The sequence below is a fragment of the Sinohyriopsis cumingii genome, chromosome 14 (assembly GCF_028554795.1).
Source record: "Sinohyriopsis cumingii isolate HCF-2022 chromosome 14, ASM2855479v2, whole genome shotgun sequence".
Classification (NCBI taxonomy): domain Eukaryota; kingdom Metazoa; phylum Mollusca; class Bivalvia; order Unionida; family Unionidae; genus Sinohyriopsis; species Sinohyriopsis cumingii.
This window is the reverse complement of record NC_142974.1, coordinates 76,291,833-76,363,921: the sequence shown is the minus strand read 5'-3', so window position 1 is coordinate 76,363,921 and position 72,089 is coordinate 76,291,833. Positions and strand designations below refer to the sequence as shown.

Below are 72,089 nucleotides of genomic sequence, written 5' to 3'. Positions count from 1 at the left end.
AATGATACAACGGGGAGTAAAGGCCTGCACTTATCACGGCTTTTTCAAATACAGCGGCGGTACATGGACTCCTACGCGAATGGGAACGAAGTATATCCCGGAGAAAATCATCTGGGATGAAATAGACACTGTGCCGCTGGATACATTACAACGGTTCCTGACGTGGTTGTTAACGAAAAATACCGCAGTTGTGATGTGCGGCGATCATGGTCAACCACCACCATTTGTCGGCGAATCTCCCCACGAGTGGTTACGAGGGTTTGTTGATTATTACGAGGAAATGCGTGATGACATCAGAGCGCTTGATGACACATTAAAGGAGTTTAAAAAACTAATTAGGCTACAAACCAATAAAGTCCAATGTGAAATAATGCGTGAAATAATTCCAGAGACTTCATTTGATAACTTTTTAACGGCGTGGAAACCAGATGATTTAATTGTTGCAAGTAGAAAATCAGTCAGAGATACACTTCAGCGGCGACTATTTCAGTTACAGCGGCAGAAATTTCCAACGTTGGAAGTGCCGTTATGTTATAGACCAGATGATACACGATTGCAGAATACTGATGTTGATATTCCCGGAAAACCAGAGAAACAAAATTTAGTATTGAATGATATAGTAACAGTTAACGTCGATGCGGTCGAAGATGCATTAGCAATAAATAAATCACCGTGGACACTAGGATATGCTATGACGATTCATTCAGCACAAGGATTAACTATTTCTGATACAACTGTTTGGATCGTTGATGACCGCATCGAATGGTCAAATTTAGTTTATTTAGCCGTGTCCAGAGTAAGAAAGATGGCTCAGTTACGAAGAATTGCATTAGATACGTCAACGAAGTCAGCCGTTGTTGAGTTAACGCAAAAAGATCAAATAAGAAAAAAATTAGACAGTTACCGACAAAGCGACAAGAAAAATAATAGAGAGTTTAACCTGGATATCAACGCTGTGTTGTCGTTACGTGAGCGTCAGAATAATCACTGTGCGAGTTGTAATTGTTTATTGCTGTGGCAGTATCCGAAAAACGACCCAAGACAATTTACCGTGGATAGAATAGACAGCAATCTCGGTCATACGCGTGAAAATGTAATGCTGACCTGTCTTGAGTGTAATCGACGCAGAGGTGTTGCTGCAGTTATTTAAGTGATCGAGGTGGTAATTGTGTATCCGTGGGAATCACCTGAAGTTGCTCGCGTGTGAATCCACGCTGAGGAGCAGTCGAATCTAATCTGTAGATTGCGTTTCTCCCAGTTGATCTGGTTATGCTGGATATCTTGTGTGTGGTAACACTCCATGTTGGATCGGTTGCTCTTTTTTTTCCTCCTTCGAGTTCGCCGGGTTCGTATAAATACCTAACGGTGACATTACCCAGCAACGGGGACGCTAGCGTCGTTGGCCGCGTTGAAACACGTTCACTGACGCGGGGTATATATTTTTTTGTGATTGCATTTACAGGTCTCATGTTTGTTGTTCTGGTAATTTCATTATTCAGTGCGGCTATCACGTTTGGCAGTCTTGCAACCCATTCACGAGATCTCGTATCGTAAATGAATTCCCTCGCGTACTGGTATCCGAATAATCTCTCAGCGAGTGTTCTATTAAATCGCTCAACAATTGCCTGATCCCGATGAATTTCAGTATGCCCTCGTCGTATAACAACGTTATGCTGCTTTGTCAGTGATGATACCGCGCCCTGAAATTCTTTACCAGGATCAACTTGTAATAATCGGGGCCAGCTTAGAGGTCCTCGCTGATAAATTCGCGAAAACGCAGAGGCGACTTCGGACGCTGTTTTAGTCGCTAACGGTTCTGCTTCTTTGTATCTACTAGCAACATCAACTACTGTTAGCGCGTATTTGTATGTTTTTCTACGGACAGTATCATGAGGCAGGAATAGTATGTCAGCCTGATGAACTTCATTGGGGACACTAACATCAAAATGTGCAAAGTTGATTTGTCGAGGTGGTGGTAAGTAGATTTGCCATATTGCTTGTTTTGACAGCCATTTTTTGGCAGCCTCGCGTGTTACTGATGCCGCGTTGGCGAGTTTATTAATTGCTGAGTTACCTCTCCAATATCCGATTGGGGAATAATAAATCGCTTGCATGGAAACACTAGCGTTGGAAGTCCTTGGACTTGTCTGCATCGTTATTAATTATCCAGCGCCTAATGCTAATTTAGATTTCATCGCTGATCTTACTAACCAATTAGCGAGTGACTCCCTAAATGATTTATTTTTTATGGCGCTTAGTGCATGAATTAATTTCACATCCGCGATATGCCTGTCTTGTAGATCTTTACTTCGATAAGCAATATCATGTATGTGACACGCTGCGTCGATAGCGTTTATCGGATACTCGCCGGGTTTGGGCTGATCGTTGCTGTCAAGCCTGATATCTAGTCGTGTTCCCGGACCGCAGTAATTGTATCCTGGGAGATGTTTTTCTCCGGGATACTTTCCCCAAGGGGTACCTGGAAGTCGTCCGAGGGCGGCTGCAATGTCACCACCTCGTTTTTTTTTTGAAATTTAAATTTTTTTGTGCCACATCGCGTACACGTACCTGAAGTTGCTAGTCTGTTATTTTTTGTTGTAACCGTTGTTAGATCATTCGTAGGGGTTCGTGCCCGACACTTCACACAATATAGATCCATAATTATTATTCTTTGTATACAAATGGAAATTACAGACTTTTCTGCGACGCGGCGAAGGGAGCCAATCAAGCATAATTCGGTGTTGCCAAATTCTATCAGAATGATTATCATAGGACCGTCAGGATCGGGTAAAACGCAGTTGTTGCTGAACCTGATTATGAAGTGGATGAAGTGGGATAAGCTGTATTTGGTAGCACCATCTGTAGACGATCAGCGATGCTATAATGTTATAAAAGATTTTAATGAGAGTGCAAAAGCGCTGAGTGACGAGGATGTAGTTGAATTTATCACTGATATCGAAGAAGCTCCCAGCGTTGAGGACCTCGACGGGGAAAAAAATAACCTAGTAGTGTATGATGATGTGATGCTGGACAAGCAAAAAAATCCTGCAAGGATATTCTCCCGGGGTCGTCATAAAAACACCGATGTCATTTATGTTACTCAACGTTACACACAAATACCAAAAGTAATCAGGGATAACTGTAATCTTCTTGCGATATTCAATGGAGTTGATGTTCATACGCTGAGAAATATTCATCAAACCTGGTGTGGTGGCGATATGGATTTAAATAAATTTAAAAATTTCTTTAGTCGCGCTCAAAGAAAGCCTCATGGATTTGTAACAATAAATTTACACGACCCGCGGACACGATACCGTATCGGACTTGATACATTGTATGGTTAACGTGAGAAACTCGAAGAGAGCAGCCCCGGGCGGCGACAACAAGTTGAGGGGGGGGGGGGTCGCGTTTTTTTGTCTCGGTGCTGTTGTAGGATTAGCTTTTTTTAAGGCTTATTTTATCATTTGGTGGTCTCTAGACCCTTGTAGGATTCGCCCCCCCTGCTGCTATTTCTGAAGATAAAGTAAATCCCCAGTAAACAAGTGAGGTAAATATAGTACTAATGTCAGATAATTCTTGACACGGGACTTATTAAAATTTCTCCGAATCAAAAGACTGTTGAATAGCAGAGACCTCGTGTAATTATTTCAAGGCAAAAAAAAAAAATAAAAAAAAAAAAAAAATAAAATATCAAACACTTGTGAAACTGAACTAAGCCTGAAAGCTTCATCTTACTAGAATATCCATGGATTTTAAAATTTGATAAATTAACATTTCAATTATGCTTTCCGTTAAAGTATACAAGGTCATGTAGAATTCATATAGTATTATCCCTTAATTATGTTCCTATTATTATGATTATTATTATTAATATTATTATTATTATTATTATCCATTTATATATAGCCGTTACTTCACTAACATGTAGATTCATTTTTGCATTGGTCGTTCTTGTAATTACCTTATCCATCCATCCATTGGTACGAAACGACCATTGCTATGGGTACGAAACTACTCAGTTGGGTACGAAACGACTTGGGTACGGAATGACCAGATACTCATTATATACGCTTACCAGAATTTCTCGCGGCTGTGAAGCTACCGTCGGCTGAAGGGTTCTCTTAGTGGCATGTACATTATATTTCCGGAGTAAATCCTGTGTTTGGGAACTTGTAAATCCACGTGGAATAGCACAACCCTCTGTCCTGTGGTCATTTTGAATTTCGCGCTCGATACGGCTATTACCAATTACCGTTACGTGTCTAAAGTGTACGCAGGTTTCTTCCAGAAAGATTTTCAGGCAGCAATATTGCATATTTTAATGAACAGGTGACAGAAGACCCACATATCGTCCATCAGTATAACACAGACTGGGGGCGGGGACGGGTGAATTTTCGGACTAACACTCCCCCCCCCCCCCGCTCTGTGGATACAATTTTGGTTGTTATGTTTACGTTTCTGTTACATGATTTAATAACTTTGAACAAATTCAGCAAAGAGTATCTTGGAATAGAGGCCTTAAAACTAGATATATTTAATTCCGATCAGCACTCGAGTATGGCTGAAAAGTAATTACAGAAGATAAAGATTTTTGCAAAATATCCTCTAAATTATGCTGCGGGAGGTCGTGGGTTCGATCCCCGGCCGAGTCATACCAAAGACTTATAAAATGGTACTAACAGCTACCTCGCTTGGCGCTCAGCATTAAGAGGTTAGTGTTAGGACTGGTCGCCCTGGTGTCAGGATAATGTGACTGCGTGGAACATCATGTTACATGTCTGCGGCGTGATGCCCCAGTGCTAGACATCGCTATAAACTGCCACATTGCAGACATCGTAGCGATATGACTGAAAAATTGTTATAGCTACGTTAAAGATCCAAATCACATCACATCAGATCACATCTAAATTATGCCAAGAGCGCTGAGCCTGCCGTTGCTAAAATTTAGAACTGGTAAACAGTGTTCAAAAATGTCCCAACGGACAATGAATATCCTAGCACCAAAGTCTGTTTTTATTTTATTTTTTTTCATTTTGTGTTTAAACACAAGATGTTGGTAATTGATGCATTGCCAACCGTTTTATTCACAACGTATTAGTCGTCATAGCCATGAGCAGTTATTTGTTCGCTTTTTTTTTTATTTCTTACATTTTGCTATAAGGCAGAAAAGGAATTCCGTATACTGCTTAAGCTACTGGATAAAATGGCCGTGCCCAGAGACATGCCACAAATATACACACATGGACGTACAGTCATATAGTCAAGTATTTATTTAAAGTCAACGATGTCGTTATGCGAGCTTCAATTTTTGATGGACGGGTCGATTAACTGAAAGATGAGGCAATCATATCAATCCCAGTTCATAGCTGGAGGCGCTTCCTTTTAACTCCAGACCAGGCATTAGCCACGGTGAGAAATCCGAGCCAGGTTTATTGACTGTACCTAATGTATCTGTTTATAAAAATGTAAGTATTTGTATTGGAACATTCTATATAATTGTTGCATAATGTGAAATTTTGTACAATGACTATTTTGATTGCTCAAAAACCTTTAAAAAGCATCGTAGACAAGCATTACGGATGACATCGTGATAAAACATTCAGACCAGCGAAATGACTGCATATGTATCCCCAATTTCTACCCATCAATCGTATGTGATCACGTACATACATACATATTTTGTGCAAGTGCACGCATAACGATCATATTCTCTCAACAATGTACTGAAGTGAAGACCATTTTCTTATATTATTTTTTTATATATAAAATCCGGGTATTATACGCAGATCTGTCTTTCATTCGGCTAAGATGAAAACTGTCTTTCCCTTACATGATATAATCAAGTTTACGAGCCCAGTTTGTAGTTCTGACCATATTTTGAACTTATATAATGTGCTCATTACATTATTTAAGAGGTTGCTTGCCTAGATGATTGGGTTCTAGTTACCTGAATTTTGTTTCATTAGTGTGGAGTTCCTAGCGGAAAACACAGCCCACTGCCACATATGGTAAAATTTACACGACGAAAACTTCACTTTAATGATCGTATAGCACATCAATATGACGGAAATATCGGCGGAAAATGTCGAAATTAAATATTTATTGTACAGATGAATACAAGTTTAATTGACTAACGACTGAAAAAGTACTAACTAGACTTTTTGTCATCAAGTGCAGCGGATATCTTAGTACACCAGTTTATTGACTATACAGCAAATACTTTCTCTATCCAGCGTTCATGTGTTATGCCTGCTACAGGCTTCTCACATATTTAAACAAAATGGACACATCCTTTTACAGGACAAGTGATTTAAAAATAGGGAAAGATAAATAGATTTTATTGTGCAATAATTACAAAATATAGCATAATGACTTGCTGATTTGACTAACTCAATACCACTTTCATTTCTTAAGTACTTGAACACAACATAATTAGCCAATATTATTAACGACATGAATATGAATAATACTTTTAAAAAAATATATAACTGAATTACTGTTGCTTTTTCTCTACTATATTGGGTAAAATCCTTCACGGTGAATCATTGTATGTTATTCGTATTTATTTTTTAAGGAATGATGAGCAATTCACTCAAACTGCATTAAAACAATTCTGCCAAATAGTGCATCCAGAGTAAGACAGAAAGGGCCATAACTCCTACCAAAATTATGGATGCACCATGATTTGTCAGCATGTGTAGCTCCAGATCATGTCCACAATATAGAAAAAGTTTCACAGCGAGGCAAAAAAAGAGGGTTTAATTACCTTGACAAATTACCGGTACGTCTTTAATTACCCTGACAAAATTACCGGTACATCATACACAAGACAGAAATGACAATAACGTCACCCCATCATTGTGGGAGCAAAATCAGTCGTCCATATTTTCATCTTCACATGGCGATCCTATTATCACTAAGGTTATTTATTGGTAATCCTTCAAAATCTGCTGGTCAAGTTGTGGTAACGAGATTCTGCCATAAGCGGCTACAAAACGAAAAAGTCAATAATTGTACGTGATTTGTTCATGAATGCATTTTCATATGATGACAATAATTTTTCACTTTTAATGGCAATCAACAAATAGCTCTTAGACCAGCCGTGCTAAATAATTCGTGCGACACTGATACGAGACAAACAGAACAATATCTATAACCACCATCACCTAAAAAGACAACCACCATCGTCTAAAAAGACAATCGATGACGCAAAGTGATCTCTGATTATGCACATCATTACGTGAAGACCGTCCTATTTAGAAAACTTTATGGCAATCAATACAATAATTCCGGAGTTTTTGCGCCGACGAGTGCAGGACGGAGCACGAAAGGGACACATAATACTACATACACCCATATAAAAATAACCAAAAATAAATATAATTGGCACGTGTTTCTCTCGAATAAACGTATGTATATTGCCATGATTTTTCTTTTTGAAGAGTTGAAGGAAAATAGGGATGTATATAAAATATATAGATCAATGATAAACCTTCCTAACCACCTCGAAAACTCTAATTAAACGAAAACTCGAACATAAATATCGAATTTTCATTATTTAAAATTTTTGAAGCTTTAATTTTATGGTATTTTTTATATAAAGTTTTTATTATACGTTTTGAACGTTTTTGCCATCTTTCATTTTTCATGCAACAAACGAGCAAGTGGTGGGGGATGAAGAGGAAAATTAAGGTTGAGAATAACACTTTCATACAGAGTCCAGTTATTAAATACAATTCATTCATTTTCCCTTACAGATGAGGCTAAGAACTCTTGGCATTTTAGGTGTCATTTTAATTCCAGTTCTTCTAGAATCAATGAGGAATTATGAGAAAAATCGTGCCCAGTACTAGTAAGTATAAATCCTTCATGGAACGTAATACTCTCTCTCTCTCTCTCTCTCTCTCTCTCTTAGTTAGCAGTATACTAATGCAGTGCGGTATTATATTCGCTGGGTGTATTGCCATTTGGAATAGGAATTCGAGTTTTGTTCAGGAAAGAGATTGGTCCTGCAGTAAGTTATTTTGTTACATTCCCTATCACTCTCTGATGTGCATAGTTATTAGCTCTCCCTCCCTCCCTCTCACGCATAGCCTCCCCCCCCCCCAACCGAACTTGTCAGAATTCTCTTTTCATTATTGTCAAAGGACGCACGATGATTAAAGTTGTTTGCAGTTACCCTAAATATGTCTACCTATTTATTTATATACATGTACCCACCTACCTAGATACTGTTTATCTTTATCTTCGTGTCTAAAATTATTGTCGTGGTTCTCTCATATAAGCTCCATTCTTAAAACTCCTTGAAACAACCGATAATCGCAATATGCATCATTGTTGTCTTTTCGAATCTCATTAATTAATTTATTGTTTTATAAATCCCATTAATTAAATTATTGTTTTATCTCTTTTCTCAGTTTCGGATACATGATCTTTATAGTTCAGACCAAAATGACGGAATTTTTATCATGGTTTTCATGTAAGTATTGTCGCATCTACTACGGCCTCATTGTACATTGGCGATTATGGTTTGCTATGACGATTGAATTCAAATGCTAATTTCTTTTTTTTAAAAAAATACTTATCCCAAACCATGAATGAAAAGATGTAGTGACATGATTCATTTTTAATTGAAGGCTATGTTTACTTGGCAGTTTAAAGATCTCTAAAAACATAGCATTTATTGGGACAAAGTTTCGATTGACGACACCACATTGTGATTCAATATATGAAGTAACTGTAACACAGATAATTTGTTAATTTATTTCGTTTATTTATTTGTTTGATCTCAATTTGTTTATTTATTTGTTTGATCTCAATTTGTTTATTTATTTGTTTGATTTCAATTTGTTTATTTAGTTGTTTCATCTTGAACAGCGGTTAATGAGTAATAGTAGTACAAGCCATGTAAATGTTTGTTGTTTTGTTTCAGGTGTTATATTTTTGTATAATTGTATGTATACTGATATCTCAGGTGGACGAATTGTTTTAAAAGGTATCCCAAGTCTACCAGAGACATCAGCCATTCTGAATACAGTAATCTTTTTATGCTATAATCCAAGTTACAGATCTTTTACGTTAAGGACAAATTGCTAACATTCAAATACATTTCTCATTTTATTCTTCACTAAACTTTATTTATGATGTTACGATGATATGCCGATAAGTTTGTGCTTAAGTTTTTCATATATGATTCCATGCTTATCGCGATGAATACTTACACGTACTATTCGAATAATGGCACTGCATTACTTACTTAAATTATTTTTCTCTACTTAAGCTGTTTCTGAAAGAATCTTGCCAAAATTAACATATTAATTAGAAAATGTATTGCTAAATATTATCTGACCCTGAGCTGTCATAATAAATTGATCGGTCGTTCATCTAAAAGTATCGCTATATTAACAAAAAAGATAAGTCCAAATGTGGGTGACCCAGGGGTCAGAATGGCGTGTGCGGGTAGTGGCGTCATTCATAATATCATTTGGGACCAGTTTGGTGGGCATTTTCTGCCCACTACATAATTGGTTGATGGTAACATCAAATTTCATCCGATAATATATTTAGGCATTATGGATTGCCGATTACATGCAGGATTTACTTACCTCCAAAGTTAGAGTGTTCGACAGTATGCAAAACAATGCACCTCAGAAACAGATGATTTTACAACTAATGTGTTCCAATAAGAATGTGCAATTTTATGCTTTCAAAAACAAAACAAAACAAAATTTAAACCCCCCCCCCCCCCAAAAAAACGTTAAAAAAACAAATTTTTTCTTATGTTAAATTACAAGTTAGATTTATCTTAGCAAGTGATGAAAATGAAACAATGGGGCAAAGGGTATTTAAATATTGTTACTCTTAACATGCATACGTGGCCGCCATGCTGGTCGGTTTAGGGATAATATACAAAATTTAATAGTAAATCACCAGATAGCAAATACGCTTATTTTGCAGCGATGTTCCAGACAGATGTTAACATATATAAGCATTTACGTCATTAACATGACGCAAATAAATGTTAACAGTAGCCTAAATGGATCTAAAGGATACATCATTCGATTGAAAACTAAATCAGTTTAATTACGTATCACACACACACACACACAATTAGAATTCTGTATAAGTTTATATAATACTTTATAACTGAGACCATTTGGATACAAAATAATAAAATGTTTGATCCAGTGTGTTTCTTGAATAGTCCGCTGATATACGATCAATGCTAACCATGCAACTCGAAAGAAAACGATCAAATGATGACAACGTCATTATGGCGTCACTCAGTCTGTTCTAGGCCTTTTCTGTAGCAAGCTAAACGGTGGCAGTATGAACGGCTAACAAGAATGTGGTTATTTTATGTCATGACAACTTCCTTTATGTCATAACGACTCTATGACACATCATCACTGATATCATGATAAGCAATAGATTGAAACTAATAAAACAGAATTGTTTCTTGTAGGTGTCATTTTTGCACGAAATTCGCATCTTTGTAGAATTGGAATTATACTAATAGGAAGTAATCCATTATGAGGCGTATGCAAGTTGTTTTTATTGCATGTGACGGAAAAGGCAAAGGTTGTTGGTCGGTTGGTTGGCATCCGTTAGTCTTGAGAGACGATGGAAGTGCGCCCATGAGTGATGTCCCAGTTGGTGGTTGTGCAGTGTCTGCAGTGGCTATGTAGCCCAACACGGGAATAAAAGTCCTTGCTGCACCTGAAGGTTGAGTCTGGTGTGGGTTGGAGCTACTTTTTCTTCCTCTGCGATCGCTTTTCATCAGCTAGCAAGCATAGCTTGTCCTCGCCGGCTTTCAGACTAGTGATCAGAGCATGTCGCCAGCTGGACTTTGTCTTCGGCAAGCTCTTCCCAGGTGTTGACATCGACAGCCTATGACATCCAGATTTACCTCCCTTCTAGATGATAGAATAAACAATATATATTCTCCATATTTGGCAATTTACATTAGCTTCATTCGCTTTATTTTCCCAAACCATATTCACAGGGATCAAAATCCTTTCAAGTCGTTATGTTTATGTTTATTATTATTGTTACAGGTGAAGAACAGCCAAAATAATGTTGTATTCATCATGCTGCTTGTGGACAGAGAAGCTTTATGCCAACTATGAACGTTTCATGCTCCCCATCTTTATTTCTGTAAATATATAAATGTAAATTATTTTCAAATACACACATACAATTATTCTTCTGAAATCATGATTTGTGTCTTTTTTAGCCGTTTTATTTTCGGTTTCTTTCTGCGTGCACAAATCTACCTTTATTATAGTTACATGTTATGAGACCCACGCTGTTGTTCAAAACCTGTAACCTTTACTAAGGAAAGAAATCACATCTGCATGTCCTCCTCGATTGCTTGAACAAAGAACTGTTCACCTGATTAGAGGAGCAATACACAAATCAAGAAATCGTCCAATGACTTTGGTATGGGATGGGATGAGGGTGCATACATGATTCAAGAAACTGTCCATCAGATGGAGGGACCAATACATGAGCCAAGAAACCATCTTGTGGTTGTGGAGGGGTAGTGAGGGACCAAATATAAACCAAGATGTTATTTTTATATGACAGCATTTATTTATTTTGTCTCTGTCGTTAGTGATTGCAAATACAAAACACAAAGTCTTGTATTATTCATTCCTTGATCACTGAGATACTAAACACAATGGGCCGCCACTTCAATGTCCTTCTAAAAAATGTTATAGAGAGAATGTGGTCCTTCTCGGTCTTCTGGAAGTATCATGCATCCATTCCATAATATTCTCATGTCAGTTCTTTTATTGGTGTTTTCTTTTCCTTTTGCCACATGAGGTTGCCTTTTATGATGGTATTGTTCATTCCTGATAAACATATGACTATTCATTAAACCCAAGATCACACAATTTCATCCATTATGGCATGCCCTATCCCCCAAAGAAAAATGCAAAATATCAGCATAGGAAACATTAATATTGACAATTTTGGACTGCTAAGTAATGTTGTTTTGACAACAGTCACCATTTACTACTTATATAAAACTTGTAAATAACAAGTCAGGTATTAATGGCATGTTGATGCATTATTATAAAATTGCCTTGCAATACTTGGAACTAATGTCAACAGAGTGACACTTCATTTTGATTCTTTTATGCTGGTTCATATTTGTCCATTGACTAATATATGTGGCAGGGGTAAAAACTTCAAAACAGTGTGGTAATTGAATTTAGAGCAAATTTACCTGCCTTTGACACTGTTAACTATGTCACCATGATGTGGGTCACTACACATATGTGATATGAGAAAGCATGGGTTACCTCACCTAAATTAAACAGTAGACATCCATACAATTAGTATTCAAGGAACACTGCTAAGTTTAAAACATATCTCATGTCCAATGCACCAATTTACTGATATTGGTCAGGAAAAGCATACATTTCTTGATCAGAGGTTTCGTTTGAAACTGACATTTTATTTCAAGCCATAAATTTCACACATATAAACTACAAACTTGATGGAGCAGACTTCCACTTACTCCGTACTGATCTTAGTGGAACAAACTTTCATCTACTAAATATAGATCTTGGTGGATCAGACTTCCACCTACTCCATACTGATCTTGGTGGAGCAAACTTCCACCTACTCCATACTGATCTTGGTGGAGCAAACTTCCACCCACTCCATACTGATCTTGGTGTTGCAAACTATCATGTATTCCATACTGATATTGGTGGAGCAAACTTCCACCTACTCCATACTGATATTGGTGGAGCAAACTTCCACCCACTCCATACTGATCTTGATGGAGCAAACTTCCACCCACTCCATACTGATCTTGGTGGAGCAAACTTCCACCCACTCCATACTGATCTTGGTGTTGCAAACTATCATGTATTCCATAAACTTCCACCTACTCCGTACTGATATTGGTGGAGCAAACTTCCACCCGCTCCATACTGATCTTGATGGAGCAAACTTCCACCCACTCCATACTGATCTTGATGGAGCAAACTTCCACCCACTCCATACTGATCTTGGTTGAGCAAACTTTCACCTATTCCATACTAAACTTGTGGAACAAACTATCATTAAAAAATATAGCAAAAACATTTTGTTAAAGAAGAAATACAAATTAGAAAAAAGCTTTTGCAAAACGATTTTATTTCAGAACATGATCTGCTAACAAAGTCAGATTAAGTACATACGTTAACTCATGGACAGAATATAACACAGGGATTGGAAACACATCACCCAATTCCTTTTGATACGCAAGAAAAGGATCTCGGTGGTCATTTCAGCAGTACCACCAAATGGCACGATGGGGTTAATTTCCCCCCAGGCTGGAAACCAAGCTCTCCTGAATGCTGGGGACAATATGAAGTTAGTTTTAATACTGTTCTGTTGGAAGGCAATTTATATTACTTAACCTTTACTATTTTAAATTGGGGTCTATTGTATTGCTAAAACCTGTAGCAAAAGAAATACAAAACAAAGATAATGTTAAGTGAAAAGGTCTCACTTTGCTACTGTTAAGTTAATGCCAAATTAAAATTTTAAGGTGTAAAAATGGGATAAATTTTAAATTTAATTTTAAAAATGGGTCAACGAAACAGATTGCACATCATACCTTTATTTATTTAACTCTTTAAATATCGCAACAGTGTAGTTTACAATATGTACACAATGAATGAACTTCTCTCATCCTTGCAATAAATCCACTGAACGATCTTGAAGTTCACACAGAGCCTCATTTGCATAACAGTGATTGGGTGACATACGATAGGTGGCTTAAATGCAGAGTTATGCATCAAAATGTACATCTAGTACATGTACATGTCTTTTATGCAGGAGAGTGTGAACAAGTATACATTCTCTGGGCTACGTAATGCGAAGCAACGGTTATTTTGACTTTATTTACATACATAGTTTTAGTCGCTGGCACCACAATAAGTTAAAGTTCAATCTTTGGTGCCCCTTTGCCAATGACATGCACAATTCAGTTTTTATATGGTACAGATAAGAACTATTTAGCAAGGCATTTGGTTGAAATTACCCTATCGCGATCTGGTCAGTTTTCATTCTGTTGCTAGGGTTTGGTTAATTAAGACTGTCACAGACTATCAAGCCCTTATCCCGACAAATAGAGTACTGGGGTTTTGATGATAAACAATACACCAGACTGATACAAAGGATGTGTTTGATGATAATTATTGTCAAACAAACAAATGTATGACTTACTGACGGAATTAATTTTTTTCCCTTTCTCACATGCTAGTCTTAACAGAAAAGAAACTGCCAATTATAACATATTCATTTTCAAGGGGAGATTAACACTGCTGAACAAGAACAGCTGCCAAATTGACTGCTTGTGACAAAATTATACCAAGTAAATCTTAATTGTTTTCACACAGTAAATATTATTTCTTAAGCTCTTTTGCTATAATATATTTTTACTATTATTATTCACAAAGCATTTCATTTTTATTTTTGGCAGTAGGGCACAACAGTTGCTAAAGGCACATTGAGTGACAAAATTTCAAAAACAATAAATCACAGAACTACTCTGCGTGAAAATACTCTAAATCAGCTTTATAATGACATCATTTGCCTGTGACTTCAAAACCTGAAAAAGCTTTTTTTTACATGAACATCATAACAAGATATAAAGATAAAGGTGAATAGATAAAAACATACAAAAGAAATATCCTTTACTATACTTTTTCCCCAACAAGTCAATCAAGTTAACATTACAAAATTAGACTACAAGATTACTTAGAATAAGAAATGATTTGGCTAATATTTATAACTGGAAAGTTTTATTAATATTTACAAACTTCAGATCCTTGCAAAATATGCACAACATAATAAATTTCCTAAGGTGTATATGTGTATCAAGGTACATCAAATTTATTTGTTGTAATTATGATTTCATAATTTATCCTTTATCAAACATTGATTCACAAATGTGCTGGACTACACCCACCACAGTATCTGACCTGCAAACATTCACAAGTGTACTAGTCCAACTAGTATCTGACCTGCACACCTGTGTACCCAGTAAGTGTATGGGTCCACTCCAATATCTGACCTACACACCTGCATAAGTGCACTGGTCTATATTCATCCCTTTATCTGACTAGTGTAAGTGTGCTTGTTTATACCCACCACTTTATCTGACCTGCATAAGTGTGCTGGTCTATACCCCACCCCCAGTATCTGACCTGTACATGTGTATTGGTCTATAACCACTCCAGTATCTGACATGTACAAGTGTGCTGGTCTATAACCACTCCATTATCTGATCAGCATGTCTGCTGGTTTATATACACACATTATCTCACCTGTATAAGTGTATTGGCCTATAACCAGCTCAATATCTGACTTGCATAAGTGTGTTGGTCTATACCCATCCTGTATGACATGATTTCTTGTCAATGCCACCTGTGCCACTATAACTGCTATATATTTATACAGTATTTTCTCAATGCAAGGTACCAACAGTAGAAGGAATTCCATTATAAAAGGCAGGACTTAAGAGTTTTTGAAGGGCATGAGCAAATGAACTTACCCACTTTAAAAGTCCAATTCTAAATCCTATTTAACTGTACATATTTGGATCAAGTGCATCCTCTGAATTTTAAAATTTATGTTTAATAGCATGTCTTGAAACATAAATATGAGCACATATCTACAATAATGATACTGTCAACAAAAGTTACCATCATTACTAATTTTCTACTCTCATTTCTACTTTGTTAAGTTAATGTATCATCCATACAATGCCAATCTCAACAATTTACTTCTGGAATTATACCATTTCATTCAGCTTTTCTTCCACATTATTTATTTCCTGGTCTTTTTCTTAAGACTCTTTTCCCAAGACAGTTTGACTAATAACAAATAGAAATGATAATTGCCCTGTGGCTTCTGCCATGTATCTAAGGCTGTCAGCTTCAACTGTGGCTGCTTGTTAGGGGGATCTCACCCAAATACAGATTTTTGATCCATGAAGTGTTGGTGGTGGTGGTGAAATGGGGTGATCTTTTTGTAGATGACAGAATTTCTATCAGAATCAGTCTTCAGTAAAAAAGCAAATTTAAGGGCTTTTCTAATTTTAAAAGGGGTCTTGCAAAACTCAACATCAAACTCAAACTTTCAATACCTGTTTGAACCATATTAATAGAAATAGGTATCACATACCTCAAAGCAAGTTATCCCACTTATGAGGCAGTCCACTTTTCATGCTCCCTTGAATATAGTCTGGGAATACTGTACATGTCTCACCTATGGTTTACAATCAGACATTACAAACATTTCAGTGATCTAGTTATATCTGTGTTTATGGTACACAATTAGACATTACTACAAGTGTTTCAATGAGCTAGATATATTCATGTTTACAATCAGATATTACAAGTGTTTCTGTGATCGAGTTATATGCGAGTTTATAGTTTAGAATCAGTCATTACAAGTGTTCTGTGATCTAGTTATATTGAAGTTTATTTTGCAGCTTACCTACATTAAATTTTGTTTGAATGAATAATTAGAAACTAATATAAAATGACCTTCATGGCATAATTTGAAGTTAAAAATAGGATGTCAAAAATGAAAATGTCAGCATATCTTAATATATTCATATGTTTTCTTAATCAGCTTGGTTAAGATATGAAAACATGCTGCTGGTCAATAGCTCTAGTGTGATACAAACTAGCTTAAAGGGGTCAAGTATCTTAGATATTTTTAAAACCAACTTATACATGTAAATTTTTTATGTTGATGCTGATAACAAAAACCAGGGGGCCTTGAGTGGCCAAGTGGTTTAAAGCGCTCTTCGTTACGGATCACTGCCATCTCACCTCTGTCTGCGTGGGTTCGAGTCTCGGATTCTGCCAATGTGGGTATGTGAGAAAGCTTGCCAGTAGCTTCTCGTGGGTCGGTGGTTCTTTCCGGGGTTTTCCCGGCTTCTTCCTCCACTATTAACACTGGCTGCCATGTATAGCCTATCATGTGCTGAAAAATGGCGTTAAACCCTACAACAACAACAACAACAAAAACTAATACTAAGTTATATATCAAGCTATTGTGAATAATAGCAAAGGGAAAAAGGATTTTAATAATTCATGAAAAATATTTACAAGCATAAAAAAACATAAAGAGTCAAAGGATGAAAACATATTTACAAATTTAATAATAATTATAATAATACATTTCTTGTGTATAACAATTTGACTAGTCATTTTGATGAAGTCATGAAATTTATAAATTTATCAAAAATATGGAACACAATTTTATAATGATATCAATACTAATAACAAAATGGTATAACAATATCCACATATATTATATCCAAAGTGATAAAATAAATTTATCCATGCAACTGGGAATGTTCAAGAATCATTAAAGAAAATATATATTACATTTTATGCAAATTTTTTGAAAGATTAAAGTAAATGGAGGCTTAGGTTTTCAATTCAGTATGTTCCTATATAGTTTGGCATGAATAAACAATATGCTGTCATGGCATATATATATATATATATATATATATATATATATATATATATATATATATATATATATATATATATATATATGGATTACATACAATTTCAGGTAATACTTTGATATAATGACATTATCACTCTAAGGGGCATAACCCAGCAATACCCAGTGAAATCCAGACAAGTATAGTGGGGCTGTTCCAGTAAAACATACCTGGGTACCAGGGAAGTGGGGTACTCGCCCATAGATGCAATTTTGATTTTTCTTATCATTTTAATATAATCTATGTAAAATCAAAGTACACTGGCATATATTTAAAAAAAAAAAATGCCTTCCCTGAGTACCATGTATGTTTAAATGGAACAGCCCTTACAAACAACATGCAGTTATTTCATAAATATGGTCATCAAAATACACACACACATAATTTAAAGAAATATGGTACATTTCCTACAGCACTCCCTCAGTATAAGATCCATCGTTACAAGATCATTCCTGTTATAAGGCATGTATGGTCTTGGATTCCATTTTGTCAGTACATGCATAATGAAGACTGTCTTACTACAAGGCCCTTCATACTAACTCTGTTCCTGTTATAAGGCCCTTCCTTATAACACTGTTCCTGTTATAAAGCCTTTCATTATCACACCTTTCCTGTTATAAGCCAGGATTGGTTATGGATCCCAGTATTATTTAGTAGTACAATTACATGTACAATGTACTCATTATAAAAATGTCACACTATAAAATCAATATACTCAATGTTTATCAAGGACAGTGTTACAATCAAGGAGTGCTGTATAAAGCAAAAAATGAATTTATTATGTACTCTCTCATAACCAAAATTCTGGCGAATCTAATTGCCCATGTATTTAACTTTTACCCTGAAATTCACAGAACTGAGGATCAATTATTTATTTGGCCAACAAGTGAAAAAAAACCCCCACAAGAATAAGAATATAAACAAGAGTCCCTCAAAGGGATTGATGCTCTGCAGCCTGAAAATAATTTGTAAGAATCCATGATCAAGTCTGCTTCTTCCGTCTTGTTATTCTTTTTAACTGAAATTGTTTTTGACATCCTTGAAAACCTTAAGCATACTAGATTTATTTTTAAAAAATGTGTTTTCATATATGTCCAAGTTGGCAAGTTAAAGAGTGCAGAATGAAAATTGTGGGTACAACTTTTGACCTTGAAGTTGAAGTTAGGTATTGAAATGATTAAACTTGTCTCAGATACTGTCAAGATATACCCAAATGCTAAGTTTGGTTCAAATTTATTAATATTTTATGCAGAAAGCAAGGTTAAGACTGAAAAACTGGCATCATTCAAGGTCTTTTTCAGATATATCCAAGTACCAAGTGTGTGTGTGTGTGTGTGTGTAATTTGGTTTTTTTAATGTAGCTTTAAGTTTTTCAGTCATACCGTTATGATGTCTGCAGTGTGACAGTTTATAGTGATGTCTAGCACTGGGGCATCATGCCGCAGACATGTATCATGATGTCCCACCCAGTCATATTATCCTGACACCAGGCCGACTAGTCCTAACACATAACCTCTTCATGCTGAGTGCCGAGTGAGGCAGCTGTTATTACCATTTTTTAAAGTTTTTGGTATGACTTGTGCCAGTGTTCAAACCTGTGACCTACTGCATCTGAGGTGGATGCTCTAACCACTAGACCACAGGAGCAGTCCAAAAACCATGTCGGGAACATCCAATGAAACTTGAATGTGTTATGGTGTGAGAAGTGGCCTTTGCCTTGAACCCATGATCATGTTTAGCTTTCAAACTTACTTACAGTGGTGCAGTCATTCTTATCATTCATGTTCAACTATGGATTCTAAAACCACAAGTCAATGTGACTCCTCATAAGAATGAGAGATAACATGATTTTTAAAACGACTTTCCAGTTGATTTTATTTGTGAATGGTAAGCATCATTTTCATTCAGAATTAACAAAATTATTTAAAAAAAGAGATTAGCGCAAACCATGTTATTAATTATCAAGATGGCCAACATTTTGAAAGTCAGATTGGCACCATTTTCATTTAGGACCAACAATATATCAGTCCTTTAATGAAAAAACTCTCACTATGAGATCACTCTCCATTTGAAAGGTAATAAAAAGGGTTTCAAAATGGCCACCATGGCAGTCATCCCGGAAGGTCACATTGGCACCAATTTCATTTTCAATCGACTGTACATTGCAAAAAATATTTTAAATGAAAATCCTATGTCAGTTTGTTCAGGAGAAACAATAACAAGCTTTTAAAGATTGCAGAGTGTTGGAGGACACAATTATTATTTAAGAATAAAAGATACAATGAAAATATATTAGTGAAAACCCCCATGATAACACAACCATCAATTCAAGAAAATGAAAAAGGTTGTGAAGCAAGATTTTCAAGATGGATGCCAAGATGACCATGTTGGATGACCTGTATTCATAAACAATGATCCATGGAAATATTTCACAGACATAGGTCATTAGCTTAATGATTTATATTATGTCGGATAATTGTTCTGCTTCACTTCACACATAATTTCTATTAGAGAATTTATGGTCCATACCATTTGTCTCTGATGTAAAATCTGTTATAAAAAAGAAAATGTAATGTTGAGCAGATTGGAGAGTAAATGAGTGAGGCTACCCATATGAATTAATTTGCAAGGAGATAAATAATAATCTACTAACCTACACAATTCACACCTTTCCATGCTATCAACCTGACCAGGTCACACATTTCTATGCTATCAACCTTTGCAAGGCATTCATGCTATCAACATGTGCAAGTCACACATTTCCATGGATCATTTGTTATGAAATTTAGGCTGGAAAATATTGCTCCATGTTTGGTGTGTTGAAATTTAGATTTTGAAAAAAACAATTAGCTACAATGTTGCACATCAGAGACAAGTATTACCAGACTAAGATTACATAATCAACACTTTATTTTGATCATGATTTAAGAAAAAAATTAAGACATGTATATGCAATGACAGGTCTGGACATTGATATGCAGTGACAGGTCTGCACATCGATATGCAAAGACAGATCTGGACTCTGATATGCAATGACAGGTCTGGACACCGATATGCAGTGACAGGTTTGACACTGATATGCAGTGAAAGGTCTGGACACTGATTTTCAGTGACATGTCTGGACATTGATATGCAGTGACAGGTCTGCATACTGATATGCAGTGACAGGTCTTGACACTGATTTGCAGTAACAGGTCTGCACATTGATATGCAGTGACATGTCTGGACCATGATATGCAGTGACAGGTCTGGACACTGATATGCAGTGACATGTCTGGACATTGATATGCAGTGACAGGTCTAGACACTGATATGCAGTGACATGTCTGGACCATGATATGCAGTGACATGTCTGGACATTGATATGCAGTGACAGGTCTAGACATTGATATGCAGTGACATGTCTGGACCATGATATGCCGTGACATGTCTGGACATTGATATGCAGTGACAGGTCTTGACACTGATATGCAGTGACATGTCTGGCCCATGATATGCAGTGAAAGGCCTGGACACTGATATGCAGTTAAAGGCCTGGACATTGATATGCAGTGACAGGTCTGGACACTGATATGCAGTGACAGGTCTGGACACTGATTTGCAGTAATAGGTCTGGACATTGATATGCAGTGACACATTTGAGCTTTATACTGTAGCTTGCAGTTGGATGCACATTATGTACAAATAGAAACTAAACATATTTTTGTAAAATATGTATGCCCTCACCACAGACCAAAATAGATCCACCTAATTTAAAACCGTGGAATGATTTTATCTCTTCTATATTGCCATGAAATATAATCATGCATATCAAATTTGATTTGTTTATAAGGTTTTACTAAATTATACTTCAAGTCCAAAAATCTAAACATGATTAGATGTTTGAAAACTTACTTTAATCAACTCAAAATCTGGTCACATATGAATATAATTATATCTACCAAATTTAATTTGCCTACCTCAAGTGGATTTTGAAGCTCAAACAGTTAAATAACAGGTGAAGAAATGACTGAAATGGCCTAAAAATGCTATCTGGAATATCTCTACTCAAGACTATGATGAAGTGAAGAAAATTTCATGGCTCTTAAGTCCAATCATTTGTGTGCTATCATGCTAGAATGGGTTCAAAACTGACATACAGATAAGTCATACAAACAGCCAGCAAGAAAGCAACAGACCCCATTCTGCTACTAAAATAAAGGAATCTCTATATTTACCCAAAAGTACCAAATCTGCCTTTGATTTCTGGTGATAATATATTATAGATTCATCACTAAACACTGAATAAATAGTATGACAAATTATGGGTTCCACTTCACAATAGTGACATAGAATTGTGTATAACAGTCTAGTGGTTGAGTTCCTGACAGTGACATTGAATATGGTATAAGTCTTGTGGCTCATTTCCTGACAGTGAATATGGTGCAGTTCTGGTGGTTAATTTCCTGACAGCGACACTAGGAGCAGTAAACTCAAAACAGATGTGATATACTTCTGATGAAGTAAATCTTGTACTTGTAAACAAATGGTGCCTTTCAAAATCAGAACTGAAGGCTGCACTGTGTATGTGGAGAAAGTTATACACATTAATGCCCCTTATTCTGGATCATTACTACTCAAGTGTGGATTAAATTGTCCAAGAAAAGTCTTGACCAGAATGCAACTCCAAATGCGACAAGAACACCCAGGATTGCGTTGTAGGAAATAGACAAGTTGAACACCTGCAAAGATAAAAAAAACAAAACAACCATAACATACAACAGTCTTAGTACAATGAAAACATGAGGCAAAAGTGGGATTGATATTGCACATCTGGCTTACGAACTTAGATGATCATTTTACTATGCAGGCTTGAGTAGTATTTAAACAAAACAAGCTGTAATCTTCCAATCTTTATATAATTTTTATTTTACTTATTTCACAACTGCAATAATTGTTTGGGGTCAGGGTGTACCAATTTTTGTTGATTTTGTGGTTGTTCCAAAACCAAGAACTTAATGACCCCACAAGAATTTGATGCATGTGATGCAGAAAGACCCACCATAATTTCTTAGTAATACATTCTATGCAATCTGGCTCAGCTATTTTATAATCCAACTTCAAAAGTGTCATGTAGTATTGTCTTTTACACATGTCTGTTTTACTTGAACCTTGTTTGATAAAAATAATTATAGTGCATTTTTGTTTTCACGAATACACCTAGAATCTGTCCTATTGTATGCCGTTATGTTCCAGTTGCTGACTTAAACAGATAAGTGACATCAGTAAGGAAGTAGAGAAAAATGAATGAAGATAAAGTATTTAAATACTAGTTTATCTGAAATTAAATTAAAACAAGATAATGAAATGATCCCAGAAAATTGGATTTGATTTATAGTTACACTGATCTCTCATATAAGTGTTTGTGCTTTTTCGATTTGTAACATTGGTTTAAAAAAATTTCAGTCATATTGCTATGATGTCTGCATTGTGACAATTTATAGCGATGCCTAGCACTGGGGCATCATGCCGCAGACATGTAGCATTATATCCCACCCAGTCACATTAATCAAGGCTGTTTTATTTTTAGGCACATTAACCATATTGGATTGCTGCTCAGTATAATTTATGACAGGATGCTTTCTGTCAAATATATTATTAGCGGTTTTTGAGAAAAACATTTTTCAAAGGGTTTTCTTTTTTTTAGCAACATTAATAATAGTCCACGCTCTCTGGAAGATTTGGTTGAATTGAGCCTAGTGGGTATAAAAAATATATAATAACAAATGTTGAAGGACAAAGCACGCACGCTAGGGGTGAAACGATTTATTGATGATTCGATGCACCAATACTTTTGCCATACAATACACATATCAATAAAAAATATAAGGCAATCAGTACAAGAGATAATTACCTGAAACAAGTTACTGTAATATTCAACACTCATGAATAATTAGTCTAACTTTTTTATTTTTTAAACTGAAAGTTCATTGGAGACAGATCACACAAGCACATGCACTCATTTTTGTCGACACAATGGAAAAACCTACAGACAACACCCTCTCACCTTCTACAAATTAACAGAAGGTGACACGGTTTATTATGTTCCCCCTTCCAGCCTCACCAATTCCATGCTAATTTATCATATCATCTGACTAAATCATTTAATAACCACTTTATGCAAAGTTACTCTACTGAATAATCCATTTTACTTGTGTTACTTGTGTCTAACTTGATGGCTACACTTTAGTGTTTACAGTTTGTTTCAGTCCAGGGTAAACAATAACCACCAACCAGAACTTAATGTAGCTTATTCCATGTATGACACACAGGAAGTATTGGCAAAACAATAGAGAAACTTCATGCAAAAGATATGTAAAGTACTTAAATCGTACATAGGGAACAAATTAGGAATGTTTATTTTTATGTAGAGATATTTAATGAGTGAATGAATATATTAATGGGAAACAATTAACACAGATTAGGCATGGGAGCAGAATTTCCAACTGCATAAGTTTGTCACATTAATTTTTTTTTTAAATGGAAGGGGAGAAGGTGTTATCAATAGTTTTTCTTCTTTACTAGGAAAAATAAGTGCTCTGGCTTCGTAAGTTTTGCATCTGCAAGAAAGTACATTGTGAGAGATTTTGTTGTATTCATACCCATTCCCATACCCAGACTTGTTCTAGATGAGATTTTCCTTGTATGCTGAAACTACACTATTTATTTTGTTGTGAAGACAACATCACAATGTCTTCCATGTTTAAGTGAAGACATGAGATTGGTAACAAGTCCTTTTTACAGCATTGTGCAGTGCAAAAGAAAGAGTGTGGTGGCCAAGATGAGTCATGGTGCTGCCTGAAATGGCCTAAAAGGATGAATTAAAACACTGACAACTAACAGGTAGTATGTTTGCTATCTTACTATGGATGAGAAAGGAGTATAAATAGATGCCAAGTCTACATCTGTAATCTGCAATATTAGAAATACAACCTATGTCAGCACAATAAAATGGGCACACACACCACTTTCAAACCTTCTAAGGATGGAAAGACCATTGAGTTGATATGTGTATCAATAATGTATCGTACTGCAGGCTGTGTATTGTGAATCATACCAGCATGCAGCAAATGTGTATTGCTTCACCCCTAAAACACACACCTGACCATACCATAAGCTGACCTTATTGACATGTCAGCAGAAACAGAAAGGTACAAGAAGGCTTGGTATCTATAAGTATGGTCATAACAAAGCCAGTTTGAATAGTGTCATACCTGCATCTGTAGTGGCTGCTGATTGAAGAACTGCATCAAGGAAAACCTTTCACTTGTCGGGCAGATACACTGGAAAAGAAGCATAAACAATATTAATTGTTCATACCAATGTACAATAGTATTCGTGATTACTTAGATTCATGGACTCATAAATGAAGCTGAATGAGCATTTTAAACCAATTAACAGCCACTAGCTAGTGTGTGTGAGTGTGTGATTTGGATTTTTGATGTAGCTTCAAAATTTTCAGTCATATGGCTATGATGTCTGCAGTGTGGCAGTTTATAGTAATGTCTAGCACTTGGGCATCATGCCGCAGACATGTAGCATCATGTCCCACCCAGTCACATTATCCTGATACCAGGCCAACGAGTTCTAACACTAATCTCTTAATGCTGAGTTCCAGGTGAGGCAGCTGTAAATACCATTTTTACAAGTCTCTGGTATGACACGGCAAGGGTTTTTGAACCCCCCCGACTTCCATATCTGAGGCAGATGCTCAAACCACTAGGCCACCAGAGCGGTCCCCACTAGCTGAAAGAGCATTTGCAACCAATTAACAGCCACAAGCCTGATTTTCTCTATCTCTATGAATGCCTATTCCTGCATGTCATAATATGCAAAGAAATGAAAGAAGGAACTGCAGTGGCCCAATGGTCAGCAAGCCAGACTCCCGAAAGAGACAGTTTGGGTTCAAATCCCACAATCCAATTAGCCTGGGCCCTACCATTTTGACCTTGGGCAATGCACTTGACTCAAACAGCCTTGGCACTAAATAACAACCTTCTGCTGATGTGCCATAAAATGCCAAACCAATCATGATACATTTTCTACAAGGACCTCTAAAGTTAAGCATGACAAGAATATGAGTGTAGAAGAACATGATGTCCAGTGGAGATGACTCTTTTTTCTATTTATTTAGTTTTAAAAATCGAAGAATATGATTCAACCCATTCAAAACTTTTGTTTCTTTCCCACCTCTGACAAAATTGCTAAACGTGAACATTTGACGCTGCTAATTTTCAAAAAGTCATATGCGATAGAATATCCCAGTGTGTTAATCCTATGGATATAATTCAAGGTCTATTTCAAAAGGCACAATTGAGGGTTTTACATTAATTTCTCAAATATTGTGCAGAAAATGTCTCCTTTTTCTCAAATGTGTGTGTGTGTGTGTGTGTGTGTGTGTGTGTGTGTTCCCCTCATTTTCAGTTCTAAAATGGACTGAAATTGCTTCCCCGTTTACTTCAAAGCAGCTGTCTAACTACAGTGAAAAAAACACCTCATTACAACAGAATTCTCTCAAGACTGAGTTTTTTTTATTTAGACTTTTTCAGTCATTGACATCATAATTTCCCCAGTAAACTGTAAACTCAACTCTGAATAACAAGCACATTTTAATCCCAAGTTTCAATTTCATGCTTAAAAAACCCCCTGAAACTCAAAGGAAACTTGGAAATATATTTTAGCTGCTAAATTCCTGACGCGTCCTAGAACAGAATAATTACAGTTAACAGGTAATGTAGAGTAAGACAAAGACCTGGAGAATGTGCCAAGAGCATGCAAGGTTAAACAATACTTGACACGTACGCTAACACAAATTTGGGCTGACAATAGCTTAAGTCTTTACATCATTCAAAAGAGCTAATTATTGATAAATAAATGCTTGTAGGTAAGTCACTTGAGAATGACTATGTTTATCTACTGATTATATAACTGTGATTGTTACTATTAATTTTGAATACATGGTCAATATAACATTGCTTGTTTTATAAATTAAATAACACAGCTTTATGAACCAGGCCGACCGAGACTAACAAAAAAGTAATTTAAGCCACTTAAGTTGCCGCCTTCCCTATTAACGTTGACAATGACGTCAGTGAAGATGATGATGATCCTCCGTTGGCTCAACTGGCTCGTGAATTACAAATGGACATTGGCTCCGAGAGATTATATAATTCTGACAATGATGTTCCTGTTGAGGATAACTTTGATGACTGGGAGAGTGAACCTGTGTTGCAGTTTCATGAAGGCAATTAGGAGAATGATGAAAGCGATGAATACAATATGATGGTTTGAGCCACCTAGCATGATATGACATATCCTTTAGTTTTAGAGATTTTAGAACTTTGTGACCACTATGATAACTATTATTTGGCTATGGCACAAGAAAATGGAGTCATTAACACATTAGTTAAAGAACATTGCAAGAAACAACAGACAATGTTCCATGTCTTCTTTCTAGCGAGGTTCATGAACTGTGAACATTATGAATTATACAGATTATTATGGAGTATCATTTCTTAATTCCAATGAACTTAAAGTTGTAAAAAGTATTGTATCTCATTCCTCAAATGGTTTCTTTTGACAAGAGAGCAATATTTCTACATGTTTCTATGTGAAGCAAATGTATATATTCATGCGATAGGATACAATTTTTAATAGGAACATCTATTCTTCAGCTAATTCTTCAATAAATGCATACATTTAAAATAATCATAAAAAAGACCAGCTTTTTTAATTTTGTGTACTTTTACATACGCATAAACTGATGCTCTCACAGATGCATTTTCTCTCTTGTAACATATGAGCTCTGCAGAAACCTCAGTGAACCAATTTCCAAAACTGAAACATGATTGGGGCTTGAAGGGTTCTCATTTGTGAGGGGTTTGACTGTATTTAAATAATACATATTACAATCCTTTTATTATGACACTCCTCCTGAGGATTTACATCCACTATGTTCGGTATAATCACTACTCTGACCATATGCATTCAAAATTCTTTTTGTCATAATGCTTACCCAAACATCTTACAACCAAAGCTTTGTCATAATGCTTACCCAAACATCTTACAACCAAAGCTTTATCATAATGCTTACCCAAACATCTTACAACCAAAGCTTTATCATAATGCTTACCCAAACATCTTACAACCAAAGCTTTATCATAATGCTTACCCAAACATCTTACAACCAAAGCTTTTTGTCATAATGCTTACCCAAACATCTTACAACCAAAGCTTTATCATAATGCTTACCCAAACATCTTACAACCAAAGCTTTATCATAATGCTTACCCAAACATCTTACAACCAAAGCTTTATCATAATGCTAACCCAAACATCTTACAACCAAAGCTTTATCATAATGCTTACCCAAACATCTTACAACCAAAGCTTTATCATAATGCTTACCCAAACATCTTACAACCAAAGCTTTATCATAATGCTTACCCAAACATCTTACAACCAAAGCTTTATCATAATGCTTACCCAAACATCTTACAACCAAAGCTTTATCATAATGCTTATCCAAACATCTTACAACCAAAGCTTTATCATAATGCTTACCCAAACATCTTACAAGCAAAGCTTTTTGTCATAATGCTTACCCAAACATCTTACAACCAAAGCTTTATCATAATGCTTACCCAAACATCTTACAACCAAAGCTTTTTGTCATAATGCTTACCCAAACATCTTACAACCAAAGCTTTATCATAATGCTTACCCAAACATCTTACAACCAAAGCTTTATCATAATGCTTACCCAAACATCTTACAACCAAAGCTTTATCATAATGCTTACCCAAACATCTTACAACCAAAGCTTTTTGTCATAATGCTTACCCAAACATCTTACAACCAAAGCTTTATCATAATGCTTACCCAAACATCTTACAACCAAAGCTTTATCATAATGCTTACCCAAACATCTTACAACCAAAGCTTTATCATAATGCTTACCCAAACATCTTACAACCAAAGCTTTATCATAATGCTTACCCAAACATCTTACAACCAAAGCTTTTTGTCATAATGCTTACCCAAACATCTTACAACCAAAGCTTTATCATAATGCTTACCCAAACATCTTACAACCAAAGCTTTATCATAATGCTTACCCAAACATCTTACAACCAAAGCTTTATCATAATGCTTACCCAAACATCTTACAACCAAAGCTTTATCATAATGCTTACCCAAACATCTTACAACCAAAGCTTTATCATAATGCTTATCCAAACATCTTACAACCAAAGCTTTATCATAATGCTTACCCAAACATCTTACAACCAAAGCTTTATCATAACGCTTACCCAAACATCTTACAACCAAAGCTTTTTGTCATAATGCTTACCCAAACATCTTACAACCAAAGCTTTATCATAATGCTTAACCAAACATCTTACAACCAAAGCTTTATCATAACGCTTAACCAAACATCTTACAACCAAAGCTTTATCATAATGCTTACCCAAACATCTTACAACCAAAGCTTTATCATAATGCTTAACCAAACATCTTACAACCAAAGCTTTATCATAATGCTTAACCAAACATCTTACAACCAAAGCTTTAAGAGATGAGAATATAGCAAGCATGGTCACCATTAAATTTAATTGAAACGAAACAAAGTAAAACACATTCAAAGTTCATCAAAATGAAAGAAGAAAACCCCAACACTTTCAGTTATTGTTTATATGTGATGTGTTTTGTAAATAAGGAATGGTATTTCTCTTTTGGATTAACCGATTTGGCCATGATCACGTCTGTAGGTGTGATGAGGCTGTACCCTACTTCCAAGCTCCGCAGCATCAAGGTCATTTAAGATACACTAACGTGGGTGGTATTAAAAAAAAGCAGACAGATATGGCTCTAAAATGATACCAAATAATCTGGAAGTTCTAGTTGCACTACAAAATAAAAAACCTCATTTTTTGGAACCTTTTTTTTTCCACCCTAAATTCGCCCGAGGTCTGAATGCGATTTTGTGTTCAGATTTTAGACCTTTTGGCCTCAGATCTAAGGCATACCGGTCTTAACTGCACACAGACAGGTGATTCTTTGCAAAAACTAGGATATGGTGGGCATTTGGAATAAACTACGGTCTTCATATACGAAAACAAAAAAAAAAAAGAAAAAAAAGAAAAAACCAAATAAAAAAAAGAACTCTAACTTTTACCCTTCTGCTCATGCGCAAGCAAAATAACCAATGGAAAATGATGTTTCTAATACAGCTAGGCATTAGTCTCATGCAAAATCTGTTGAAAGCCGATATATTACGATGTATTCAGAAATAGCTCCCCCCCAATGTCTTTCTTACGCACATTTCAGGCAAAGACGACAAAAACCTCTGGGGCCGAATGAGTTAAGAGTACCCAAGGGGAGTAAATCTTGCTGGAATAAATTTAGAAGAAACTAGCTTTAAAATACCCCACAATATAGCAGAAGGGCCGTAATACTCTTTTTCATATGCTGGAATGAGCTATGTCAAGCCTAGAGGATTATAATTTGATGACACTAGTGTGACTATTACTATTTTTCATACTATGATGAAGAATCAGCAAATGCCGCTAATGATACCTATAAGATAAACAGAAAAAAAGCTCTAAAATTTCAGTGTTGTATGTAAAAGTTCAAATCTGTGGTACATTCTTAATCTATACAAAGAGATCCAGGCAGATATAAGAGATGACTTAAAAATAAAATTCAGCAGCTGCCAAAAACATGCTAAAAAATGTTTTTCTTTTTTTTTGAGTAGTGGCATCGATATCAGATGGTGAATCAACATTACAAAGGTGAAATGCCTCATGCCAGAATGTTTCAATTTGACAACTTCTGTTGACTGTTTTGTTTGAGAAAAAAGTCAGTTGAAGATTTTTATAATTTTGGTAACAATGCCAAATTGAATAGTGCATCATCATCAATCATTCATGCCAGGATGTTGTCAAGTTTTGTTAAGCCTTTATGGAGAAGTCATTATATGCTTGTTTTTAATTTTTACCAATGTGGCCAAATTTGATAGCAATTCAGTATCATTATGCAAAATTTAAAAAGGATTTTATGCCTACTGTCAAATCTGGTAAAATTCCAACCAGTAGTTCCTGAGAAAATGTTAAAATATTTTTCCATTTTTAACAGCAGCATCTATAGTTAATTGCAGATCTGTCCCATTAGAATCAATTTGAAAGGCCTTCATGCCACAATGCTTTCTGTCAAAATGGGTATTATGTATATTTGATTTAATTTATATCCGATTTAATTTAATTGTTTGTAAGTTTTAATTTATTTATAATATTTGATTGCATGCCAATGTAATTTTGTTTACTAGGAATCTGATATTTTCCTGAAATTAGTTTGACCTGATTGCTTAATCGCAAACACCTAAAGCTGACCTAGTTCCCGACCCTGATTCAAAAACCAGAGTCAAGTAAATAATTTTCTATTTTTATCTTATTCTTGGAGTAAAATGATTGAGTTTTTTTGGGATCATACTGGGAATATGTGATTTTAGATGTAAACAGCCTCTATTTCGAAATTCTGGTTTTACTGGAATTGTGCAGTGGTCATATTTAATACCGATGTTTATAGAGAATTTAGTCAGTTTGGGCTTAAAAACACTTTATGTCAAGGTGTTCATTTTGATGTGACCAGCTTACAGTTACATTTTAATTTTTATTCAAATTATTTGGATTCTGTAAGATTAAATCTCTTCCCTAGAAATATCAGAGTGCTCATACAGAATTCTTGGACAAAGACATTTCTTGAAATTTTATTCGGAAATTAAAACACCAGAATATCGTTTGTGGATCAACAAAGAAATGTAGACACATCTTTACTATAAAGACTATAGTATACGCCACCATCTTCCATTTTGGATGTTTCATTGGGACTTGAACTTGAATTCATTAGAACATTTCATTACTAGGAATTCTAAAATTTAATTTGTGGATTATTCTTGGATTATATCTGGATCTGATTTCTTAAAACTTAAGTTATTTTTTCAGTTTTACAGTGTTTTTCCAGGGAAATAAATTAATAGTTAAATTTTTCAAAGCTTGTTTTATTCACTATTTCTTTATAACAGTTTATTAGAGCCTAAACATGTAACACTGGGTATAATTCTTTCCAGTGGTATTTCAGAAGCCACTTAATTTGTTTATTTCTCTGAGGAATGACATCCATACTGAAGAGTGAATCAGCATCATTTTATCTGAAAGGCCTTCACACTTTCTTTGTGGATTTGGCTAAAACGTTTGTAGAGCAGTTTTGAGAAGTCAAATACAAGTGCATTTACATCATTATTAAATCTAGGCAGCCCTTATGTCGGTGTGGTCATATTCCACTGAGCATTTGTCAAGAATTAGTCATTTAATGATTTTTGTATTCTTAGTAATGGCAGCTAGTATCATCAGATAAGATGGCACTTTCTGACTAGATGTGTGCTGTCAAATTTGATAAAATTATGTTGGAAAGTCTATTAAAGGTAATTCTATTCTACATGGGTGGGTGATTTGGATTTTTAACATAGCTTTAAACAATTTTCAGTTACATCACTACATTGTCTGCAGTGTGGCATTTTATATTGATGTCTAGAACTGATATATTGATGTGCAGCATCATGTCCCACACAGCCACATTATCCTGACTCCAGGCTGACCAGTCCCAGCACTAACCTCTTAACGCTGAGCGCCAAGCAAGGCAGCTGCTAGTAACAGATTTATAAGTCTATAGTATGACTCAGCTGGGGTTTGAACCTGCAACCTACCACATCTGAGGCGTATGCTCTGACCACTTCGGGTACTGGATCGGTCTCTATTCTAAGTAATAACAGCCATATTTCATGGCAGATCAGCATCATTTGCATGAACTGAAAGTTTTTCAGGCATGAAAATTGAATTAGGTCATTTATTTATGCATACAAATACACAAATCAAATTAATTTTTTTAACCTCTGGTGGACTGCGAAATTGTACTTGAAAGCTTTTTGTGAAAACAGTAAAATAATGAAAAAATGCTTTAATGGCTTTAATGGCCTGAAAAATCTAATCAAATTAAATAAAAATATGCCGATCAAATTTCACTTGTCTCCCTCAAATATTTCTTGCACAATAACTTTACAGCTTCTACCAGATCAAAGTAATGGAGAAAGTGGGATGAGGTGATTTTAACTTTAAATATAATAAAGATTAACAAAATTTTCAAGATGACTGCCATGGTGGCCATATTGGATATCACATTTGCATTATTTCCATCCAATATAAGACTAAAGACCTTATGTTATTTTCTTCATTTTGTATTCATTATATATCATTAGAGAATATATTACCATTTTAAACAATACTTTAGCAATTACTGCAGTGAGTTTTATTGAAAGAGAAGCATGTTGTGTCATGTCCATGGGAGACAAATTTTATATGGTATTGTTGTTGTTATGAGTTTTAACACTATTTTTCAGCATATGATAGGCAATATATGGTGGCCAGTATATCTGCTGTGGGAGGAACTCAGGAGTGGGTGGGTGGGATTAGGATTTTTAACGTAGCTTTAGCAATTTTTCAGTCATATCGCTACAATGTCTGATGTTTAGACATACTATACAGTTCATGATATTAAAAATAATGTAAATTATATAAGGTACATAAGAATTGCCAACTGATGGATGGACAAAAGAATAAATAGAGAACATAACATAATATGAACCCCAACTAAAGTGCTACAATGAGGGATAGCTATATCTAGACCTACATTGTGAATAAAGTTTAAAACCTTACATTTTTTAATATCTGACCCTCTCCATTGACCTCCACATAAGCGGAAAAGAGTAACAGGAGGATGAGTACAGGAACAACAAATTCCAGCAAATCAAGCACAGGGATGGTTTTCTTTGTGTTCATCCAGGTCAAGGCATAGTCACCACACCAGAGAACCACAAAGGCAATCCAACTGGAAAACCATCGCTGCAGACACTGGGATGTTACCCTCATCCGATTCTAAAACCATGAAAGTAATGCAACATTCCTTAAGTGGCAAATTAAAGTACATGTATTACTTGTTAATCTAAAAATACTCTAAAGATGATATAGAAGAAACACTACACATATAATCTGGCATGAAGTTCAGAAATAAAAAAAAGTAAGTTCTCTTCTGTTAAGAAAATGTCAAACAATATACAGTGGAATCTATATAATATTAGTCCCCTATATTCAGCAATCACAACACGTCTATTTCTGACAGGAGTTCAAAGACTTGGATTAACAGACTCTGCTTATGAAACTTCAAGGCAATACATTGATAATTTCCATATTGGCAGGTTTTTGGCTTACAAGCATCATGTTTCATGAATAAATCCTCAGGGCCGTTCCAGTAAAAAATACATGGGACACAGGGAAGGCACTTCTAATGTGGGGTACTCATCCGTTGATGCAATTTAGAATTTTCTTATAATTTTAATATGAATTCTGTGATATACCTGGCATTCATATTTTAAAAAATGCCTTCCCTGGGTACCATGTGTTTAAATGGAATAGCCCTTATAAAATAATATGTTGGAAATAACAGTAAACATATTTTTAACCATCAAGGAAATACTTGCACTTGCCATTTTTTTCCTTCTGATTCCATAAATTTCTTTGTAAATTAAAAAAAAAAAATCAATTAGTTTCAACAACCAGTCTTTAGCCAGTGCTATTAGTGACGAAACATTCATCAAACGTTGCCAAGTCTTTGAAGGTAATATGTAACACCAACCTTTGACATGAAGGCATTATGTAACACCAACCTTTGACATGAAGGCATCCTGAAACACCAACCTTTGACATGAAGGCATTGTGTAACACCAACCTTTGACATGAAGGCATTTTGTAACACCAACCTTTGACGTGAAGGCATTACGTAACACCAACCTTTGACATGAAGGATTATCTAACACCACTATTTGAGATGAAGGCAGTTCAAAATGGGAACTTTTTACATCTGACATCTTTTTATGGTATGCAACTGGAAATGACAAAATTATTGACTAATTGCTATATATAGATCATTACCATTTTAATTTAACAAGGCATGATAAGTAGTAGCAAGCTTTTGTTAGTTTGGATTTTCATTTTGAGTATGGATCTCCATTTTCAGGAGGACCAATGATGAAAGTTTTCATGATGGCTATATTGGATACAGACTTGCACCGTTTCCATTTAAAAGCAACAGGACATCACAAAAAATCCTCTGGAGAAAGCACAATATTGATATGACTAGCCATCTAACAGAAGTAGTGCAGACCTCCCACCTTGAGTGTTTGTGACCATATATTTAGAAAACTTTACAATGGAACTGACAACTGCCTTATGCTATTTACTTAATGTAAACATGAATGATGGCCTTACTGTGCAAGTCAATATTTAGTGTTAATTCAATTAACAATAAATATGAACATAAAAGATGAAACTGGAAAATGATAGATTTTCCAGGAATGACCACAGTGTATTCCCAATCAAATTTCTACATCACCTTTGCTCACTTTGCACAGCCATCATGAAATAAAAGGTATCTTTAAAACGTTGCTGGCATTTTAAAAGATTGGGATTTTAGTTTTAAAGAATTGGGAAATCAGGATATTTGGAGTTTTAAATAAAAATTCGGGGAAGATCAAGGTTAAATGAAAGGTCAGGTAGGATAATACAATTTTCAAGAGGGTCATGGTGGCAGATTTGCTGGACCCGGATCAGCAGCGTTTTCATTTATGGCAAACTAAACATAAAAAGTCTTTTAGTAAAAATCACATGCTGATATGACTATTTATTCAGGAAAAGTAATGATGACATGATTTTTAAGATGACCCAAAATGGCAGTCATGGAACCTGAACCTTGAATGAGATGGTGCCAAATAAAAGGAAAAAATCATTTATCTGGCAGCATGTTTGAGATGGAAAATTAATTGAAAACCATGCAGTTTGTTGATGATGTCTTGCAGGGTTGAAGTTCATAATGTGGGATGACAAAGTGGAGCACCCATCCTGACGAACATCATCCTATCCTTGACAATGTGGCCAGAGATAAGAATAAGCAAATTATTCAATTAACAATAAATATGAACATAAAAGATGAAACTGGAAAAATGATAGATTTTCAAAGATAGACAATAGTGTATTCCTCATCGAATGTCTACTCACTTTGCACAGCCATTATCAATATTTAGTGTTAATTCAATTAACAATAAATATGAACATAAAAGATGAAACTGGAAAAATGATAGATTTTCAAAGAATGACCATAGTGTATTCCTCATCGAATTTCTACTCACTTTGCACAGCCATCATGAAATAAAAGGTACCTTTAAAAAGTTGCTGGCATTTTAGAAGATTGGGATTTTAGTTTTAAAGAATTGGGAAATCAGGTGATTTGGAGTTTTAAATAAAAATTTGGGGATGATTAAGTTTAAATGAAAGGTCAGATAGGATAATACAATTTTCAAGAGGGCCATGGTAGCAGATTTGCTGGACCCAGATCAGCAGCGTTTTCATTTATGGCAAACTAAACATACAAATTCTGTTAGTAAAAATCACATGCTGATATGACTATTTATTCAGGAAAAGTAATGATGACATGATTTTTAAGATGACCCAAAATGGCAGTCATGGAGCCTGAACCTTGAATGAGATGGTGCCAAATAAAAGGAAAAAATCATTTATCTGGCAGCATGTTTGAGAGATGGAACATTAATTGAAAACCATGCAGTTTGTTGATGATGTATTGCAGGGTTGAAGTTCGTAGTGGGGGATGACAAAGTGGAGCACCCATGTTGATGAACATCATCCTATCCTTGACAATGTGGCCAGAGATAAGAATAAGCAAATTAAGCAGAAGCCTATGGGCTTGTAGATCAGACTTTCCCAATGAATTCCAGTTACTGTTCATTTAAGACATTACAATTAAACTTACATGAGACTTCTTGCACATTGCTTTACATTACATTTCAGCTTATACAGATCTTCCCAATATATGGCAACACATGTTGTAATACAGTCAGGATAAAGGAAATCGTTCTGATTCATAACCACAAGTGTTGCAATGTTATTACCCCATAGGGTAAAATAGATGTCGGCTATAGGAAAACAATATATTTAGCCCTATTTTTTTACAATATTCAAGTAGAGATTGACAAGGATAGAATTTTGCATATCTTTTAAAGGTTTGGTGCCTTACAGAAATTTTCCAGTAACACAGGAGTAGTTTATCACATGTCATGATAGGTGGAGCCGAGTCTTCATCCATCCCTGAGCCAGACGGTAAGCAAACATTTCTTGTCTGTAAAAATAAGAAACCAGATTTGTTCATAGAATGTGTGTGTTTGAGTGTGATTTGGATTTTTAACATAGCTTTAACAATTATTCAGTCATATTGCTATGACGTATATAGTGTGATAGCTTATAGTGATGTCTAGAACTGGGGCATCATGACACAGATGTGTAGCATGATGTCCCATCCAGTCACATTCTTCTGACACCAGGTCGACCAGTCCCAACACTAACCTCTTAATGCTTAGTGCCTAGTGAGGCAGCTGCTAGTACTTATTTTAAAAGTCTTTGGTATGAGTCAGCCTGGGTTTGAACCCATGACCTACTGCATCTAAGGTGGACACTCTATCCATTAGGCCACCAGAACAGTCTCTTAAAATATGTATGCCCCCACTATAGACCAAACGGTTACATGTCCCAAAAATTGAAAATGTAAGAAAAATATAAAAAAGTTACAATGCTATGAAAATCAGGTCACAAATGGACACAAACATGCAGACAATTTTATATCTCCACTAACAGCTATTTTTAAAAGAAACAGTCTTGCTAGCATAGCTCATATAAAATAAAAGTTAAAGTGTGTGTGTGATTTGGATTTTTAACCTGCTTTATCAATTTTTCAGTCATATCGCTACAATGTCTGCAGTGTTGTTGTTGTTGTTGTTGTGGGGTTTAACGCCATTTTTCAGCGCGATAGGGCTATACATGGCGGCCAGTATTAATGGTGGAGGAAGAACCCGGAAAACCCCGGAAAGAACCACCGACCCACGAGAAGCTACTGGCAAGCTTTCTCACATGCCCACATTGGCTGAATCTTAGACTCGAACCGCCGCAGACATAGGTGAGATGGCAGTGATCCGTAACGAAGAGCGCTTTAGACCACTCGGCCACTGTCTGCAGTGTGGCAGTTTATAGTGATGTCTAGCACTGGGCATCATGCCGCAGACATGTAACATGATGTCCCACCCAGTCACATTATCCTGACAACAGTCCTAACATTAACCTCTTACTGCTGAGCACCAAGCGAGGCAGCTGTTAGAACCATTTTTGTAAGTCTTTGGTATGACTCAGCCGGGGATCGAACCCACAACCTCCTGCATCCGAGGCGGACGCCCTAACCACTAGGCCACAATCAGTGAAAAATGGGATGGAAATTTGTGAATTTTGAACACAATTAGTGAAAAATAATGTCATGACACCAACTCCCTCCACTTTGATGGTCAGTACTGCATTATATGAAAATCCCAAAAGAAAACGAAAATATTATTTTACAATGATTACACGTGCAAATTTATCTGCAGCCAACTTTACTTATATGCACTATTTGTCATAATATGATGCTGTGACAGACTTCCTCAAATTTGTTTTCAAAAAAATACTCAGGCTTCTTGCCTGCTGGTTAATCTTGGTGACTAAAATTGTTGCACCTAAGGAGTCATTAAAGTTTGTCTTATTTTTCCTCACAATAGGAAATAAAATTTCACTGTCACTGTTGATATGACCTAAAAATTGTTAAAGCTATGTTAAAAATCCAGATCACACACACACATTAATTGCGAGTCTGGAGGGTTGGCAGCTCTGGATTTATGTGTGTGTATGATTTGGATTTTAAATGTAGCTTTAAGACATTCAGTCATATTGCTACCATGTCTACAGCGTGACAGTTTATAGTGATGTCCTGCAATGGGGCATCATGCCGTAGACATGAAGCATCATGTCCCACCCTCTCACATTATCCTGACACCAAGCCAACCAGTCCCAACACTTAACTCTTAATGATGAACAACTAATGAGACAGCTGTTAGTATGATTTTTAGAAGGATTTGGTGTATCTCGGCCAGAGTTCAAACCCGCAATCTACCTCATCTGATGCACATGCTCTAACTAGTAGGCCACTGGAGTGGTTGTCAATAATATACTTTTAAATCTATGTGAAAAGCATAACTACACAATTTATAAATAATTGTGTTGAGATTTATTTTGATATTGATAACCATTTGTAATAGTAAATGCACAGATATCCCTTGTTAGAACGAGGCTGTCTGTGGCCTTAATCACCATCCGTGTTATATCCAGAATGGTGTTGTAATGAAGTGGGTTATAATTGGGTAGAGCTGAAGTTCCCTAAAATAAAAGATAAATGTATGCCTAATATACAGATCTTACAAGATAAATATAAGTCTTTGCCCCAAATCAAAAACGTTTATTGAAGCCTCCATTATTTGATCTACAAGTCAAGGTTAAAGAGTTTATGTGAATCTTTTCATTATGTTGTCAGCCCAGCCCAAGAGCCCAAGAATCCTTAGACATAATTCATTGCTATTTGGTCAGTGGATGGTCTTAAATATTTGTCTTTTAAAAGGTTCGATCTTTTGAACTCCATTTTTGCTAGAGTTATAGCACCTTTATTATCAACTTTACATCAGCAGATTCTTCAAAGACCATAAAGGACTCCAAATATGTGTATCTGCTAAAGCAATCAATATTATTTTTCCCACAAATTTGACTTTTTCAAAATTAAAAACAACTAATTAAATTTGGCCATTGATTTCAGTAATGTTTGCTAATTTATTTAATGTATACAAGGAATTATATACCATATGTACTGTTCATACTGCTGTGGCACACTTCAAAAAATATAATTAAAAGCTACCTACCTACCCTATTTTTCAAGATGTTAGTTACAAGAACTTTTATTTTTCCTAACTGGCATCTATTGCAAACTATTCACCATATCCTGGGCACAATTTGTATACTCAACATACATTACACACAAAATATATTGACCATTTTTGGCATATATCTTATTAGTATCCATTGAAATCCACAAAACTATATAGCGGGATATCCAGGATTTACTGGTGGAGTCAGGTCAGAACTTCACTGTTGTGTAATATATCTGATTTATATACAACCCATGATGTTTCTACCTCCAGTAGGGATACAGACATTATGCACCAACTGGCCAAATTGAATCAACCACTGAAGTCTAGATAGGTGAAGGTTGTACCTGGTGAGAGAAGTTCATCTAGAGATGAAAGGTTTCAATGAACTAAACTCAAAAGCACTATCAACTAGCATGAGTAAAAAATAGTTGATACACTTTGTGTATAATGTGGTGATGGACCCTTCTACCTTAAAGGCAGACTGCTCCGGTGACCTAGTGGTTAGAGCATCTGCCGCAGATGCAGAATGTTGCGCGTTCAATCCCCAGCCAAGACATACCAGATACTTATAAAAATGGTACTAACAGCTGCCCCGCTAGGTGCTCATCATTAAGAGGTTAGGGTAGAACTGGTCAGCCTGGTGTCAGAATAATGTGACTGGGTGGGACATCATACTGCATGTCTGCAGCATGATGCCAAAGTCTTAGACATCACTATGAACTGCCACACTGCAGCAATCATAACAATATGACTGAAAAATTGTCAAAGATATGTTAAAAATTAAAATCTCTCTCTCACACACACACACATTAAGTGTAAATATATAATTTCTCATATGGATACAGTCAACAATCACAATACATTAGGAATATGAGCCTGCTACCTCGAGCATTAAACCCTACTGCAAGACGAAAATTGTCACTTTCGGCCAGTCTCATATAGCCAAAAAGGGCAATAAATCTTGCCAATTACGTCCCACTGCTGCAAGTTTTTAGCTACACTGATGTACTGATAACATCATACATTTTAGTGTCCAATATGGACCATCCAAGTTTATTTTGGATTTATTTTGTGGCACATTCATTCTCTTGCAGGTTGCATACATTATTTTTACAGTTTCTGCTAAATTTGAGTGACTGTGTCACCTTTATGGGCTTCATCAATTTAAGATCATGAAATTGTCGATCGCATGTTGTCATTTACAAGTTAGCTTGACACAATTTTCTCTTGGTCTGTTAGCAATTTTAGTGCATTAATAACATGCTGCATTGTTAATTTATGGTTTGTTTTCCTTTCTTGTGTCTCTTCAATAGAAGTTTCAGCTTAACTCGGATATAAACATGTTTCTGTCTTGCACATGTGTAAGTCATATACACACTCATTACGTGCAGATCGTGTTCAGCTCAAGTTATTGTGTAGAAATAAGATTAGTAATAGAGAGAGGGACAAGTGGACAGAAAATGTAACATGCTTAATCTTATAGCAGATGTACAATTAAGTAGCACATTCCTGTTAGCTTACTTTCCACACAAATTAGTACGAACTTCAGATCGGGGCCCCGAGTGTCCTAGTGGTCTAAAGCGCTCTCCATTATGGATCACTGCCATCTGACCTTTATCTGCTTGGGTTCAAGTCTAGGATTCGGCCAATGTAGGTATTTAAGAAAGTTTGCCAGTAGCTTCTCATAGGTCGGTGGTTCTTCCTGGGTTTTTCCAGTAATACTGGCCGCCATAAATAGCCTATCGTGTGCTAAAAAGTGGCGTTAAAAACCCACAACAACATCACCAACGAACTTTAGAACTAGATTTTCTCTCTCACAATACTGTGTTTCTTGAGTAAAATTTCTTACAAGTTCAGATAAGCCCAGAAGCAGAATGTTCTATTTCATTCTAATTTAAATTTAAACACATAATTTCTAGTTTAAAACTTACACCATCATTTCTAGAAGAGCTAATCAGCTTGTTTCTGGAGATAACCTCATCTTCTGCACCAGCTTCAACTTCAGAAATTGAGCGATAAGTCATGGGACTGGTATGTAGTTCTCTTTGCCCAAATTGGGCTTTTGGACTTCCAGTCTGCATAGCTCCTTCACTAGTAAAGGTCTGGTAATATCCTGAACCAGTTGATAATCTTGTTGCGCCAGACTGTAATGCAGTTCTAGGCTGGTCTACATTTGTTTGCTTGAGTTCGGGAGAATTATTGATAGAACCAGTCTGTTGGATGACAGGTGGACTGTCATCAAATACTACATTTGGTGACCGTGTATCATACTCATAGTTTTCATCCTGTAAGGACATGTCATCATATATAATCCAGTCGCTAGCTGTGCAAAAACAACAAAACTACCTGTTAGTTTAAAATATCCAAGAGAATAACTATCCAATTTTATACATAATATCTATCTGTCTGTACATTTAGAAAAACTGGAGAAAAAAAATCTAAAATGCATAAAAACCTTGAAAAAAATCTTTAAATAAGAAAGTATTTCATTTATTCAACCTCTGCACATGTTCCTGATATCACTCAAATAGAACATATTGGTCTAAATGTTATGTTTAGTAATAATGCAGGTTTCTTGGATTAAATCCAACCCAAGTAAAGTTAATTTCCTACTATTTCACAGAAATTAATAGTATTTGACATACTGTTTAACTGCATCTTTATATGAAGAAACTTCAGCAAGATTAGAAAATGTACTGGCATCCTTGTACAAATGTGAAATGCCAGAACTTGCCATGGTATGGACTGTTCCATTAAGACATACATCGGATCCAGGGAAGGCACATTTAAAATGGGGTACTCACCCACAGATGCAATTTAGATTTTTCTTATTTAAATATGAACTCTGTGAAATCAGAGTACCCTGGCATATGTTTAAAAAAATCTGCATTCCCTCGGTACCATGTATTTTTAAATGGAATAGTCATAACAAAGTTCTGGAAAGAATTTTATTTTATCACCAATACTTTCTCAGCTGTTCTAAAGAAGTCAAAATAGGCTTTCCACATGGTTACCAAGGAAACAACACTGTAGCTAGGAAAACCATTCTGAACACAAGTTTTGGAAAAGCATATAGAAAAAAAACATTTCTAATCTGTCTGATAAAATTTGTTTGTTAAGCTGTTCTAGAGAAGTCAAAAATAGGCTTCCCACATGCTTGTTAAGGAATCAATGCTGTTGTTTGGAAAACCACCATGTACACAATTTTGGTAGAGCATATCCTATGAAACATGTTTACAAAGTCTGAAGAAAATAACCCAAATAGCTTAGATGTTCCAGAGAAACCAAAAACAGGTCTTCAACCTGGTTCCTAAGGAAGCAATACTGTTGCCATGGATATCATCCCAAATACAGTTTTGGTACAGCATATCTTCGCAAACATTTATACAAAGTCAAATCAAAATTGGCTCAGAGATGTTCCATTTAAACATACATCATACTTAGGGAAGGCAGTTAAAAAAAAATATATGCCAGGGTACTTTATGAGTTCATATGAAAATGACAAGAAAATTCTAAATTGCACATTTGGGTGTGTACTACAAATCAAAAGTGCCTTCCCTGGGTCCCAAGTACATTTTACAGGAACAGCTCTCAGCTGTTCTGAGCTAGATATCCATAAAAATGTTGCAATTTATGGAATTATTTTTTACATATTGATGACAATGGGCTAATTAAAAAAAGAATTATCTGGTAGCCCATTTACAAAGATGTTGCTATATATTTTCATGACAATCATTAACAATATTTTTCTGATGATAAGCCCAACCTATACCTCACTTATACAAGTCTAGACCATTTCCATCTAATATTAAACCCATCTCCAGTTTAAAACATTTTTTCTGGTGTCACTTGGGCAAATGATCAATTACATATGCATATACATTATCCTATGTTTGAAAATACACCATCTTTGACATTTTGAAAACATTGGGCAACAGAAAGTAACTCTCTTTTGAAACACACTTACAAGCATGTTGCAATTATTTTAATGAACAAATGGGTGTCTGGAAATCGTTTACACTAGTAAGCAATTCTCCAATGATAAACCTGTGCTTGATAGTAAACCCATATGAAACATTTACAAATTTGGGCCTTTTCCTTCTAATCATTTCCTTAGAAAGGTCTGTGAAACAATCTGCAACTACAAACAGCAGGTTCCTCTCTGCTATTAGCCATGAAATAGCAGAAAAACACTTCAGTTCATGACATGGTCTGTTGATGACTTTTTATTGTTGTTGTTGTTGCTGTAGTGTTTAACGCCATTTTTCAGCACACGATAGGCTATACATGGCGGCCAGTATTAATGGTGGAGGAAGAACCGGGGAAAACCCCGGAAAGAACCACCGACCCACGAGAAGCTACTGGAAAGCTTTTTCACACACTGACACTGGTTGAATCCAAGTGAGATGGCAGTGATCCGTAATGGAGAGCACTTTAGACTACTTGGCCACTCAGGGCCCCGATGACTTTTTAAACACATTAGCTACCTTTAGGAATGAGTTCTACATGTATGCATTGTTCTGGTGCTGGTTGGTGTTCCTATTTCATGAACCCCATAAAGACTAACACCCAGGACAATGAAAGCATGTGGTGTATTACTAAGGGTTATGGGACAAATGCAGTTTACAAATATATACAGATTTTTAAAGTGTTTAATCCATATATGTAAAAATCATTTTCTGCAGAAAGAGTTATGGATTTTGCTTTGTTTGTACTCTTCCTCATCAAAAACATACTGTTGATAAGGGCTGTAGACTCCCGCCTGAAGAATCTGCCCTCCTCTGTTTCAGACAGAAGAAGTCGATTTCTCCAGTATTCCTCGTATTTTCTGGCCTCTATCTCCAGCTCTCGGCGAAAACGTCTTATGCCTGGAACACAAAACAAACATGTTACCCTCATTTTTAGTGAAAAGAAGCATTTTACGGATATGTTATCTGGGTAACTGAATCTACATCATGATTATATGTCATACTAATAATGTTATATGGGTAATTAAACCTACATCATGATTATATGCCATATTGACAATGTTATTTGGATAACTGAATCTACATCATGTTTATATGCCATATTGACAATGTTATTTGGATAACTGAATCTATATCATGATTATGTCATACAGATAATGTTATCTGGGTATCTAAATCTACATCATGATTATATGCCATAATGATAATGTACCTGGGTAATTGAATCTACATCATGATTATATGCCATAATGATAATGTACCTGGGTAATTGAATCTACATCATGATTATATGCCATAATGATAATATTATTTGGATAACTGAATCTATATCATGATTATGTCATACAGATAATGTTATCTGGGTATCTAAATCTACATCATGATTATATGCCATAATGATAATGTACCTGGGTAATTGAATCTACATCATGATTATATGCCATAATGATAATGTTATTTGGATAACTGAATCTATATCATGATTATGTCATACAGATAATGTTATCTGGGTATCTAAATCTACATCATGATTATATGCCATAATGATAATGTACCTGGGTAATTGAATCTACATCATGATTATATGCCATAATGATAATGTTATTTGGATAACTGAATCTATATCATGATTATGTCATACAGATAATGTTATCTGGGTATCTAAATCTACATCATGATTATATGCCATAATGATAATGTACCTGGGTAATTGAATCTACATCATGATCATATGTCATACTGATAATGTTACCTGGGTAATTGAATCTGCATGCATGGTTATGTCATACTGATGACGTTATCTTGGTAACTGAATCTATACCATGGCCATATGTCATATCGATAATGTTTGGGTAATATCTATATATGGCATTTACAAATGTGAATATTTTATGGCAAACTATTTTATCTGTTGATTTCATTAACTTTTAAAGACAAACTTCTATTGGGAGTTTATAAACCAGTCAAAATCACATCATCATTACTATGGAATGATAATGTAAACCAGTCAAAATCACATCATCATTATTACAGAATGATAATGTAAACCAGTCAAAATCACATCATCATTACTATGGTATGATAATGTAAACCAGTCAAAATAACATCATCATTGCTATGGAATGATAATGTAAACCAGTCAAAATCACATCATCATTACTATGGAATGATAATGTAAACCAGTCAAAATCACATCATCATTACTATGGTATGATAATGTAAACCAGTCAAAATAACATCATCATTACTAAGGAATGATAATGTAAACCAGTCAAAATCACATCATCATTACTATGGAATGATAATGTAAACCAGTCAAAATAACATCATCATTACTATGATAGGTTAACGTAAATATCCTGACCCCTTTGATTTTCTGGACACCAAATTTTAAAATGTAGAAAAAAAAATCTCCAGGCTTTAAGTACTTTTCTAATAGCTTTTGAAAAAAGTTTCAGTTTGAATGTAAACTAATGAATTCTTCACATTTACTAAAAAAGAATCCAGTTGGAATGTAAACTAATTAATTCTTCACATCTACTAAAATAAGTTCCAGTTGGAATTTTGACTAATGAATTCTTCACATCTACTAAAATAGTTCCAGTTGGAATGTAAACTAATGAATGCTTCACATCTACTAAAGAAGGCATGAATGAACTGATGATTGTTAGACTTTGAATTCGCTTTGCTTTCATGTAAAAAAATATTTCAGTAGCACAGGGTCAAAATAGCCAACTTTCGAAACATGTGAAAACAACACAGTTATTTTAAAAGCTTCTAATTTTGCAGTTCAAGAAGGCAGAGGGAGCAGTGAAAGGACATGAGGTGTGCACAATGTAGGCAGTAGAGCAGGCCTTTTAAAAGGGAGGTTCCAGGCACCCATCTCTTTTTTCTACTTGGAACACTGGGATACAACCCTTATGATTCTAGACAAAGCATAAGCTACATGAAAAGTTTATGTTGTTGTTGTTGTTGTAGGGTTTAATGCCATTTTTCAGCACACGATAGGCTATACATGGCAGCCAGTATTAATGGTGGAGGAAGAACCCGGGAAAACCCCGGAAAGAACCACTGACCCACGAGAAGCTACTGGCAAGCTTTCTCACATACCCACATTGGCTGAATCCGAGACTCGAACCCATGCAGACAGAGGTGAGATGGCAGTGATCCGTAATGGACAGCGCTTTAGACCACTCGGCCACTCGGGGCCCTATGAAAAGTTTAACCCATTCAGTAAACTATAAAACGAAGGTAACAGTGACCCTTTTTGTACCATATATACTCACTTATAAGTTGACCTTTTTTTCACTAACAAATTTATTAATGCAGAGTAGGGGTTGTCTTATTAATGAGATATACAAAATTAAAAAATCTGACCTTAAATAATGACTGTATATCATGTCACACTACACGTCTTCGGACACCCATAATTATTTTCAAAAGTACTTTTTTAATGACCTGTAAAAGCTAGAACATGTAATTATAGCAATTGTTTCATGCATTATAAGTCTTGGGACACCTTCAACATTTTTTTTCCTACTATGTACAATTGATGTAGTGGAAATAAAATGGTCCTTTTTAAAATAATGCATCAAAAATAATTGCAATACTGTCAAAACTCAGTTTTAGGTGGCTTTGATGTTAGCAACCATAACCGTTCACACAGGTATGGTAATCATACTAATATTATGGAGTACAAAGAATCAAACAGAAATGTACATAGTCACAAAACGAAATTACCTCTTACTCAAGCCAGTCAGGTAAGAGGTGGAGGGAGGTAAATTCCCTTACCCCAGAGGTATAATCTCCGCTCTTCTAAGGTATATGAGACAGCTTTTAGCTAACCCGATTGGACGAGACTCCATCTGTCGTGGCATGGAGGATGACAAACTCTTCAGTGATTTAATTTGAGATAAGACCAACCATGAAGATGATATTAAAGACAAAGAATCAGATTAGGAATCTAAGTTGGAGAACTAATAGATGACAGTGAACAAATTCAGAACATTTGGTAACTGTGGCGATAAAGATGAATTCTTGGACTATCAACTAGATGATATCAGGCAGAGACATTTACATGGTACTGTGAATTACAAAAATGGGGACTTAGTTTATTTTAATACTTTTGGAAATAATATCCTAGGAAATATTGTCAATCTCATAATTCTGGATTGTGATTTTTAAACACATATATGCCATATAATTTAATGCATGTATTTATTATACAAATGGATTAAAAATTGTTAAGCGATATGGATTACATTACATGAAGATGGACAAATTGTAAGTTGTCAGTTTATTTGTACATATTCAACTCAATAACAGTATTTATTATACACTGGTTTTGCCTTTATCTGTATTGTCCGTCTATCCATCTATCCAGAATGACTTGTTTATTCTTCACTAAGTGCGACTCAGATTCACTGACCATAGTCATCTCTTGACGAGAGATTTGACTTGCAAGAAACACCTCGATTATAGAAGGGTCGTAGAGAAATTCCCATTTTGCAAGCCAAAAGTGGGGGAGCCTGCTTATAGTCTAATTGATTTATAAGCGAGTATATACGGTGTAAGTGTGGTACACATGGAGACGTGTAAATTCATGTTCACCTGCTTTTGCGATCAGAGTGCAGTATTCATCCCCTTGCAAAGATTCATGATTCTAGGGATAACAGTATGTATATAAAGTAAAAAATAAAAATGACGAACTAAATTAAAAAATGTAACCTATTCAAGGAAAATGTTAAATGTACAATCTACATTTCACATAATTTAGAACAACAATTAATATTTAAGTACATGGGCCTACATAACCACATTGACATACACATTAAATTGATTCATTTTGATCAATTACTACACAGATTACACTAGAGTAGGGGTCAAAATTTGCTTTATTAATGCAATCTTCATAGTTTTATTTTCCCAGTCAATTATTGCTTTAATTAACGTCTTGCTCCTTTCATCCCTAGCATTTGTATTGGCAGTCAATGACTTTGCCAAGGTAAAAGTTTTGGATATGGAGAAGAACATGGAGTTTTACTATACTATAACATCCAAAATCTGAAATCAGAGGATGTGTGTTAAGCTCTACCTGCCAAGTCATTCTTGAGTGATTTAAATGGTTTTCATCACTTAAGGAAATTTCAGTGGCTCATAATATTTTTTAAAATTTCTAAGTTCCTCTCCTTTGACATGGTTAGGGGTCTGCCAACTAAAATTTTAAAAAAAGTAGGGAATGGACTTATTATTTTGACAAAATCATCTAAATATTTACCAAAATTTTGAAAATCTGAGGTGGTTTTATCAATGGACAAACACGGTAAATACCAAAAGTTTGAAAATGTATAAGATGGAAAAAGCACCATTAAGAAAATATCTGAGGACCCAAAAAATTATCATGATTTTTAGGGATTCATGATATAACAAAAAAAAAAAATGACCAGTTTGATCACTGTACTATGTAATATGACAATACTGACTTGCTGAATCTTAGAGTTATGTACTTCTATAAAAGCATATTCTATCTACTGCATATATTCTTCAGAATCCAATTCTTACTTTAAATGATTTTTAACTAAAAATTGCTGTGCAGCATTGAAAACAAACACAGAAAACTTACCAATTGTGTGCGTCCTACAAACAGACAAAACTGCACATCCAACAAGGAGATTCCAAATTGTACCAATCACTGTAAACAAGGCTCTAGAAGAATAAAGGAGTGTGCAAATTATAGGATACAGTCCAATTTCAATGCACTGAGATGAATGCAATATTGACTGTGCTGCAGAATAAAGATCTAACCCTGCAAAGGCGAGCCCTGCCATTAAAAGAAGTCCTGCAGCATTGATTTTGAGCAAAGTCCTGGAATGGATTCGAACACTTGCAGCGAAGCTTTTATTGTTGAAAAGTCTGCCAGCTAAGCTGTGGGAGTAAATACCAAGACAGAGCCACCCAAACCCTATCAGAAGGCTGGAAATGCCAATATGAACAGTTGTTTTTGTTTTGTCACTACGAATGTCAAAGATTATGAACCAGACTCCAAAAAAGGTGAAGGAAAATGCAGCTGTTAGGGTAACTATGTACAACACTGTTCCAATAATAGGATGGTCCTGCTCACTGGTTTTGATGGCTAGTATCTTACACAGCAGTCGCCAGACACAACTGGGGATGTGGCGTGACTGATGGATTTTTTTCCCCATGTTGGGAGACACGATATAATCTGAATCAACAGATCCATAAAATTTCTCAGCTACTGAAGGATGTCTTCCACTGAGGCCACAAGCAAAACTGAAATAGAGAAGCAAAAACTTACTTTGGTATATTCAAGTATTATGATGACTGTAGTGTGTATCGCTTATGTCCAATAACACACGAAATGTCGTTCATTGACATGGCCATTGAGAAGCAAATCGTGCTTGGCTGTGCTCAAAGGTTTTAATATGTTATCTGACTGAAAACTGGATCCAACAAAATTGTAAATGAGAGGGAAATAATCAACCGATATCTTGAAGACAACTGCCATTCACGCATAACATGGTGTTAGGTGCAAAGTAACAAAAATGGACTTATATCCAGGTCAACTATAGGACAGTATCTCAAAAATGTATATACTATTTACCTGTAGACATCAATGCCCATTTATATTAATTATAACTCCAGATGTCAAGCACACAGAAGCCAGGGTGGTGAATAAACACAACTGGCAGCGAGCAGTAAACTCATTATTTGAACTTACTGACAAAACATCCAAGACAAAGGTTACTTTTATTACATATATTTGTGACCAGTATGTGTATGTAGTAAGAAAGCAACAAACAACTTCAAAGCATTTAATATCTTCATTTAAAAGTAGTATCAATTATTAAAAGGTTCTCCTTGCCTTAAGAACTGAGTTATTTCAAGTTAATATTAATAGCTCTAATTCTTAAGTATGAAATGCAAGTAGATTGACACATGCATAACAAAACCATTCAAAAACATCATTTAAATATTGGTACATGCATTGCTGGGCATTTAAAATAATTCTCTTTCCATTTACTCCATTTTCCCACAGCCACATAATACTGTATTATCTGTTTCAATTCTTTTGTAAGAACTCTTGAACTCTCCCCATTATCACCAAGTTTAATAACTTTACTTTTTCTTCTTAGTATTAGTTCTCCGCTTATGTGATGACATTTTAATGTTTGCAATAATTTATTGTTATGTTGCTAACTTTTCGTTCTGCAACTTAAATTATGCAGACAAAACTTTTTACGAGCCAATGAAATGGCTTGTTTATAAAGGAAATGATACATATACTGTCATATGACTTTTTTTGGTATTTTTGTCTGGTACCCTGTTTTCTTCAAGGTTAATTTATCTCTGTTTGTTAATCAACAAAATCTATATTTAACCTATGCTGACCATGTTACAATCTTATCAATTATGTTCAGTCATAATAAATATATAAAAAAGTCAACTGCTGTGTGAAGCCAAAACTCTTATCACAACATATTTGATCCTATTTCGTGTATACATTGGCATTAACGATACAATATTAACCTTAGTGGTACATGTACTTTAGCCAACACTTCATTCAGTAATGAAAACCTGACATGGGAAACAAACATTGGTAAAGATAACCAGATTACTTACCATACAGTGAATTAAATATTGGTTCTGGACACAGGAAAATAAAATGTGGCTGCTTGTGAGGGGTAAATTTTATATTTTTGTACTAATATGCTGGCCACAATAGAGGGGTGGCCTTTCTTAAGGGGTACCTTTGAACAAAAACTCAATGGTGCCACAGGATTCTAGCTGTAAAAAGTGGGTGGCCACTGGTCAGGGGGTCCATTCATGAGGGGGACCACAGTAGTTCCTAACAGTTAATTAATAGCACTTCAGCACGAGCTGGTCACTGCTGTGTGATGCATGGCATTCACCCTGATTTTCTTAACGATTTTGTGTCTATAAATACTGGGACACCATAATGTTATATATTTTACATGCATACAAGTCCAGGGACACTAAAAGTAATATTTACTTTGTCCTGCCCCAAGAATTACTGTCATTATTGTAAGCCAGTAAAATGTAGGTCACAGTGACCTTTTGTTGTAAAAATAAAGATGAATGCAATCATCTAGTTCAATGAATCGAGCGTGAAGCAAGTTTTAGAAATAAACTCAGAACAAATTCTAGTCTGATATTTACACAGTGTGCATAATAAGAATGTACATTATAGATCATTTCATGGCTATTATCTCCCCTTGAAAACATCAGGGGGCGTCTCAGTGTAACTCACTTCCTGATAGTTCAGTCAATAAAGATGGCTGATGTAGATCAATTAAATCTGACAGATCACTCACATTCCACAAGCAAGACTGATATCTCACTCTCTTAGAAAGAAATTTGATCAATATTTGAGCAACTGTTTTTACATCTTTTTTTCTCACTAACTTGTGCTGTTCTCAGCTTTCAAATAAATGTTTTCTGCCCATTTCAGAACTTCATTATCTTTCAATTACTACCTCATGCCCTAGTTTGTATTATTTGATTGTGCGAAAGTGTATCACTGCGTAAAAGATTGTTATTGTAATTTATCTTGCTTGAAGAATAATTCTTTACAGCTTTAATCAGCGCAGTTAATGGAGGTTGAACGACAACAAGAAAAAAATTCTAACTTCTTTTATTATTGATTTAGACTGTTGCATTTCTATTAATGTTCTTTATGTTTTTCATGAAATAACGAGTTATATCTAGGAAGATATATTTTTTCCCTTCAAAATGCACAAATGTCATCCATGCTTGAACATACAAGCTCATGCACAAGTCGTCTTGATGACTATTATAATTTTATTTCCCTGAATGGATGGAATTTTAGAGTACACAATTTGGAGAATTATTGATGTTAGACACTATGTATGTATAGGACATCTGTTACAATGCAGACACCGTAGTGATATGACTGAAAAATTGTTAAAGCTACGTTTAAAATCCAAATCACACACAAACACACTAAGATTCATTCCTTTGCTGATTTTATGTCTCACTAACCAAGCGTAAAACGGTGTGTAATTCTGAACTATCTGGACCTGGAGATTTTTTGTGTGCATGTGCTTTGGAGCTAAGGGAGGTAATTTTAAGTGCTATGATCAGTAACTCCATTGCAACCGTGAAACTCTCTACAAGTGCACACTTTCTTGGGTGAATCCAAGTGCTTAGCTTATGCATGCTTTAATAAACAAGTTTCTTTCCTGAATATGTATACTTCAGAATGTAAGCTGTTTTCAACCTTCAAAAGCAAATCTTTGTTAATGTTGTTGCCACCAGCTGTGGAAAAGTGATTACAGTATTTCACAAAGCTTACATAAGCATGACAAAAATTACAAAAATACAGACGTTTGAATGATCTAAAATTGTGAATTTCCAATTTAAGTTTTATCTGACTAGACAGGAATAAAAAACTGTTTATGAACAATCTCTGCTATGAGCAACCACCTGTCCAAATACTGCTTTGAAATAACCCCAATTGCAACAATGAGAATCGACTCCATCGACCATTATTTAATCCAATGGCTGCTTGTATGTTCTATAAGAAAACAAAACAGGCAGCTACCGGTAACTGAAATTTTGTATGCATGTATTTAGAGTTTCATATTTTCTATTGTAAACCACACTAAAAGTACCTGTAGAGTATTCAGCACTTAGCCTGGTTCCCAGCCATATCCAACTCGATGAACGACTGTCCATATCGCGAGAACAGAGATAGACACCACTGACCTTTACATAATTATTTGTAACAATGATTGCATGAATAGTAAAGATTGTTCTGCCCAAAAACGCTCATGAAAAGAAAAGAAAATAAGGATTCTGGCTACCCTGTTTGTATGTAGTAACAGATGATACAGTCCATAAACCAGGCTAATATACATGTTATAAATTTGCCACTGTAGTGCCCAAATTAGCATAATGGTCTCGTATATTGTTTGTCTTTAGAGTTAATTAGTATTGCCTGGGGATGAATAAGGTCTTTGTCTATTAAACCAGCAAGTGAGAATCATTTGAGAGATTTGACTGATAGTGTTAAAGGCATGTGATGTTAGTTTCCCTGGCCCCCAGATGTTAGTGATTACATCCCAGTCACCAAGCTGTCATCAATTCAAGTTAGTGCCACTAGGTTGCACACTTTGTTTATAGAGTTAATCCCTGTTCCTTGGAAGCTGGTCTTTTGTACAAACCTGTTATCAGAGACCAAGTGTCTTCAGAGACCGTAATTGTTGGCAGAAGGGCCAGTCATTCATAACAGGTTTTACTCTAACAGCACAACCTATGGCTAAAACTAAAACGTATTCTGCCAAAGTCAGAATGGCTGGCTGAAATAGCAATTTATTTATCTGTCCATGGGGTCCCAAAATCATACATCTTTTTTATATGGTCACAACAGGAGATATCTAAAAAGCATGATGGTGACTTTTCACAAAATCATTTAGGACGAGGCATGGTTACTGACGGATAGACAGAATACATTTGTCTCATTAACTGACTCAAATTTTGGAATCAGCACAAGAAATAGTAAATCATTTAATATAATTTCCAAAACAAAGATTAATACTTAGAATTTGTTGCATGTCTGAATACACGTTTTGAATCGAAAACCTTCACTTTCTGGCTCCACACTTTACCCTAATCAAGTTTGCTAAGTGAATTTAGAATTCACTACCACCACCACAGGAGCCCAGAGTGGTCTAAAAAGCTCTCCATTACGGATTACTGCCATCTCACCTCTGTATGCGTGGGTTTGAGTCTTTGATTCAGCCAATGTGGGTATGTGATAAAGCTTGCCAGTAGCTTCTCGTGGGTTGGCGGTTCTTTCTGGGGTTTTCCCTGGTTCTTTCTCAACCATTAATACTAGACGCCTTGTATAGCCTATCATGTGCTGAAAAATGGCATTAAACACTACAACAACAATAGCACGATTCTCACCTGGACCTAATCATGGCACCTAGGTGTACATGTACACATAGATGAAACAAAAAAAGCTGATTGGTTAATAAAAAATGCAAATAAATTTAAAGAAGAGTACAATCAACAACTATCTAGCTAACTTCTGTGATGCTTTATGCAGTTTCCAGAAAGTACTGTAACCATTTTGCTTCATTCGGACAGTAAGCTGTGAGAGATGAGCAATTTCACCAGGGCATTGCAACAATAGAGAAAGCAAATTTTTAGTAAATTGTGTTTCTCCAAGAATACTTACCCGATCACATTAATGTTAGGATATAAGCCTGCTACCTCTCGAATCCAGCCCTACTAAAAGACGAAAATTTGTCTTTTCGGTCTATCTCATACAGACCAAAGGGCAATAACTCTTGCCCCTTACCTCCCCTTGCCACTGCCAGGTGTCACTAGTTTTTTAAGCTGAGCGATATATATTATACGAGGATGCTCGCATAGTGGGGTGGTTGGCAGGGTTTTTAAGTAATGTGATCGGGTAAGTATTCTCGGAGAAACACAATTTACTAAAAATTTGCTTTCTCCTTCAAATACGTTCCCCGATCACATTAACGTTAGGATAATAAGTAATAGGAGGAGGGAATGCTGAGTATCCTACCTCCACTCCGGGTACCTTCTAGGGAATGATGGCTGGATTCTCCATTTGAACGATAACCCCTTCTCCTAATTTCATCAGCAACACAGCCTAGGGTCCCGTTATATGTGACCCCTATATACGGTTAAGAAGATAGTTATTGAAATCTTCTTACCTATGAAATTTCACTGGTGAATCCAGCAAAGCTGACAGGCTGTGCTGATTGTTTTAAATGGGTCTGGTGGTCATCTGGGCTGCCGACACCAGAACTACCAGATTCAAGGTTTGCCTCTGCGAAGCCAAATCTCTGAGATAAAAACTGGAGAAGGTTGACTCTGCATGCCAGCCAACAGCTTCTATTACATCTCGGATCGAAACATTGCATTCGAATGCCAGGCTTGCCGAGATTGCTCTAATCTCATGAGCCGTAATCTTCATGAGGCGACTCTGATCTTGTGAGACCTCAGAGTACGCTGAGCGTATAACCCACTTCAGCCATGAAGCAAGGGCTTGAGGGGTGATATCCCGTTTACCAGCTTTGACCGGAAGAAAGAGGTGCTTACGTGTGTCCCAACACGCCTCTGTGCATTTTAAATAGTGCTTGAGTGCACAAACAGGATCTTGCATGGCTGCTGCTCTTGACTTATCTATAGATGAGAGAGAGCGAATGATTATTCTTTGATTGTCAATGGATGGTAACCTATTTTTAGCCTGGTTGCGTCAGGAGGACCAGAGAACCATCTGATCTGAACTGAAGAAAGTTCGGGTCACTGGAAAGGGCATGTAACTCGCTCACCCTGCATGCTGAAGCTACGGCTATCAAGAAACATGTTTTGTATGATAGTAGCTTTAACGAAGTGTGGGCTAAAGGTTCAAATTTGTCTGAATTGAGCCATGTTAAAACCCAGGACAGATTCCATTTTGGAAACAGGGTGAGGGATTTTGGTCGATTGAAATCAAAATTGGCTAAAAGATCTAATAAATTTTTGTTATGCCCAATATCACATCTACCATGATGGCGGAGTGTCTGATATCATGGAGCGGTAGCCTTTGATAGTAATTGGGGCCAACTGTTTCTCCTCAAAAAGCCAGAGAAAAAAGTCGGCCAGTTGAGGGATTGAGACACTCAAAAGGGGACGATGTTATTGATATGGCACCAGTCCCTGAAAACACGCCACTTTCCCTCGTAAGCCTTCAGAGTGGAGGGCCTTCTTGCTCTTGAGATTCTCTCCACAATCGAAGGTTTAAATTGTTTGTCTCGCAAGGCTGCCCAGACAAGAGCCTTAAGCGTGAAGACGACGACGGTCCGGGCAGGGGTGGAACACCTGTGACCGCGGTTGCCTGAGAAGATTTGGGCTGGTTGGAATCTTCCTGGGTAGATCTATCACTAGATCGAGTAGATCGGTGACCCAGGACTTGTTCCATCTGAGAGGGGCAATCAGAATCATCCGACAGTTCTGACCCCTTAACCTCTGGATTATTTTCGGTACCAAAACCGTGGGAAGGTAGGCGAATGCCCACAACCCCTCCCAGCTGATTGACAGAGCGTCCACAGACCAAGCCTCTGGGTCTGGAACCGGAGAGATGAAGGCGGGCAACTTGCGATTCCACCTTGTCGCAAAAAGATCGATCATCGGACGCCCCCAAAGTGTGCAAATCCAAAGAAAGACTGATTGATGGAGTGACCATTCCGTGTGAATGACTTGACCTTTCCTTGATAGAGTGTCGGCCAAGACATTGAGTCTGCCGGGAATGTGTCTGATTTGTACGTTGATGTGGAGGTTGTCGCACCAACGTAGAAACTGCCAGATCAGAATGCACAGGTCTGGTGATTTGGTGCCCCCTTGTTTGAGGAGGTAAGTCACCACTACAGAGTTGTCTGACATAATGAGGACAGTTTTTCCTGAGAGTTGATCCTTCCAGAAATGAAAGGCATTGATGACAGCCCTCATTTCTAAAAGGTTGATGTGGAGAGGCCTCTCCCCTGGCTTCCACGTGCCGTTGACTGTAGTGAAGTCCGGCAACAGGTGGGCACCACAACCGTAGGTACTGGCATCGGTACATACCGTTATCTCCGCTTGGGGCATCTCCAGAGGAATCCCCGTGGACAGCCAACTGGGGTTGTGCCACTGATGCAGGAACGATCGTATCTCGGGCGTGATCATTATTGTTTGATTGAGAAGACTTGAAAAGGGGCGCCATTGTGCCAGTAACGTCATTTGTAAGGGACGCATAAAAAGACGGCCAAGCGGGATCAAGTCTGCCGCCGCATTGAATAATCCGAGGAGTTGCAAGAATTCTCTCGCTGAAATCCATGTCCTGTTGGAAACGGACTCGACGAGTTCGACGATCCGGATTACGCAAGCGCGAGGAAGCCGTACCAGATTAAGATTGGTGAGAAACTCCATACCCAGATGGACAAAACGCTGGGATGGATGGAGATCGGACTTTTCCCAGTTCACAAGAAAGCCTAGATGATCTAAAAGTGCTAAAAGATCGTTTCTGCCTTTGAGCAGAACAGAGCTTACCATATGTTTCTGGAGGATGTCGTCCAAGTACACTGCCATCCCTGTAGATGAAGTCGAGCGGAACAGGGTGACGACGTAATCCATAACCTTGGTAAAAGCCCAAGGGCTGATGTTGAGACCAAAGGGTAGGACCTGGAACTGATAAACCGCGTCGCGGTAAGCGAATCGGAGAAATTTCCGTGACGCGGGGTGGATAGGGACGTGAAAATATGCGTTGGTCATATCTAGACTGACGGCATACTTGTCCCGCCGGATGGAAAGATGGATTGGTCTCGCCGTTTCCATCTTGAATTTCGGTGGTAAAATGTATTGGTTGAGGCGACTCAGGTCGATGATCGGCCTCAACTTGTTTTTTGTCTTTTGGATAAGAAACAGCCTGGAATAAAACCCCGGCGATTGCAGTTTTTTATCACAATCTCCACCACCCGTTTTGCTATGAGCGACCGTATCTCCTGTTGTAGAAAGGTATCTTTCTCCTGATCGGATGGTACGACCGTAAAGAGGGGAGAGGAGGACAGGGGAGGGGGTTGGATAAATGAAATCCGAAGTCCCTCTGAAATGACCTGGATCACCCAATCGTTCTGAGGAAAAAAGGTGGTCCAGTGGTCTTGAAATTGCAGGAGGCGGCCGCCCACAGGTAGGCTGTCCGCGGGTGGTGGAGAGGGTATGTCAATTTTTTAGAGTTAGGAGGCTTGAAGACGGAGAAACTTTGTTTCTTACTGCCTCTGTATGGTTGCATCCTAGCTTGATTAGACTGTTGTCTCCTGGCATTGGGTTGGGATCTATACTGCACATTTGATCGTAAGGATCCCTTGTCCCTGGCCCGCCAATCATCCCTCCGCTGTGGCAGGGGCTGATTTTTTCTAAACACCTGCGAAGGTTGGGCGGCGAGTTGGAGGGGCAGTTCCTGAGCTGCCTGCTTCCGAACTTCTTCAATTTTTCCTCCAAAGAGTAAAGGCGACCCAAATGGAGTCATCTGTAAAGCCAGAGTATGATGGGGCTTGAGCGACGTGGACCGCAGACATGCATCACGCCATGAAGCCAAGTCTAACATTGAAGACGTAGCGACTACGTTCCGGACTAGCTTTGACGTGGCATGGAACACATTTTTGTCCACTTTGTAAAACAGTGGAGTGGACATGTGAACTACTGCCCTATTTTTGTCCAGGGCCGGAAGATCCGTACTGAAGGCATCTGAATGAGTTTTGTACCAGCGACACGAGAACGTCGCTGGTACTTGGCTTTCTGAAAAGAATGCCTTAGCATTCCCCGGATCACCTATTCGTCCTGATAGATGATCATTGATCTCCTTAATTTCTGCCGACTGGGGAAGGAGCCGGAAGGACGGCGTCTCTTCCTCCCCGTCAAGATCTACAGACATCTTAACTTTGTAGTCTTGAGTGGTGGTAGGAGGTGGATGGCATTCTGAAGTGGCCAACACCCTATAAATTTCTTCCACTGCCGCCTTGAAGCCAAACTCAGTCTGTTCCATGGTTGGATCTGTGTACGGCTGATTTGCAGGAGTTTCGTCACCCTCACTGTGTGCCGAGTCGTGTTCTGTAATAGCTTGCTTTTCTGGATAGAGCATACCAGGTGGCATAGATGACGTGATTCCGTCATCCTTAACACTGTCACTAACTCTCCCTTGTGGATAAGCCGTGAACATATGGACGGCCGGCCCTGCCGGCTGGTTTGTCTGGCTTGTGGTCGGTCTGAATGATGGCAATGGTCCTGCTATCACCGGTACCGGCTGCTCCAATGGTCTGGCTGGACGGACAGATTTCTCACTAAAATCTCTGCCATAGTATTGGTATGTTGCCGGCGGTACAGCTTGACAGACGGATTTATCACTAAAATCCCCGTAAGTCATGTTTGGTCGGATCGTTTTAGCAATAGGGTCCCCATGCTGGGACAGCCAGACGGCCGGTGACATAGAGGTTGTATAAAGAAATGGATCCGATGGATCCGGTAAAAACCCCATGCGTCCTGACTTACAGGCCCAAAGGCCATGCTCGGACATGCGGGGGGACTTACGCCCACTGGGAGCCTAAAATTGGGGGGAACATTCCCTCAAAGAGTCAGAAAAAGCTGTGGAAGCGAGCAAGGGAAATAAAGGTAATATCTGGCCTGATGTCAATAGCTGCGTCGTCGTTTCCTGGACCAAACGATGCATCTGTTCAAAGTTGGACTGTTGTACCCTGTCAACATTATTTTCCTCCATTGCCGCTGATGTTACTGTCACTGACGGTTGCAAACGACGACCTTTAGGTGGAGGGGGGGACCCCACAAGGCTTGCAATGGAGGCTGTCTTTGGATGTATACCGAGGACATCAATGCTATCTTTCTTCGACTTATTCCGTCTATCCCTCCCTTTTGCTGCCTTGTGGACTAAATCAGCCCACGTTCGCTCTGTCCAAGTATTACACCCGCTGCATGGTACAGATGATGTACACTTGGTACATACAATACAAGAGTCATGGTTGTCTTCTTTTGCTTTGAACTTTTTGCATTTCATGCATTTGGTTGACATTTCTACTGAAACGACACAAGAAAAGAAAACAAAGCACAAATTATCAATTCAGCATGTTATTAATTCGCTAATACCACAACCGTTACTAACGGAGTAAGCGAAATTAGTGTCGCGTTAACTCTTAATTGACAATACGAGTTCCGCGATAGCGTGTGTAACATGGTCTTTAGTAAACGAAATCCGTAAGGGTGACAAGTCACTCAATTTTGAAAAAAATTGTTAAAATAATGTATACAACCTGTAGAAGAATGATTGTCCAACACAATAAATCCAAATTTAACTTCGGATGGTCCAATTTAACACTAAGATGGCTTGGATTGTTTGGAGGTATAATGTACGTGTTATCAGTACAAGCGAAGCTTAAAAACTAGTGACACCTGGCGGTGGCAAGGGGAGGTAAGGGGCAAGAGTTATTGCCCTTTGGTCTATATGAGATAGACCGAAAAGACGAATTTTTGTCTTTTAGTAGGGTTGGATTCGAGAGGTAGCAGGCTTATATCCTAACGTTAATGTGATCGAGGAACGTATTTGAAGGAGAAATGCTACCAGGCATAAGGAGCCCATCAACTCTTGCTGGACAGTGACAAGAGATGCTCCATTTAATGAAGACAAGACATAAGCCAAGAAGCACTGAGTAGACACTGAATAAGGACTAAACTATGTACTTATTTTTACATAATAGTTCTTTGTCTTTTGTTTCATAATAAATTTTATTTATATAATGCTTTTGCTGTTTTTTTAAAGTGTTTCATGAAAAAGGACAGGTGAAATTTTATCATGTAAAGCAACCATAAACATATGAAAAGACCCAGGTTTGCAAATTTTGATTGAAATTCTACTGTCTACACAATATACATAGACACATAATGTAAAAACAAATATCTTAAAAAAGTAGCTAATCAGATGTTTTAATTGTCATATTTGAATTTAGTACATCAAAATCCATAATAAATAGCACATTTTATATAGGAAGCTGATGACTACTAAACAATCGTAGACCAGTGTAATCTACAAACATGCCATGTAAAATTCACTTCTGGACTGAAGTTGTTGTTGTGGGGTTTAACGCCATTTTTCAGCACATGATAGGCTATGTATGGCGGCCGGTATTAATGGTGGAGGAAGAACCCGGGAAAACCCCGGAAAGAACCACCGACCCATGAGAAGCTACTGGCAAGCTTTCTCACATACCCACATTGGACAAATCCTAGACACGAACCGACGCAGACAGAGGTGAGATGGCAGTGATCCGTAACGGACAGCGCTTGAGACCACTCAGCCACTCAGGGCCCTGGACTGGAGTTGGGTGAAGGAAGTAAAGCTAGAGGAAGGATATTTAACAGGCCTAGTTCCCTGAACTACACTTAATACCACCCTCCATCTGCATAAATATCCATCACAATATTTGGGTTTTTCAGATATTTACCCACTCCAGCTTCTAGTTTTCCTGTGACCCTTTTGCACCTGTTCATCGCTTTGCATGTTCTCTTGGTTGCCTTTGTAACCCTGAAAATAAAACAATAAAAAGAAGACCATAATGTCTTGATTGTGTCAACAGATATTGATATTGACCTTAGGATATGGTCCTAATTGAACATCAGACATCAAAGCCACTATATCAATTATATTTTGATGAACATGGGTTTAACATGATACTAAGTTTTACTTGTGAAGTGTATTATTCTGCATATGTCAAAAATTAAAACAAAAGATAACTGAATGAAAAAAATAACAGCTGAATAAACAAGTGAATTCCATAAATATTTTCATTCATCTACCAAAGCGAGGTCCAAAAAGTTCATAGACATGAAGTCTGACAAAGCTGTGATGTTTCTGTATGTATATCTAAAGTAACCACATTTCATGTCCCTATCATTAAAGAGAAGCCAATAAGATAGGCAATTGGCACAGGTCAATGACGATTGAGGAATGTATCAGTTTATTTTCTCCTAACTTTATCCCTCAACAATGTTTTCAGTTACCAAAGACAATGTGTGAAAAGTATGTGTTTTGGACTCTTTAACATAGCATTGACAATATTTCAGCCATAATGCTACACTCTGGAGTTAAAAGTGCAAGGAAGTTACAAGTACAAGCAAGATAAGAAATGTCTGCTCATCGATTTACATGATATTACTTTATCTAAGCACTGTCTACTTCATGAAGGAAAAATTTAGTTCACATAGACAATGTTGATAGTCACTGCTTAAGGCATGGATAAACCATTGTTTGGTTATGAAACTCCAAGCAGCTGACTGTCAAAGGCAGGTGACAGTTGTATATAGAATATATATTCAGGGCCTTCCATTAGACTTTAAGTTGGAGGATGAGTTGCCAAAGTTGCTGTACCATTGGGGGAGTGTTTTGGTGATGTCCCCTAATGGGGAAACAGTTTTTTTTTTTTTAAAGTAGTCAGACATGAAGTAAAACTAGTCAAGTAAATCGCCCAGTACCTGGCTGATAACGAATGCCCTGTTTATATAGGAAATCTGCAGAGGGGGAGGGCATTAGAATGGCCATTGTGAACAGACAACCACTAAATAAATGTGACCAACAGGACAGGTGTGACTATAATGTGGTTGACTCAGTAGCTTACACTACAGAATCTTGACCTTGTAATTGGGTTGTGCAATTGATGCCCATCAATGCTAGCCAGGGTCAGCTACCTCTGTGTCATTTAGCTCCCATTTCCTTGACATAATATAGTTAAATTAAATGCTGTTAAATGTCTACTACCATATAAATAATACAGATTGATGTACAAAGTTAGCTCCCTTAGTGTCCTGTGGCAAGTGTGAGGTAGTACTGAAACCCACTTAGGTATGCAGACAATAATGCAAAGCGTTAAAGGGATCTGAAGTCAATTTATTGTATTTCTAATGTTTTCTCACAGAGACTGGTAGCCTACTCTTGCTGATTAGAGGGTTCAGTCTGCCAAAAGAAGTACAGTGATAAAATTTGTTACCGAATATACTTTTAAAAGGAGTCCATCTGCAAACTGCACAGACCCGGATCTGCTGTTGCATAATGCTATGGTAGATCTAGGTCTGTGCAGTTTGTTAGAAGTAATCAGTAGAAGTAATAACATAGATCCTGATCTGCAGATGCATTATGCTATGGTAGATCAGAGTCTTTGTTGTATACAGTTTGACTCCGCTTATAAGCGAGTATACATAGTAATACCTTTAATGAACGCACAAAACACTCTTCAGTTTTCTTTCTCTTTTCACCTTTAATTCCTGTGTATTGTGACACTGTCAATTTGTAATATCTTTATACCATTTAATTTCACACTATTTTTTTTAAAAAAACTTAAAAGTATATGGTATAATGGTACCAAATGTCCAAGAATGAATGGGGGAGGGGTAATCTTAAAGTGCAGGGAACAGCATATTCAGAAATAAACAACTAACTTGGTGAGAGATGTAGTACCTGTCATGTTCAAAAAGTTTCTGTCTCTTAGCAACTTGGGAGATTATGTTGATTCACATATAGATTATATTTTGTACTTTTTATGATTCTTTTAAAATGTTATACACGCCATCTAAACCATATTTTTCATGACTGGACAACTCTTTACTCTTTCCACTGTCTAGTTCCAGGAGAGTTATCGGTCTTAAATGCAATGAAATACATTGTTCTATCCTTGTCAAACTGACAATCTAAAATTGCTCTCATTGACAATGTGATACACAGCCTGGTACTATTTGTTCTCGAGTTTTTAGCATTTTGCTCTCACTATCTGGCCACTCACTAGTAATTAATACATTTTTTTTTAACTGACCTTTCTATTAAAACATAAAGTAAAATCCCTCTTCTATTCAACCATGGCAATAAATCCTTCAGAACACTAATTTGTTTTAGTATTAATCTTCATTAGAAACGAACATGTGTATTCATCATTTAATGACCTGAAAGTATGAATGGAAGGCAGCATCACCACAAGGTAAGAGAGTGTGTGTGTGTGATTCAGATTGTTTAACATAGCTTTAACAATTTTGCAGTCAAACCGCTATGTTGTCTGCAGTGTGGCAGTTTATAGTGATGTCTAGCACTGGGGCATCATGCTGCAGACATGTAGCATGATGTACCACTCTGTCACATTACCCTGACACTAGGCCAACGAGTCCTTATACTAATGACTTAATGCTGAGTGCCTAGCGAGGCTGCAGTCAGTACCATTTTCAGAAGTCCTTGGTATGACTCAGAAAGGGTTAGAACCCATGAACTCCTGCATCTGAGGTGGATTATCCAACCATTAGGCCACTTAAGCAGTTCCAAGGTAAGAGTAACATCAAATCTACCCAAGCACCAGTCAGTTCCTAGCGATATATTCCTTGTTATCTAGATGGTCTCGACGCGTTCCTCCTACCTTGTGGTGATGCTGCCTCCCATGCTAGTACTAATATTATTAACACTACTTTGTGTATAGGGTACTTATATGAAACTATGTGTATCAGGAGTGGCAAAAGTGTGATTCACTCCCAATGCCTTTTCACCCTACTATAAACAAATCTGAACATATTCTCTACACATACTAAAAGATATTTAATATTCCTCTTATTTAATACAATGATTGCTGCATATTATTTTAAAAATATGTGTAGAATATCATTTACTTTTTTTTATACGATTTTTTCTTTTGAATCATTCACCACATTAGTTCAACAGATAACTATTTCCATTTTCAGCCTCATTTTTTCTAAAATGTTCTATATAAGGACACTGTTACCTTATCTGGAAACATAAATGATCATAGCAATATGGTATATATTGAATAACATATCACAGAATATCCAAATATGGCATAGCAAACCTTATTTTAAAATGAGTTACCAAAATAATCTTGTATTACCATTCCTGGTGGTCAAGGTACAACTAGATTAAACATTCCAATATAATTTACTGATATAATTTAAATAAGTTTATCATTTGCCAAATGTACTGAAAAGCATAACTCTACTTTGGTAGTAGATATTAACTAAATTCATGTTTTTGTCTCTGGCAATATCTGTATTTGTGTCACTGTAAGGTACAGCATCTGATTGTAGCCTCTAGCATGTAGAGACTATGACATTATAGCTACCTCCATGCATGCATCAGCAAAATTTAAATGCCTGATTCTCTAGCGCAAATCATACCTCGCACAGTTTATCACTACCACCAGTAATGTCAGAACAAAAAATAGGCCGAGAACTACTTAACTGTCTACCATAGTGATATATTTTCTAGTGATATAAGTAAAAAAGACATTACACATTTCAGAAAAGAATAACAAAATATATATTCCATCTATCATAACACCATACTCACCTTTCCATAGTTATTACACAGCCACTTGCATATTCCATGGGAATCGGTTCCCAGTGGCTCCTATTATCTACAGTGCTACTGCAGGAACTGGGGAGACGCTCATTGGCAAAGTACTTGCCTTACCCGTTGGTAATAAGGATATAATGGTAAGGGGGATACAACTCTTACAATGTTACAGACGCATGGGCGGGTTTATATACCAAAGGATGGACAACAGCTAAAAACATGCCTCAAACAAATGTGTGTGTGTGTGTGTGTGTGGTGGGGGTTTGATGTCCAATATTCAACTATACTTACACGTTCGCTCCCATAAGCCAATCTAACAACAATGTCCCGGTCACAATCACGATCAGATAATAATGGCATCTTCTCCATATTCAAAGTTGATAATTACACCAGTCATACCAGTAAGTTAATTACTTTTTCAATAATAAAAAGATGACAAAGAAAACGAAACAAAAATCATAATGACATAGCTAGTGACAGTAGCCTAACTTCCCGTTACTGCTCGTGAAATTCAAGGGGAAGTGGACTCGGGGTCACACTTCTGTAGTCCAGGTCTATGTTTAGTTCATTATTTCCTCTCTCATTTTGTGGTTAAATGAGTTAAATTTAGACATTATTGGTATCGTTTTTAATGTAATTGTTTATTCTTATAATTTTAGCATTTTAGGGTCGTTGTCTGTGAGTAATTTCTGCGACAGTGCACAGTGAGTGGTGAGGCATAGCTGCTGACCCGGAAGTGAAATCAGTGGGAACGACTAATCACCCCAAGACACCACTAGACTGTCCCAAATCACTCTTAACTACCCGATATGCATATATACAATTTAAAAAAATCAGAAAAAGAGTAATCAGTGTAATTATGCATAGCATAATTATAGCGTAACATCATTTGAGTTTTTTCCCTTGTCGGTCATCGTCAAAGGAAATACACCCGAAGACTATCCAAAGATTACACCGAGATAACCCAAGACTGTCCCAAAACACTTTCACTTACCCAGTATTTATACATGCAATTAAAAAATAAAATAAATAAGTAAGCAATATGACTATTCATTGCATAATTATTTAGTTTTTTCCCTTGTCGGTTATCGCTAAAAGAAAGACCCCAAGACACCCCAAAACTACCCAAAGACTACACCAAGAGATCCCAAGAATGTTAAAGAACACTCTCACTTACCCAGTATACATATACACAGATAAAAATAAAATAACATAAAAAAGTAATTAGTATAACTACATATTATATATATATATATATCGAGAAATATCAGTAAAAAAAAACATAAAAAAGAAATCAGTATAAACTATACATTGCATATATATCGAGTAATATCAGTATAGAATAACATAACAAAGTAATCAGTATAAACTATACATTGCATATATAGCGAGAAATATCAGTATAAAATAACATAACAAAGTAATCAGTATAACTATACATTGTATAATTATCAAGTAATATCAGTAAAGTTTTTCCTAGCATTTAAAAAATATTTAAAAAAAAATACTTTAGAAAGAAACAAACGGCATTTTATGAGTTATATCCATGCATTGCCGAAACTAACCATAACCAGAATTATAGGTATTGGAACTGTTGAAGTAGCAGTGGCAATGATTCTTGACCGATTAGTAGGATAATTGCCAATGTGTGTACATAAAATGTTGTTAGTTTTTTTTTACCCTACTGTTGTAATCTGGAGAGTTTATTAAAAACGTGAGACGTATTTCGAGACGTTATAAGAACCACGAAATAAAAAAGGGATTAACTGTGATTCCTTCCATTTGCGGCGTGGACATATACATAAAATATCATTTCATCAGAAACAGTCGAGTAAGAATTTTATTTTTATCTCTTGTGTAATTGCTAAATAAAGGACTATTTTTTTACTAGTCATTAGGTTACTGAATGAGGACATTTTCACGTATGCGTAATATTTATGATTTGCCGGCTAATACATGAACAAGTGTGTGTGATACTATTATCATATTACCATTACATACGAATTCTGGCTGTAATTTTTACAGTATAAATTTTTACTTGAACAAGTACATAAGTTTTTTTTTAAAAATACACAAATTTATATATTATCTCTCAATGGCAACCTGACAGTGAAACGTCGATATTGACAAAGTAGCATGAAACTAAGAACAAATCTCGTAGACAACATGAGTCTGAAAGATGTATGGGCTAATTATATTCTTTGATATACACCTTATAAATAATATGCATCTTTAAATCTTTCTGCTGAAATAAGATATAGAAAATGTGTACTTCGTATCGAAACAAGCACAGTGATACATCAGAGATCTCTGCAATATATTGACTTGACTTTGCAGTCTGTATGGCTTCATTGCTTGCTCTGATCTCCGATCTGACACGATAAATATGACATGTTAAAAGAGGAAACCAGTGTTCTGTTTGTGCTAATAAAGAACTCGAACTTGAAACTGGTATACTTCATTCTAGCTAGTTAGGTGGAGATAAGAGATACAGACGAGTGGAGTGGAAAAATTCATCAAGAAAAGATGTCTCATTATCCCTGTTGCCATTTACAGAAAAACACGAGCTATTAGTTTGCATTACAAACTTAAATTAATAGTATCAGTATATCCTTTTCAAATAACCAGCTAAAGGAAAATCATTATGTGCATTTATAGAGGCACACCAGCAAAGTTCAGGCAGTATAGTACAAAGTAAGTTAAATATTTCTCATAAAAACAAACAAGCAAGATAAAAGCTATACTAGATACAATGCTTAAACCACAAATTAAAATTGTTTTATGTGGACCAAATTATGTTAGTTCGGTAATGACAATCATAATTTGTGGATCATATACGCACAAATTGCAAGCTACACATGCTGTTTCAATTAGTCGCCTATTACAAAAAGCAAAAGGAATTTCATGAGAATTTGGAGAGGTGGGTTTAGATTTTTTGTCATTGCGTGCAGCATATAGTTATAAGTTGATATTATTACAATATTAGAGACGGTGCTTCATACATTTCAGTTCAGCTGATCAAAATTAATCTTAGCGCCTACTACGTGAGCTGCATATATAAATTTAATATCGCTTAAGTAACGTTCCAATGATCTGGTTATCGATATAAGTTTCCATTTCGGTGACAGTATTTATTAGCATCCATTGCAGCATATTCGTGCCAAATACATACTTTGTGACGTATGTTTATTTATTTTAAACATGTTTGATTAGGGAAAATATGTTTTTATGGCAGAGAGAAAAGTGGACATTTAGCTACAATTTGCATTTACCAAGATGTAATGATCAAGCATTGGTCCTGTGTGGTATGTGTGGCAATGTGTGTATCGTTGTGCGTCAGAGACTGAGAAAGTTAGATTAAGGTGGAGGGTGTGGTAGACAGAGTTCCGTTTCTTCGTGGTGGTTGTGCTGTGTTACAGCTTTTGTTCTTGGTTAGTTAAAACATACCTTAACTGATTTAGACATAATATATTTAGCGTTTTAGTGAAATGTAACTCTGTGTGATATAATTCGTTTACTCTTTATATAATAATATTAATTTAATTTGTTCCATTTCCTCAATTATTGAACATAACGTTTTCTTGTAGATTTTATTTAAGTTTACCGTTTAATTACACTATGACTGGACATATTTAACACATTCAATTGTAACAAGACATCATTTGATTATCCCTCTTATATGTGTAAATATTCGCTGTGTGTATATTAACACATTCTGTATTATCCTACTCTAGGAGTTTCATATGTGTGTGCAGTCTTTGGATAATTATCATTTTACCACGTCTCACCCGCTATATATATCTCTAGAACAACAATTAAAAGCTTCAACAAATTTAATTTAAGATTATAATTAAATGACAAATTGATAATATGTGCTTTGCTTTCAAATCAAACTTATGGATGCTCCCTTCTCCTGTGGAATATTTTAGCAAAACGTTTTGTCTCGTCACCATAGTGTTCAGGCTATGGGCTAATGCTAAGGCCTCAGACTTTCATTCGTTAACCTTCATTCCAATTGTCATACTTGTGGCTACTACGAATACCATTTACTAGATCATAAACCGATTCACTGCGGGTATCGTAACATATATTGTACATTATCTCCTTTCATTTTCTACGTGAATGTTGCCTGTAAACTTAAATTAACAGTTAACATAAAGATATTAAATTATATATTATATAATTATACATTATATAATTTCTGCTTGGAGTATGTGTGATTAAACTAATCATGCACTACGCACTATAATATTTTTTTTATGCCAAGGATATGTCGCTATCATTGCCCTATATACCTATTGAGTTTCTTTGCCTCTTGTTCTTTCCAAGCAACTGTCTTTGACTGCAATTATAAATCAATGTTTCAGATATCAATTCCTTGTAAAGTAACATATATTGTATATTATCTCCTTGCATTTTCTACGTCATTATATCCGTATTATCTGTGTAAATATTAGGTGTGTGGTGCGTGATTCCCCAGTACTAGATATCACTATAAACTGCCAAAGTGCATATATCGTTGAGATAACACTGGAAAATGGTTAAAGCTACGTTAATATTATAAATCACTCAGACAATAAACACAATAATTATTACAGTAGTAATGACGGTTTGTCCCTATTGTTCTGTCTTTTTTCATCATTCACTTTTCTCTTTGCCTGCCTTTCCCACGTATCATAATATTATATAATTGTTTCTCCTCCTCCTCATCTTCATCCCTCTTCTTCTTCTTCTTTTTTCTCAATGAATGAATATATTGGTAAAGAAGTTTACTCTTTTCATATGTCATGTACACTAGTCATTTTACAGGTACACAACAGTCATTGTACATGTATACCACAGTAGTGAATAGGGCGATTCAGCCTCAAGGGGAATTAATATTAAAAACCACCCTGGGCCTGTTTAGCCTCAATGGGAAATTTAACATTACGAAAACCCCTAGGCTTGTTTAGCCTCAAGGGAATTTAACATGGGCAAAAACCCCTGGGCCTGTTTAGGATCAAGGGAATTTAACATGGGAATAGATCGTGGGCCTGTATAGCGTCAAGGGGAATTAAACATGGGAATAGATCGTGGGCCTGTTTAGCGTCAAGGGAAATTGAACATGGGAATATATTTTGGGCCTGTCTAGCGTCAAGGGGAATTGAACATGGGAAAAAGTCTTGGGCAACTGTAGCCTCAAAGGGAATTTAACATAAGGAATTTTAACATGGTGGGACTATTTAGCGTCAAGGGAAATTGAACATCGTGGGACTGTCTAGGGACAATGGGGAATTTGTATCGGACCTGTCTAGGGACAATGATGGTACAGGGCCAAACACAACAGAGACAGAGACAGACATACACTAGTACAAGCCTGAGATTTATATATAAAGAATTACCAAGACCTGAAATTTTGCTGGGGTGTTAAAAAATCTGCATAATTGTAATGATGTTATAAATAGCTATAATCAAGGAAAAGCTCAACGACAAAATGGATGTGACTAAAAGTAACGCTAAAATGACGAAATTGTCCCAGAATAAACATATCCCCGAAAATTAAGTTACAATAGTTTAGACTAAAATGGATAAACTTAGTAACTACTTACAATATCAACTTGTCTGACGATCGTGGATAAACACCAATGTATCTATTTATAGCTATAATCAGCTGAAATTCCTATGAAATCTCACTATCTATTTATAGCTACAACTTGTGGGTTATTCCTTTGGAAAACCCCACTATCTTTTTATAGCCTCAGCTTGAGTGACGTTCCTGTTTATGAACTCTAGTACATATGTATAGCTACAACCTGTGGAAAACCCCAAGTCCATATTTATAGTCTCAAAATTTCCAGCGTCAGTGACGTCACTGTACTGGAAACTAGGGGATAAATGGCAACAGTGTTGCAAGTGGCTGACTGAATACGCGCTACTGTAGGTAGGTAGGTAGGTAGAGTGTATTTGATAGGGATAAAGTGAGTTTTATAGGGACAAACAGAGACCAATACACACACACACACAAAACGTACGCGCGCAGACATACGCACACACACACACAAACAAACACACACACACACACAGAGGGAAGAGGAAAAAAAAACCCAAACCCCCAAATATACTATCAACACAGAGGGAAGCGGAAAAAAACCCAAGATATACTATCCACACGGAAGGGAGGGAAAACAAACCCAAATATACTATCCATACAAACGTACGCGAAGGCATACAAACCCCAAATATACTATCCACACAACGTCGCTAACGCTTACAAACCCAAAATATACTATTCACACAACGTATGCAAACAGACACACACACACACACACGCACAGAGGGAAGAGGAAAAAACAAACCCCCAAATATACTATCAACACAGAGGGAAGCGGAGAAAACCCAAGATATACTATCCACACGGAAGGAACGGAAAGCAAACCCAAATATACTATCCATACAAACGTACGCGAACGCATACAGACCCAAAATATACTATCCACACAACGTCGCTAACGCGTACAAACCCAAAATATACTATTCACACAACGTATGCGAACACACACACACACACACACGCACAGACGGAAGAGAAAAAGCAAACCCCCAAATATACTATCAACACAGAGGGAAGCGGAAAAAAACCAAGATATGCTATCCACA

General features: G+C 36.4%; 1 protein-coding gene across 2 annotated transcripts; it reads right to left on the bottom strand.

The window, feature by feature from the left end:
* Nucleotides 1-13,136: 13,136 nt before the first annotated feature.
* Nucleotides 13,137-66,059, bottom strand: LOC149784180 (uncharacterized). 2 transcript variants are annotated; one of them, XM_089932252.1, is made up of 9 exons: nucleotides 65,745-66,056; nucleotides 61,561-61,640; nucleotides 49,125-49,792; nucleotides 44,270-44,401; nucleotides 41,465-41,856; nucleotides 36,776-36,877; nucleotides 33,349-33,567; nucleotides 24,793-24,861; nucleotides 13,137-22,260 (listed from the first exon to the last, which is right to left on the bottom strand). In XM_089932252.1, the coding sequence occupies exons 1-9, from the start codon at nucleotides 65,820-65,822 to the stop codon at nucleotides 22,156-22,158; spliced, it is 1,845 nt and encodes a 614-aa protein (XP_089788378.1). In that variant the 5' UTR covers nucleotides 65,823-66,056; the 3' UTR covers nucleotides 13,137-22,155. The 2 variants fall into 2 exon arrangements, with proteins under 2 accessions (XP_089788378.1, XP_089788379.1); XM_089932253.1 differs by lacking the exon at nucleotides 33,349-33,567 and having other exon boundaries at nucleotides 65,745-66,059.
* Nucleotides 66,060-72,089: the final 6,030 nt, after the last annotated feature.

Coding starts and splice junctions, on each gene's coding strand:
- LOC149784180 (XM_089932252.1), bottom strand. CDS start 65,822: ATGGAGAAGATGCCATTATTATCTGATCGTGATTGTGACCGGGACATT. Junction 61,641..65,744: donor TGGCTTATGGGAGCGAACGT/GTAAGTATAGTT, acceptor TTTTATTTTCAG/GGTTACAAAGGCAACCAAGA. Junction 33,568..36,775: donor TGTGTTACTGGAAAATTTCT/GTAAGGCACCAA, acceptor TCATGGTTTTAG/AATCGGATGAGGGTAACATC.